At 36.9% G+C, this 72,089-nt stretch overlaps 2 protein-coding genes across 3 annotated transcripts; one reads left to right on the forward strand and one right to left on the reverse strand.

The window, feature by feature from the left end:
* Window positions 1-36,382: 36,382 nt before the first annotated feature.
* Window positions 36,383-39,894, forward strand: LOC131626578 (protein SOSEKI 3-like). 2 transcript variants are annotated; one of them, XM_058897398.1, is made up of 6 exons: window positions 36,383-36,890; window positions 37,105-37,174; window positions 37,564-37,679; window positions 37,776-38,646; window positions 38,755-39,047; window positions 39,131-39,894. In XM_058897398.1, the coding sequence occupies exons 2-6, from the start codon at window positions 37,143-37,145 to the stop codon at window positions 39,154-39,156; spliced, it is 1,338 nt and encodes a 445-aa protein (XP_058753381.1). In that variant the 5' UTR covers window positions 36,383-36,890; window positions 37,105-37,142; the 3' UTR covers window positions 39,157-39,894. The 2 variants fall into 2 exon arrangements, with proteins under 2 accessions (XP_058753381.1, XP_058753380.1); XM_058897397.1 differs by having other exon boundaries at window positions 36,383-36,987; window positions 39,131-39,893.
* Window positions 39,895-45,273: 5,379 nt separating this feature from the next.
* Window positions 45,274-47,733, reverse strand: LOC131626573 (uncharacterized). Its single transcript, XM_058897393.1, has one exon. It carries the CDS (start codon window positions 47,731-47,733, stop codon window positions 45,274-45,276), a length of 2,460 nt encoding a protein of 819 aa, XP_058753376.1.
* Between the last annotated feature and the right edge of the window lie 24,356 nt (window positions 47,734-72,089).

Genomic DNA, 72,089 nt, shown 5'->3' on the forward strand with positions numbered 1-72,089 from the left:
TCAATTAATCTTCTATCCAAAGAAAACCAAACCCTCTTCAATTCTCTTTCTCCTTTTGTGACCAAACGACTTGCAACCCTGCAGCATATAAACTGAACCAAAATCAAGGACCAAGCAAGCTATACAAAGAAACCATACCTAACAATTATCCTACACAAAATCACTAACAGCAATCAAACCACATTCACACCACCATTCTTTTAAAGTTTCATACCATACCAACATGCTGTCACATTCTGCCCATACATTTTTAAACCAAAACCAGCTTGCTGCCAAATTCATACAACCAGTAAAAAAAAACAAAGTACAAAAGGGGATGAACAGAAACAGTCAGACACACAGCTCAGTACTTATATCTATCATCATCAGGTTCAATTCAGTATTTAACCCATCAAAACCAGTCCCACACATTCAGTTATTCAGACCTGTTCTAATTCATAGTAATTCAGATATCTACCAAAGCAAGTTTCCAATTAAATCAGCTATCAAATTACCTTGTAACTAACTTAACAACAAACTTTCACATAACCACCTCTAACCAACTCATAACTACCAAAAACTGAAATAACAGAATCAGTTACTTGTCCCTAACTACCTTCTAACAGAATCAGAAAATCAAGGAGCTTAACTAACCTTCAACCTCTATATAATCTTCATCCCTTCACCATTGCCACTCTCTCCACCATTCTCCACAACTCTTCCTTCACTCCACAACTCTTCCTTCACTCTCCATAATTCTCTTCACTCGATTCATCCCATTCTTCACTTCTCTTCTAACCACTTTTCCCTCTCTTCACTTCCATAACCATCTTTTTCTCCCATCTTCTTCCGTCACCACAATTCATACTCTTCACCGCTTCTGGATTCATCATTCACCAACACCTTCATCTCCTTCACTCCACCATTCCATTTCATTCATCATCCTCACCATCCTGCAAATCCTCACACCATTGCTCCTTCCATGACATTCAAACCTTTAATCTCCCTCTCCCAATCCAACAATCACCACCACTGATCTATCTTTATTCACCTTCAAAATATCTGCAGAATACAACAATACAACAAGATTCATCACATCGACAACTGTTCAATCCGATTGAACTCAAAGAAGAAGAAAATTCTGTAATCGTGCAAAAATCATTACCTGAAGATCTTTGGTTTCTTTTTGTTGGTTTGTCTCGATGGAAGCATCATCGGAGCGTCTTCGGTCGTTTCGCGGAGAGAAGCCAAGAACTCGAGGTTAAAAGGTTAAGAACGGTCGACGATGGTGGTTGGAAGAGGTGCACTCCGTCAAGTCTCGCCGAAGAGCTTGCGGTGCCGTCGTTCCCGAAAAAGAAACAAACGGAGAATCGGAGAGAGATGAGACAAAATCAAATTCGAAGAAGAGAGGAAGACAGAGATGTGATGATCGAAGCAAGGAGGTTCACGGCGGCGCTATATTTTTTGATCGGAGGAGAGAGCGAAGCTCACCGCGCCGTCGAGAGCTCGTAAGAGGGGAGATGGAAGCTGATGCGTCACACAGAGTAACCCTAAAACCCCTTTTCCAATTTCTACTCTCTTTTTTTATTTTTACTTAATTGTTTATTTTTTTTATTATTGATAATTGAATAAATCTGAACAATACTCTTCTGGGCCATAGCTCAAATCGCTATTTCACCCCCTGAGGCCCAATGCTACGCCCTTTTGGCCAAGCAAAATTTGAATGACAAACCCCTCGGGCCAAGTCGCTGATTGCACCTCCCCCTATAGGCCCGTTACACTGCCATTTTTGGCAACAGAAAAGCTAACAAAAAAAACAATTCTGGGTCAGCACCATGGGCTTGCGCCCACTGCTCTTCACACCCCACTGTATTTCATTTTGCACCCCCGGGTTTCCTTTATTTTTATTTAGGTTACTTAGATTTTTCCATATTTCTTTTAGGTGATTAATTGCTAATTTTTCTACTATCATCCTTAGACTTTAATCCAATTTTTTTGACATATAAAACTAATCCATAAAAATACTAGTTTTAGGCTATTTTATTTTAGTCTTTTACTTGATTCAATTCCCTCCATATAAAATCGTTCATAAAAAAGATGTTAGTTTAGGACTAATTTTCTTTTAATTTCTAATCAAATTTTCTTCATAAAACCAACAAAAATAATAGTATTTTTAGTCCACTTTTTGTACTATATTTTTGACTTGCTATTTCATGCTTGTGTGTAATTTTGCACCATTATCACTCTCAATTTTGACTTCTAATCTTGCCTTAATTTTCATGTCCTCTTCTACTCCTAACCATAGGTAGAAACCATGATAACATTAGGTAGAAATCCCTTTCATACTTAGGCTAGTTTCTAGGCTAGTTCTTTTTCTTTTCAACTTTAAAACACTTAACAATTACTTGACTAATTTCCCATAAAAAACACCAAGAACACCTTCTAAAAAATGACTAATCAAATTTTGACCTAATAAAAAGGGAATGGAAACTTGGACCTCCCCTGCTTTGGGGAATCGTTCGAGAGCTGGGATCTCCCTTGCTTTAGGGAACCATTCGAGCGTAAGTTCCCGACTGTTAAAAAACAAAAACCAGAGAGCAACTCGAGTCTCCCTCGCTTTAGGGTTCCACTCGAAACGTTCAAAATCTCTTCTTCATCTCGCCTCCGAGGCATTCTTTAATCGGACACGTTATTTCCGCTCCATTCCCAGCTTAAGACTCCAGAGGTCGAGCAGCGGAGTGCGAATGTAACTTCGTCCACTAAAAAACACAAAAACAAACAAAAACTAAAGAGCCGAACTACGGCGCTCTGATTCCTGAAAAGGATACGTAGGCATTAGGTCGCGGGGCCTAAGCGAGCACAATTATTTATAAACCTTATTTTCCCCGTGTTTCTTTTTCATTCATTCGCATGCATTCCCTTAGTAATTAAGCTTAGATTTATACACCCTTTAGATAACAACAAACATAGGTGGATACCATCGAGTACGATGGGCGTGAGGGGTGCTAGTACCTTCCCCTCGCGTAACCGACTTCCGTACCCTATCTCTGGTCGAAAGACCTCGTTCTTATTCATTTTAGGTTTGCTGACGTTCCTTTCCTTTTAGGATAGATATGTTAGTGGCGACTCTGTTGTTTCATTTTCGCGAGCGTGCGACAGCTGGCGACTCTGCTGGGGATTACCTAAGCAAGTCGATCCTAGCCTTTGTTTGTTGTTTGTTTATTTGGGTGTTCATTTATTGATTTATTGCTTTATGGCTTTATTGCTTTTATTTTATGCTTGCATATCATGACTATTTACTGCTTGCATAGCATGTTTATTTTCTCGCATCCTGGACTATATTATGGGTCCCCGTGGGGGCCACATATTTTTCTGCTTTGTTTTGCAGGTGGGGGGTTTTGTGAGGTAAAAGGCCCACTACCCAGGCCAGTGACACATAGGATTAGCGTGGATGCTCATGTCGACTCCCGTAGCCCTTGCTACGATCGAGCTTGACATGGGGTACCACAACTGGGCGAGGTTCTTTCATGGAACACTGTGTCTGGCACGCTTGTTGCCTCAAACACTTTGTACCCCATGGGAACTGTAGACCCTGGTGACCATTAGGGACCACTTGTCCGTGTCTAGACTACATACCCGTGAGATTGGGGTGGGACAGGAAACTTGACCTCCATCATACCCGGATTTCTGCTATTCAATAAAAGGCGTCGAACCTTTGATCTTGGGACATTTGACTTATACAGAAGTTCTACATCAGTTATCTATCAACGTCGAACCTCTGAACCTGGAGGTTTGACCTTATTTGACTTATGCAAGGGTTATCTATCAGAATCAACATCGAACCTCTGAATCTGGAGGGTTCGACCACCTTTGACTTATGCACAAGCTGTTTATCCAGAAAGCAACGTCGAACCTCTGAATCTGGAGGGTTCGACCATATCTTATTGACCATGAGAAGCTGTTATCCAAGAGGCCTTGATCCTTGATCCTGATTTATGATACATTTGCATCCTCATTAATATTTTTGCATTCATGCATATGCATCCATGGTTACCAAGACTCTTACCTCCTACCTCTCCATCAAATCAGAAAAGACGATTCCTTAACGCCAATATCTGACAAGAGCTCACAAACAAAGAATCATGGGGGATTATAAACAAGATCAAGCTACTATCAAAGAATCTCATGCCTCCTCATGGGGCACCTTCCACCAATGGAGCCTAAAGACTTTGTGTTTGTCAGAGAATATTTCATTTACATCATAATAAGGCCAATCTTGCCATTGTTTAGATTTCTCAAGCATTTTCAACTGTATTACTTTTGTTGTTATCAAGTACTTCTCATTGTAAGAAACTCATTCTGTTTGAATAAATAAAAATAATGCAATATACATGTTTTTCTCAAATCATTTCATCTTTGTCATTATGTTCATTGATACTTCACCCATTTGTCTTAAGCAACTAAAAAAGAGAATGATGAAAAATCAAAAACACATGAATCACTAATTGTATGCTTTTGGAACAAGATCCTGCTGATGATGTACAGGCATTGTTTCTATCCTCAAAAACCGGAGTTATAAGGGAGTGAATCCTTCGTTAACCCCTTTTGAGCCAAAGGAGTAGTAGTTTCTTTTCAAAAGATACAAAACCCTCAATCTTAACCAAGGGGCAGGGTAGTCTTCAGTTAGTGCGACTGAGCGCTCGACTTTCAAGTATTCCATCAGAGGATCAATCATATCTCATATCCCACAACAAAAGAGCACAATCCACAATGGATGTCTCCCATTCACTAAGAAGAGGGCAGTCACAACCTTTTCATCAAGTCAATCACAAAAGTCATGCAACTTGTTCCCGAACGAGGCAAAAAGAGAATGAAAGAAAATATCAAATCATGATCAAAAAGAAAGAAGCAATAGCCCGCTAAGTCAAAAAGAAAAGCTTTGAAGCAAATGACTTAGGCAAAATTAGGGCATATCCCGCTGGACAACAAAAATCAAAGTCAAAAGAAACTTTCTGTCCAGGCAAAAGTTAGGGAAAGCAAAAGTCAAAAGCAAAAGAACAAAAATCCTCCAAGGAACAAGTTGTTGTGATCATCAACGAAAGCATCAAAGGGTGACTGCCACTTCAATCAAAGCTACAAAGGATCCTCATCCATCGCAATCCTTCCTGAAAGGCGAACACTCGTGTCAAACTATCTGAACGTAGGACTGGAGAACATCACGAAGAAGGGTGGGTTAAGTAGAACTTGAGCCTTTATCCTTTGTTTCTCAAACCGTGAACCCGGCCACGTTACAACCCTCAAAAGTCCTAATTGAGGCATGGTTCGTTCTGAAAGCATACAAACTGTAAAATCATGTCAAAACTGACTCCTAATGTTGCTGTGTCACTTGTGTTAGTATCAATACAACATTTTGACAAATAAAACTTTTCTTTGAGATTAACATGTGCATTGCATTTCTCATTATCTCTTGCAAATCAGATTTGTCTCTAATCGGAAGGTAAGTACTTGATACCAAGGAAAGTCAACATTGAAGCTCCGTCAAGTAATCTTACAAAGGCAAAGGTTGGTCATCCGAGCAAATATCTCAAGCATCCATTTGGTGGAAGAGTTCCTTTCAATCTGGGGCATTCATTTCAAGATCAACACTGGGGCAGACCATTGCAATCTCCATTATTCAAGCACTATCAAAAATTCTATCTCAAAAGGTCATACAAGCTGGGGCAAGCTAGTGACAATTCTTTCTTCCATCCCCAAGCAAGTGTCAGATATCAAGACAAGTGTCGAGGAGTCAAACTAAACACCTCACCTTCACAAGTATTGTCCTTCAAGCAAAAACCTTCCACAAGGGCATACTCCATCCACTCCTGGTACCTTAGAAACAATCATTCCATTCATGATCATGCATACATCATACATATCATTGCATTCTCATCCAATCACCAATAAAGCAGGGGCATCTACCCTACCTTGATTCTCAAGCAGAGTTTCAAAGCTCCACCTAGTCTATCCCACGCAAAGCATAAACCCTGAACGATCAATCAGTACATTGCATATAGAAATCATTGCATTGCATCTCCAGGAGTGCATAAAATAAATCAAACATTTGCATATGAAGCATAAGCCAAGTTACTCATCAAATGAGGTCCTTACAAGCGTTCAATTAATAATCCACCTGGATCACTCAGAGTTACTATTGTGGTGTCATCTCCTAAAGTCAATCATGTTCATCTTTCTTCAACCCATAGTTGATGTTTTTGTGTTCAACCCAGAGTTGATTTTACTTCCATCTTTTAACCCCGAGTTAATTATCTTTTCCCTCTCACCCAGAGTTGACGGATACTTCTTATTGACTCAACCCAGAGTTGACGATTATCTTTTCTCCTTCTTCCCCACTCAATCCAGAGTTGACGGTTATCTTTTATTCAACCCAGAGTTGATCCTTGTCTTTCTTTCCCACTCAACCCAGAGTTGATGGTTGTCCTTTATCCTTTTTCCCACTCAATCCAGAGTTGACGGTTATCTCTTGTTTTTCCCACTCAACCCAGAGTTGACGGTTGTCTCTTTTCTTTCCCACTCAACCCAGAGTTGATGGTTGTCCTTTATCCTTTTTCCCACTCAATCCAGAGTTGACGGTTATCTCTTGTTTTTCCCGCTCAACCCAGAGTTGACGCTTATCTTTTATTCAACCCAGAGTTGATTCCTTGTCTTTTCCCACTCAACCCAGAGTTGATGGTTATCTTTTATCTTTTTCCCACTCAGCCCAGAGTTGACGGTTACCTTCTTTCTTTCTTTCTCATTCAACCCAGAGTTGATGGTTATTCCTAATTGATCATCTTTCCTCTTTCAACCCAGAGTTGAATTACCTTCTCTCAACCCAGAGTTGATGTCTACCTATTGTCCTCAACCCAGAGTTGATTTCCCTTCATCCTTCAACCCAGAGTTGACCCACGTTTCTTTTTCAACCCAGAGTTGACGTTTATTTCATTTCTAACCCAGAGTTGAATTACTTTCTCTCAACCCAGAGTTGATGTCTATCTCTTGTTTTCGACCCAGAGTTGATTTTCTTTCCTTCTTTCTCAACCCAGAGTTGATGCCTATATCTTGTCCCATTAATACTGATTTCCCTTTCTATTCTCAACCCAGAGTTGATGTTTACATCTTGTCCAACCCAGAGTTGACTTCCCTTTATTCTTCAACCCAGAGTTGACCCACTTTTCTTTTTTCAACCCAGAGTTGATGTTCATTTCATTTCTAACTCAGAGTTAAGTGGTTCGATCCAGAGTTGATACAATCTTCCTCAGTGGATTTGACACCATTTCTTCCCCAGTGGATCTCATCTTTCTCCAAGCAAATTTTTAGGTTCACTTGGTATTTAATCTTCTTCTACCTTGAATGATCGAAAGGCTAGCGCCAATCTCACCTTCAGGTTTAAGATGATTAAATAGGGGCAGCTGTTGCACCCCAAAATTTGCCCACCCAATCTTACATCTAATTGGTTCATCCAGCTCATAATCTCATCTATTAGGTCATTAACACATCATGCATTCATTAAAAATAATATTGGTTCATTAAATCAGCGGTGATGGATTAAAGGCGTCAATTGGACCAGAGTTCATTTCCATTTTTATTTAGTAAACAAGAGGACCTTTTTCTATGGAGTTTGGGTATAAATATTCGGTGCACTGCTTGAATTATATGTTATGGTGCTCATCTATGTTGGCAAAGGAGGAGAAGATTTGAATTTTAAAATATTACTAAATGGAGGGAAAGGAGATTATTCAATTTATTTGAGAATATGGAAAATATATATATATATATCATTTCGATACAAAAACCATTCATACTTCATTACAAAAATTCTCACATCACCTTTATTACAAGTCTATCATTACATTTCACAATTTTAAAACTCATTACAAAAGCCATTATATCATTCTAAGATCCATCCATTTACAAATTATCCTAAACACCATTTACATCACTACTATATACATTACACATTCTCTTTGCACTCTAATCTATCATGAAGAATTCAGTTGAATAAGTCTTCAATTAATCTTCTATCCAAAGAAAACCAAACCCTCTTCAATTCTCTTTCTCCTTTTGTGACCAAACGACTTGCAACCCTGCAGCATATAAACTGAACCAAAATCAAGGACCAAGCAAGCTATACAAAGAAACCATACCTAACAATTATCCTACACAAAATCACTAACAGCAATCAAACCACATTCACACCACCATTCTTTTAAAGTTTCATACCATACCAACATGCTGTCACATTCTGCCCATACATTTTTAAACCAAAACCAGCTTGCTGCCAAATTCATACAACCAGTAAAAAAAAACAAAGTACAAAAGGGGATGAACAGAAACAGTCAGACACACAGCTCAGTACTTATATCTATCATCATCAGGTTCAATTCAGTATTTAACCCATCAAAACCAGTCCCACACATTCAGTTATTCAGACCTGTTCTAATTCATAGTAATTCAGATATCTACCAAAGCAAGTTTCCAATTAAATCAGCTATCAAATTACCTTGTAACTAACTTAACAACAAACTTTCACATAACCACCTCTAACCAACTCATAACTACCAAAAACTGAAATAACAGAATCAGTTACTTGTCCCTAACTACCTTCTAACAGAATCAGAAAATCAAGGAGCTTAACTAACCTTCAACCTCTATATAATCTTCATCCCTTCACCATTGCCACTCTCTCCACCATTCTCCACAACTCTTCCTTCACTCCACAGCTCTTCCTTCACTCTCCATAATTCTCTTCACTCGATTCATCCCATTCTTCACTTCTCTTCTAACCACTTTTCCCTCTCTTCACTTCCATAACCATCTTTTTCTCCCATCTTCTTCCGTCACCACAATTCATACTCTTCACCGCTTCTGGATTCATCATTCACCAACACCTTCATCTCCTTCACTCCACCATTCCATTTCATTCATCATCCTCACCATCCTGCAAATCCTCACACCATTGCTCCTTCCATGACATTCAAACCTTTAATCTCCCTCTCCCAATCCAACAATCACCACCACTGATCTATCTTTATTCACCTTCAAAATATCTGCAGAATACAACAATACAACAAGATTCATCACATCGACAACTGTTCAATCCGATTGAACTCAAAGAAGAAGAAAATTCTGTAATCGTGCAAAAATCATTACCTGAAGATCTTTGGTTTCTTTTTGTTGGTTTGTCTCGATGGAAGCATCATCGGAGCGTCTTCGGTCGTTTCGCGGAGAGAAGCCAAGAACTCGAGGTTAAAAGGTTAAGAACGGTCGACGATGGTGGTTGGAAGAGGTGCACTCCGTCAAGTCTCGCCGAAGAGCTTGCGGTGCCGTCGTTCCCGAAAAAGAAACAAACGGAGAATCGGAGAGAGATGAGACAAAATCAAATTCGAAGAAGAGAGGAAGACAGAGAGGTGATGATCGAAGCAAGGAGGTTCACGGCGGCGCTATATTTTTTGATCGGAGGAGAGAGCGAAGCTCACCGCGCCGTCGAGAGCTCGTAAGAGGGGAGATGGAAGCTGATGCGTCACACAGAGTAACCCTAAAACCCCTTTTCCAATTTCTACTCTCTTTTTTTATTTTTACTTAATTGTTTATTTTTTTTATTATTGATAATTGAATAAATCTGAACAATACTCTTCTGGGCCATAGCTCAAATCGCTATTTCACCCCCTGAGGCCCAATGCTACGCCTTTTTGGCCAAACAAAATTTGAATGACAAACCCCTCGGGCCAAGTCGCTGATTGCACCTCCCCCTATAGGCCCGTTACACTGCCATTTTTGGCAACAGAAAAGCTAACAAAAAAAACAATTCTGGGTCAGCACCATGGGCTTGCGCCCACTGCTCTTCACACCCCACTGTATTTCATTTTGCACCCCCGGGTTTCCTTTATTTTTATTTAGGTTACTTAGATTTTTCCATATTTCTTTTAGGTGATTAATTGCTAATTTTTCTACTATCATCCTTAGACTTTAATCCAATTTTTTTGACATATAAAACTAATCCATAAAAATACTAGTTTTAGGCTATTTTATTTTAGTCTTTTACTTGATTCAATTCCCTCCATATAAAATCGTTCATAAAAAAGATGTTAGTTTAGGACTAATTTTCTTTTAATTTCTAATCAAATTTTCTTCATAAAACCAACAAAAATAATAGTATTTTTAGTCCACTTTTTGTACTATATTTTTGACTTGCTATTTCATGCTTGTGTGTAATTTTGCACCATTATCACTCTCAATTTTGACTTCTAATCTTGCCTTAATTTTCATGTCCTCTTCTACTCCTAACCATAGGTAGAAACCATGATAACATTAGGTAGAAATCCCTTTCATACTTAGGCTAGTTTCTAGGCTAGTTCTTTTTCTTTTCAACTTTAAAACACTTAACAATTACTTGACTAATTTCCCATAAAAAACACCAAGAACACCTTCTAAAAAATGACTAATCAACTTTTCACCTAATAAAAAGGGAATGGAAACTTGGACCTCCCCTGCTTTGGGGAATCGTTCGAGAGCTGGGATCTCCCTTGCTTTAGGGAACCATTCGAGCGTAAGTTCCCGACTGTTAAAAAACACAAACCAAAGAGCAACTCGAGTCTCCCTCGCTTTAGGGTTCCACTCGAAACATTCAAAATCTCTTCTTCATCTCGCCTCCGAGGCATTCTTTAATCGGACACGTTATTTCCGCTCCATTCCCAGCTTAAGACTCCAGAGGTCGAGCAGCGGAGTGCGAATGTAACTTCGTCCACTAAAAAACACAAAAACAAACAAAAACTAAAGAGCCGAACTACGGCGCTCTGATTCCTGAAAAGGATACGTAGGCATTAGGTCGCGGGGCCTAAGCGAGCACAATTATTTATAAACCTTATTTTCCCCGTGTTTCTTTTTCATTCATTCGCATGCATTCCCTTAGTAATTAAGCTTAGATTTATACACCCTTTAGATAACAACAAACATAGGTGGATACCATCGAGTACGATGGGCGTGAGGGGTGCTAGTACCTTCCCCTCGCGTAACCGACTTCCGTACCCTATCTCTGGTCGAAAGACCTCGTTCTTATTCATTTTAGGTTTGCTGACGTTCCTTTCCTTTTAGGATAGATATGTTAGTGGCGACTCTGTTGTTTCATTTTCGCGAGCGTGCGACAGTATGACAGCTGCCCCTGTTCAATCTTCTTAAACCTGAAGATGTAGATTGGCGTATCCGCCACTCGGGATCTGAAGGTGGAAGAGGATTGAACACTAAAATACCCAAAAATTTGCACTTAGTGGTGCAGGGAATAATGCTATTGATGGTTTGAATGGGCTTAAAGATGCCATTAGTTGGATTGACAGGATGCTGTCGGAGGTCAGATTAGATCCAATTTGCATCCGTAGATGTCTGGAAAACCGTGCGTTAGGTCGAAGGATAAGTCGTGCGTTAGACTAATCCCTTTTGCATCCGTAGATGTCTGGAAGGCCGTGCGTTAGGCTGAATTTTTTTGTATTGAGGAATATTTGTTGGAGATGGGCTTAAGGATGCCATCCAGATGTCGAGACTGAAGTGTTTGAGAAGTAGTTGTTTGAATGTTGATTGTATAGTAGATGAATTAGATTTTTGGAGAGTTGGTTGTGTCAGCACCGTTCGTAGTAACTGAATTAGACTTTGGAGGATGATCATGTCTACACCGTTTGTGATGATAGAATTAGATATTTGAAGGTTGATCGTGTCAGCACCGTTCGTAGTAACTGAATTAGATCTTTTTGTCGTGTCAGTATCGTTCGTAATAACTGAATTAGACTTAGGAAATAGTTGATCGTGTCCACATCGTTCGTGATGATGGAATTAGATCTCTTGTCGTGTCAGCACCGTTCGTAGTAACTGAATTAGACTGGGAAGGTCAGTGATCGTGTCTACACCGTTCGTGATGATAGAATTAGATCTCTGAGAGTTGACCGTGTCAGTACCGTTCGTAGTAACCGAATTAGATCTTTTATCGCGTCAGTACCGTTCGTAGTAGCTGAATTAGACTTAGTTGGTCATTGATCGTGTCTACACCGTTCGTGATGATAGAATTAGATCTCTGAGCGTTGACCGTGTCAGTACCGTTCGTAGTAACCGAATTAGATCTTTTGTCGTGTCAGTACCGTTCGTAGTAGCTGAATTAGATCTTTGAAAGTGATCGTGTCATTACCGTTCGTGGTAAATGAATTAGATCTTCGAGCGTTGACCGTGTCAGTACCATTCGTAGTAGCTGAATTAAATCTTAGAAAGTTGGAGATTTCGTTCATTTGTCGGTACCTGTATCATGCAATAGGTATAGTTTAGTCTTTATGCAATGTCATGATGCATGTATTATGTAATGAGCCCCTCAAAATAAATGAGAAACTTTGTATGTCATGGATGAGTTCATTATGAGGTAATGTATGCAATGTATGAATATGTTTATGACATATGATATGTGAATATGATTTATGTTGTCTTGATTGAGAAAATAAATTTATTTGTCTTTGATGTCTGATCTTATTTGAAGATGTTCAGCTGGGAATTTATGATTCTTGCTTGGGGATGATCACTAACTTGATGGACCCTGCTTGGGGACAAAAGTATTAGTAAAACATGTTGGAGAAGAGCAACGTGTTGAAGAACCGGTAGTGTTGAAGATGTAAACTCTATTGGGGAGCCATGTCTTTGTCGGGACGAGAGTATTTGAAGGTATCTTCTTAGTGATTACTCTGTGGGGATATGATCTTGTGAAGTTAGGAAGGCGTGGATGCCCTGAACATTGCCCCCAGTATTACAGTATCTGTCATTCCTGGATTTATATTGATTAGGACACACCACTGAGTATTGATCAAGGTGTCAAACTAGACTTGCATAGATTTGCCCTCGCTAGTAGGGACTTCAGAAAGATTCGCCTCGCGAGGACTTTATGAGATGTGCACTATGGGCGTCATGCCCCTCGTAATCATTGGCCCAGGACAATGCCCCATGTTGATTGGAAATAGACTAAGATTTACTTGGATACATGCCCCTGATTATTTTTTGCATCTTTGAGAGATTCTCGGAATCTTGACTTGATTGCCTCTGATGAATGAGATATGTCATGCCCCTTGTATATACAAGCTTTTGACTGACTGAGTCGGGCGTACGAGACGTCTCTGCAGCTTTATCTATCGGGGGACTTTCTGATATTCGTGCTATCATAAGCAACATGCCCCTGTATCATGAACTTAGGAATCATGCCCCTGGTTGATCAGGGTTGGAGGTAATTCTAGTTGTGCTTGGGTGAAGGCTCCTGGTAATTTCAGCAGTTTTGAGAGATCTTTTGAATCTTGGCTTGATTGCCCCGAATATCTGAACGCTTAGTCCATGGGGTATTTCAACCGTTTTTGTGCCCCTGAGGGTGATTATAATTTGAGATGTTCATGCTCGAACTCAACGGAGTTCTGAAGACAACTTCTCCCTTGAGAGGATTAAACTTTTCATCTGCAGCTCATGATGGAAGCTTTCCTGGTGTCAAGTACTTGTTCATATGCAAAGATTGTTTAGTATGAGAAATATAATTCTAATGCAAAGTTCATGTTTGTAAAGAAGAATTTTTTTGAAAGGATGTCAAAACATCGATTTTTTTTTGTGAAAGGTGGTGTGATACCAACTCAAGCGTTTTAGCAGAACTCCTAGGAGTCAGTTAACCGTATTCTCGTTTACAGTATGCTTTCGAATTAACCCTGCTTCAATTAGGACTTTTGAGGGTTGTAACGTGGTCAGGTTCATGGTTTTAGAAAAAAGATTTTTAGGCTCAAAATTTTATTGGTGCCCACCCCCTTCGTGACGTTCTCCAACCTAAGTTCAGTTAACTTGACGCGAGCATTCATCCTTCAAGAGGAGTTTGAGACGATGGAGGAGTCAATGAGGTTCTTGGACATGGCAGTCACTTTACCTTTCATATTTAGTGTCTGATCACACGATCTTGTTCTTTGAATTTATAGTCACATAACTTTGCCCTTTTGTTGAGGACCGTTTTTTTTTTTTTCCCTGACTTTTTGTCTGGACAAATTCTTTTGAATTCTGAGTTTGAAGTCCAGCAGGATGCCCTAACTTATGCATAAGTCACAAGTTGTTGACTTAGCGGGCCCTTTTTTTCTTCTTTTTTTTTTTGATTCATTCTCTCTCTTTTTTTTTTTTTTTGTTTTTTGTTTAACAAGTCGTATGATCTTGAGACGCCTTCGATTTGTTGGAAAGATTGTGACTGCCTCATTTCTTGGTCGACGAGGGATAACCGTTGTGGTATTTGACTTTCCTCATCCTTTTGAAAGATAACCATTGTTGTATCCTTAGATGCTTGCTCCTACTGAATTTTAAACACTCAATCAGGTTAACCGAACACTACCCTGCCCCTAGGTTAAATGTGAGGGTTTTTTCGTATAGAAAAGAAACTCCTACTTCAAGGCTCAAAAGGGGTTGGCAAGGGATTAACTTCCTTATATCTCCAGTGTTTGGGAATTTGAAACAATGCCTGTACATCATCAACAGGGTTTTACTCGAAAGCACACCATTTGAGATTATTGGTATTATGTGTTCGTCATTCTCCCTTTAGAGTCATCATGCTTTATCATTGAGAGTTTGGTATCACAAGCAAATAAGAACATATTAGAGCGAGAGAGAATGAATTTTTTCAAGACAAACACATCCAATGCATCGTTATTATAGTTCAAAAACAAACAAGTATTGCATATAGACAGTATTGAACAAGAACAAGAAAGATTACGCATGAAAATGCATGAGAAATTATGAATTGCCAATATTGAGGAGATTTTCTCCGTATGGACTTATTGCTTCAGAAGGTCCATTGAGTCAAAGGAGAACTTCAAATCTGGCCTGCAGGTGTGAATATGATAGTCTTTGCATCAATCAGGTCTTGTACCTTATCTCGGACTGGTTGGCAATTATCGATCGACTGACCAAGTGCCCCATAGAGGAAACCAAACCAAGCGTTCGTATCTGAACTACAGATTACTTCTAAGAAGAAGATTCTGACGAAGCTACAAAGGAGTTGTAACTATCAAACTTTAGGGATCTGAGGTAGAAAATGAGAAGCTCGTTGTCTAGAAACCTGTTATGCAATGATATGTATGCAAATGCATATGCAATGCTTTCAAGGATCTTTTTGGAACCCAATTTGCAACATTGACATGTAGTTGCAGCTTTGTTGAAGAACTTCGACTTCCGTCTTTGAACGTCCTTCTTTAAGAATCAGGCTCACCATATCCAGTGGGTCATAGCCTCTAATTCGGGGTATGGTACTTTTGAGCTTAAAAGCATGTGGCTAAAGGAAAATAAATCCTCTTGCCCCTTGATAGGAACTGTACCCTTGAGTTTGAAGGCATCTGGCTAGAGGAAAATAAATCCTCTTGCCCATTGACAGAAGTTTATTCTACTTTCGAGTTTGAAAAGCATCTGGCTGGAGGAAAATAAATCCTCTTGCCCCTTGATAGGAACTGTACCCTTGAGTTTGAAGGCATCTAGCTAGAGGAAAATAAATCCTCTTGCCCATTGACATAAGTTTATTCTACTTTCGAGTTTGAAAAGCATATGGCTGGAGGAAAATAAATCCTCTTGCCCCTCGATAGAAGTTTAGGCTCCTGATAGTCCTTCCGTCCTAAATCCCTAAGATCCTTGAAAAGAGTTAGTCAACAGGTAATGTAAAAGCATAAGGTAGTATGAACAAGTAAGTCCCACAAACAAAACCTACAAGGAGATTAAGTGGTTAGATAACAAACAAGTCACACAAGAGTCCTTAGGTTTAAAGGCTTGCATGAAGTATGACCAGGTGACTACCCTTCCCCAATAGGTACTTCTAAAGATAAGGATGATATCGGCAACGGGTTCTACCGAGTTATTCAGAATTGTCAGCCCTTCTAAAGCACCCTTGGACATGATGCATTTGCACCATGCAATGATACTTTGAGAGAGGACCTATCTGAATTGTAGCATCGGGTAGCGACTAGTTCTCAACATTTGTCAAGAGTAGTCCCCCCACTACGTTCCTAAAGGCCAAGATGGGTTAAAGGGTAACTAAAGGTCCTTGAGCTCCGGCGCACCCAAAGTTACATACATAGACCTCCCTCATTTGAGAAAGGTGTGCATATATCTATGGAGTCCTAACTCAAGCGTGAACTTCATATTGACTCATCTCCCACATATGTGAAAGAGGTCGCCATGACTATGCCACTCCTATCTTAAGTGTACTTGAATCCGGGTATAGGACTCATCCTTCATTTATTTCCCAAGCAACCATGAAAAGTAAAACAAACAAACAAACATTAGTGATCTAAGCCCTAAGGTAAACCCCTCTTTTTAAATATCCCCAGCAGAGTCGCCAGTTCTGTAACTCGGTGAACTGACTTTTATTTTTATAAGCAACAATGTTGCGGTGAGCATGAGTCGCCACCGACTTTTATTTTGTCCAATTTTAGGAAAGGCAAAAAGTACAGAAAAAGACCTTTTGAAAAAGAAAACGGGCTCGGGGGGTAAGTTATGAAAAGGGAAGGTGTAAGCACCCTTTTCATCCGTAGTTATCTACGGGCTCTTAACTTGCTTAGCTCATGTTTGTTTGTTTGTTTTGAATTGAAAAGGGACATAAGGACTTTAGCGTAAATGCGTAGCCTTAGTATTTCGAAAGAGTTTTGAAAAGATGTTTTTTATTGAGCTAGGCATATTAAGAGCACTACCCTAAATAGTTGGTCTTTTTCTATACCTTTTAAAATTCCTAGGATTTTCCATACTATATAGAAGTAGGAAATCCTTGTTTATATTGGACGTGTGGGTCATCGAAGGGTCATCGTATGGTCGTTGAAGGCAACAAGTAGAGGAACCTTAGCATTTTAGCGGGACTATCATCATTTTCCGAAGGGACTCCGAGGGACAAGATTGAAGGATAGAAAAACACTTAGAAAGGGGGGGATTGAATAAGTGTGACTTTAAATCTTGGACGATAAAAATAAATGCACAAATATTTTTATCCTGGTTCGCTGTTAACGAAGCTACTCCAGTCCACCCCCGCAGAGATGATTTACCTCAACTGAGGATTTAATCCACTAATCGCACGGATTACAATGGTTTTCCACTTAGCCGCAACTAAGTCTTCCAGAGTCTTCTGATCACAACCTGATCACTCCAGGAACAACTGCTTAGTTCACTCCTAAGACTTTTTCTAGAGTCTACTGATCAACACGATCACTCTAGGCTTAGTTCACTCCTAAGACTTTCTGCTCAGCCAACTGCCAAGACTTCCTCTAGAGTATTCTGATCAACCTGATCACTCTAGTTACAAACTGCTCAGCCAACTGCCAAGACTTCCTAGAGTATACTGATCAACCGATCACTCTAGTTCCTTACAACTTAATGTAATCAATTCAAGAGTTTACAAATGCTTCTTAAAAGCGATAATCACAACTGTGATATTTCTCTTACAGTTTAAGCTTAATCTCACTAAGATATTACAACAGCAATGTAGTGAGCTTTGATGAAGATGAAGATTCTGAGTTTAGATTTGAACAGCGTTTCAGCAAGTTTGATATAAGTTGATTTTGTGCAGAATCGTTAACCTTGCTTCTCATCAGAACTTCATATTTATAGGCGTTGAGAAGATGACCGTTGAATGCATTTAATGCTTTGCGTGTTCCGTACAGCTTTGCATTTAATGTTATACGCTTTTGTCAACTACCTCGAGCCTTGTTCACGCTGTGTCTACTGACGTAGCCTTTAGTAGCTTTAACGTTCCTTTTGTCAGTCAGCGTAGTCTGCCACGTGTACTTCCTTCTGATCTGATGTTTGTGAATACGACGTTTGAATATCATCAGAGTCAAACAGCTTGGTGCACAGCATCTTCTGATCTTCTGACCTTGAAGTGCTTCTGAGCGTGATACCATCTTCTGATTTTCAGTGCTTCTGATCTCATGTTCTTCTGATGCTTCCATAGACCCATGTTCTGATTCTGCTTCGACCATCTTCTGATGTCTTGCCAGACCATGTTCTGATGTTGCATGCTGAACCATTTGAGACACATCTTCTGAGCGCTGAATTATGCGTACTCTTTATATATTTCCTGAAAGGGAAATTGCATTGGATTAGAGTACCATATTATCTTAAGCAAAATTCATATTATTGTTATCATCAAAACTAAGATAATTGATAAGAACAAATCTTGTTCTAACAATCTCCCCCTTTTTGATGATGACAAAAACATATATAAATGATATGAATTTGCGATCAGAAAGAGTAGACGGCAAAAGACAAATTACACAGCTATAGCGTAAGCATATGAATATGTCTCCCCCTGAGATTAACAATCTCCCCCTGAGATAAATAATCTCCCCCTGAAATAAATACTCGAAGAACTTTGATAAAAGACTTCCCTGATTATTTCGGTAGAGACGATCATATAAGCTTCTGCCTTCAGAGAATTCATAGCTTCTGACTTCTGCTTCCATTGGACAGCTTCAGAACTTGAATTTCTTTGATCTTCAGAACATTCACAGCTTCTGACTTCTGCTTCCATTCAGGACAGCTTCAGAACTTGAATTTCTTTGATCTTCAGAACATTCACAGCTTCTGACTTCTGCTTCCATTCAGGACAGCTTCAGAACTTGAATTACTGAATCTTTTAGAACATTCACATCTTCTGATTTCTGCTTCCCTCGGATAGCTTCAGAACTTTGAATGTCTACCAACATCACTTCATGCTAGATTTGTATCAGAACATTGTTGAATGTACCAGAGCATCATCTGAGCATCTCTACATCCTGAAATGTTACAGAACAAAAACTAAACGACAAAAGTCAGCATGAACGAGTTAGAACATAAAATGTATATTCAAATACATGATATGTATCAAAGCCAAATGTATCAGAGCACTTAGGCTAAAAACATGTATCAGAGCAAATAATGTATCAGAGCCATAACATTATATGTATCAGGGCAAATAGAATTTTGTCATAACAGGATAGACAATGATATTCAAATTCTATTATCAGTGCTTCTGATTCATTCTTCTTTCTTGCTTCTGATCTCTGAAGCTTGACAGCACTCAGCTTGCTTCAGTTTCCATGGTTTTGCTTTGAAGATTCACTTCACTTCTCTGTACCTGCAAAACACTTAAATCATATAGAACTTGCAGTTCTTGTTAGTGAATGTGTGGGAGCCTTTACCCAGCAACTGATAGATTTAATCAAATCATTTATCATTTATCTTTCTCCCCCTTTTTGTCATAACATCAAAAAGAATATATAAAAAAAATTCAGATGTATAAACGACAAAAGAAAACATTTACTGGAATGTAAAACACAAAGAAACTTTTTCATTGATTAACAAAAGAGGATTACAAGAAGAATGCAGGAAAACAGATGCAACAAGGAAAGGAAACTACAAAGACCAAAAGACTAAGATCCTAGCCTACGCAAAATCCGCGCCAGAACATCATGAATCCCGTCAGTGCTTGTAGCTTGCCTTGTCATGAAGGAACGAAACTCAGCATTGGCTGCTTCTTGCGCGTTCAAACGAGAAGCCAGCATAGCTTGATTCTGATGAAGAGTTTCCAAGGTCTCCATCAGAGCTGAGGTTTCACCAGAAGAAGAAGCACCAGTATTTCTGCCCAGAGGGACAACAATCTCAGCAGGGTGATCTTCTGGAAGATCTTCAGCTTGTGCATCTCCCATTTCCTCATCTGAGTCTGACTCAGAAGGAGCCTTGGCATATTCTGGTTCAGGCAGCTCAGAAGTACCATCTTCCAATGCTTGAAGAATAGCTGCTAGGTTTGTTGGAGGAGTAGGACCAGCATCATCAGCACGATAAACCACTACTGGAAAGACCATGTGAGGTGCTTTTTCAGAAGGGTTCATTCTGAACCAGTTGAACAGCCACTGAAAATCTCCAGTCAGCACAGGAAACCAGAGCACAGAAGATCGGGGTTTCCATACCACGATATCTCTGCAGAGATTTTCTTCTTCCAACTCATCTGCCGGTATCTTCTCTTCAAGAACACTTCTGTTCCTGATGAGACAGTGGTGGCTGCTCTCACCAACTTCCAACCGGAGACCACGAACACCAGGAGCTTCAGACATAATCCTTCTCTGAGTGTCTGTAGCCTTCTCCAGAAAATCCTGACGAAAGGTATTCCAGAGGTTGTTTGTAGCATACTCATCCAGATGATTAAGGTGAGCAGCACCAAGAATCTCCAACCAGCCATTTACATCAGCATGTAAAAGCTCCAGATATGTTTGAGTGGTAGGGGTTGGAGGGTTGACAGTGAACCTTGAGTCGGGAAGAACAACATTATAGGGATTAGGTGTTCTGGTGGGAAAAGGATATGAGAGGGATGAAGAAATATCTGATGGAAGGGTTAAAGGAGAGGAGATATCAGATGGTGAAGAAGGTGGTTCCGAGAGGATGAATGAGGAGGAAGAGGTGGTGGAGGTCTTTGAAGAGGGAGGAGATTGACGGGAACCGTCAAAGGGTTGATACACTTTGAGAGGGTCATAGGAGATCCTAACTCTTTTAGATTTGGTTTCTGGTTCAGCAGATGCTTTTCTCTTTTGTTTCCTATCATTGTCTTGATTCCCAGAGCTTGACGATGGATTCATGATGAATTTTCAGATATTGGAAACAGCTAGGGTTTATGATATGAAAATAGAGAGATGAAAAAGAAACCAAATGCAGAGAAAGAGAAATATGAGAGGGAAAAGAAACGTTTGAAGAGTATAAAAAAAAAAAAAAACTGAAAGAGAGTAAATGATGAAAAGCATTTAATGTTACGTGACATGAGGAGAGATAATAATGACAAAAGACGTGATTTGCACAGTTACCTAAGTAGACGTCCCCTCAACTGCACGCACGCTTGTCCAGGAATAGTGAACACGTGTTTACCATCTGGATAGCCAGTTACAGCTGTTTTGCTTTAAAGAGAGATTCTGAATCAATTTAGACACTGAAACATTAGTAATAACTGAATCACAATTTCTAATTGATTTCTATCAGAGCTTCTTAACAAAAATTTCATATCAAAGGATACTCATACGTAAGAGTTTCTCATCTTCTCATTCTGAGCTTGTTTCTGAAGACCCAATTTGTACCAATTATATTGAATCCGTCTGGTCTAGGAACAAGATCCCAAACATCATTCCTTGTAAACTGATTTAGTTCTTCTTGCATAGCAATTATCCAGTCTGGATCTTCTAGAGCATGATCAACAGAAGTTGGCTCGATCAAAGATACAAGACCTAATTGACAGTCTGCATTGTTTCTAAGGAATGCTCTTGTTCTGATTGGATCATCCTTCTTTCCAAGAATGACATCTTCTGAATGACCAGAGATGAGTCTGGATGATCTTCTGACAGATGGTTCTTCAGAAATACTTAGATCCTCCAGAGAAGCTGATACTTGATCTTCAGATTCTTCGCTTCTGAGAAGCTCTGCTTCTGATGCGTTGCTTCTTGGCTCAACAACTTCTGATATGTCAATATCACAACCTGCAAAATTATCAACTTGCTTTGGTTTTTCAGAACCAAGCTTATCATCAAACCTGATATTGATTGATTCTTCTACAACCAATGTTTCAGTATTGTATACTCTGTAGCCTTTTGAGCGTTCAGAATATCCAAGAAGGAAACACTTTTGAGCTTTGGAATCAAACTTACCAAGATGATCTTTAGTGTTCAGAATAAAGCACACACATCCAAAAGGATGGAAATATGAAATGTTGGGCTTTTTATTCTTCCACAATTCATAGGGAGTCTTATTAAGAATAGGTCTGATAGAGATTCTATTCTGAATATAACATGCAGTGTTTATTGCTTCTGCCCAGAAATGCTTAGCCATATTGGTTTCATTGATCATGGTTCTGGCCATTTCTTGAAGAGTCCTATTCTTTCGTTCTACAACCCCATTTTGCTGTGGAGTTCTAGGACAAGAGAAATCATGGGCAATACCATTTTCTTTGAAGAATTCTTCAAAGGGTCTGTTCTCAAATTCACAACCATGATCACTTCTGACCTTTATGATTTTACACTCTTTTTCAGATTGAATCTGAATGCAGAAATCAAAGAACACTGAATGAGTCTCATCCTTGTGTTTCAAGAATTTTACCCATGTCCAGCGGCTATAATCATCTACGATGACTAATCCATATTTCTTTCCTCTGACAGATGCTGTTTTGACTGGGCCAAACAGATCAATGTGCAAGAGTTCTAATGGCCTTGAGGTAGAAACAACATTCTTAGACTTGAATGCAGGTTTCGAGAACTTGCCCTTCTGACATGCTTCACAAAGAGCATCTGATTGGAATTTCAAAATAGGGAGTCCTCTGACAAGATTCAGTTTGTTAATCTGAGAGATCTTTCTCAAACTAGCATGACCTAATCTTCTGTGCCAGACCCACTGCTCTTCAGAAACAGACATAAGAAAAGTCACCTTCTGACTCATAAGATCTTGCAGATCCGTCTTATAAATGTTGTTCTTCCTCTTGCCTGTAAATAGGATTGAGCCATCCTTCTGATTTACAGCCTTGCAAGACTTTTGATTGAAGATTATATCATAACCATTGTCACTTAATTGACTGATAGATAAGAGGTTATGAGTTAATCCTTCTACAAGAAGTACATTAGAAATGGAAGGAGAGTTACCAGACTTTATAGTTCCAGAGCCAATTATCTTGCCCTTCTGATCTCCTCCGAACTTGACTTCTCCTCCAGACTTAAGCACCAGGTCTTGGAACATAGACCTTCTTCCTGTCATGTGTCGCGAGCATCCAGAGTCCAGGTACCATGACATGTTGTGCTTTGTCCTTCTTGCAGCCAAGGATATCTGCAATAGGAATAATCTTATCCTTAGGCACCCACATCTTTTTGGGTCCTTTCTTGTTAGATTTTCTCAAGTTCTGATTGAACTTGGGTTTAACATTGTAAGCAATAGGAGGAACAGCATGATAATTCTTAATGTGAGTTTCATGATATTTCCTAGGTTGTGTCACATGCTTCTTAGTGTGTGTTATGTGAAAACTTTGTGCATGTGAGGTGTGCCTAATATCATGAGAGTGGCCATACTTGAACTGATCATACAATGGCTTGTATGTAATTTTCATTTCATCAACAGGTTCAAGTTTGTATGGGGTTTCACCCTCATAACCAATGCCAACTCTTTTGTTTCCAGACACAGCATATATCATAGAAGCTAGCTGACTTCTGCCAATACTTCTAGATAAGAACTTTCTGAAACTTAAATCATATTCTTTCAGAATATGGTTCAGACTAGGAGTGGATTTTTCTGAATCAGAAGGAGATCCAACATTATTGGATAATTTTAAAAGTTTTTCTTTTAATTCAGAATTCTCCAACTCAAGCTTCTTTGTTTCAAATTCAAATTGCTTTTTCAGCTTTTTGTATTTGAGACTAATCTGAGACTTGAGTTCCAGAAGTTCAGTTAGACCGGAAACTAACTCATCTCTAGTAAGTTCAGAAAATACCTCTTCAGAATCTGATTCTGATGTAGATTCTGATCCGTCATCTTCTGTCGCCATCAGCGCACAGTTGGCCTGCTCATCTTCTGAATCATCTTCTGACTCATCCCAGGTTGCCATAAGACCTTTCTTCTTATGAAACTTTTTCTTGGGACTTTCCTTTTGAAGATTTGGACATTCATTCTTGTAGTGTCCAGGCTCATTGCATTCATAGCACATGACCTTCTTCTTGTCAAATCTTCTTTCATCAGAAGATTCTCCACGTTCAAATTTCCTTGAACTTCTGAAGCCTCTGAACTTCCTTTGCTTGGTCTTCCAGAGTTGATTTAGCCTTCTGGAAATCATGGACAGTTCATCTTCTTCTTCAGATTCTGATTCTTCAGGATCTTCTTCTCTGGCCTGAAAAGCGTTAGTGCATTTCTTGATATTTGATTTTAATGCAATAGACTTACCTTTCTTTTGAGGCTCATTTGCGTCCAGCTCTATTTCATGACTTCTCAAGGCGCTGATAAGCTCTTCCAGAGAAACTTCATTCAGATTCTTTGCAATCTTGAATGCAGTCACCATAGGACCCCATCTTCTGGGTAAGCTTCTGATGATCTTCTTCACATGATCAGCCTTGGTGTATCCTTTGTCAAGAACTCTCAATCCAGCAGTAAGAGTTTGAAATCTCGAAAACATCTTTTCAATGTCTTCATCATCCTCCATCTTGAAGGCTTCATACTTCTGGATTAAGGCAAGAGCTTTTGTCTCCTTGACTTGAGCATTTCCTTCATGAGTCATTTTCAAGGACTCATATATGTCATAGGCCGTTTCCCTGTTAGATATCTTCTCATACTCAGCATGAGAGATAGCATTCAGCAAAACAGTTCTACATTTATGATGATTCCTGAAAAGCTTCTTTTGATCATCATTCATTTCTTGCCTTGACAGCTTTACGCCTCTGGCATTTACAGGATGTTTGTAACCATCCATCAGAAGATCCCATAGATCACCATCTAGACCCAGAAAGTAACTTTCCAGTTTATCTTTCCAGTATTCAAAGTTTTCACCATCAAATACCGGCGGTCTAGTATAACCATTGTTACCGTTGTATTGCTCAGCAGAGCCAGATGTAGATGCAGGTGTAGGTATAGTCCTTTCACTTTCATCAACCATCTTTTAAATGAAGCGTTTTTCTCTTCCTGAATCTTTTCTAAACACGGTTAAGTGCTTGCACCTTAGAACCGGCGCTCTGATGCCAATTGAAGGATAGAAAAACACTTAGAAAGGGGGGGATTGAATAAGTGTGACTTTAAATCTTGGACGATAAAAATAAATGCACAAATATTTTTATCCTGGTTCGCTGTTAACGAAGCTACTCCAGTCCACCCCCGCAGAGATGATTTACCTCAACTGAGGATTTAATCCACTAATCGCACGGATTACAATGGTTTTCCACTTAGCCGCAACTAAGTCTTCCAGAGTCTTCTGATCACAACCTGATCACTCCAGGAACAACTGCTTAGTTCACTCCTAAGACTTTTTCTAGAGTCTACTGATCAACACGATCACTCTAGGCTTAGTTCACTCCTAAGACTTTCTGCTCAGCCAACTGCCAAGACTTCCTCTAGAGTATTCTGATCAACCTGATCACTCTAGTTACAAACTGCTCAGCCAACTGCCAAGACTTCCTAGAGTATACTGATCAACCGATCACTCTAGTTCCTTACAACTTAATGTAATCAATTCAAGAGTTTACAAATGCTTCTTAAAAGCGATAATCACAACTGTGATATTTCTCTTACAGTTTAAGCTTAATCTCACTAAGATATTACAACAGCAATGTAGTGAGCTTTGATGAAGATGAAGATTCTGAGTTTAGATTTGAACAGCGTTTCAGCAAGTTTGATATAAGTTGATTTTGTGCAGAATCGTTAACCTTGCTTCTCATCAGAACTTCATATTTATAGGCGTTGAGAAGATGACCGTTGAATGCATTTAATGCTTTGCGTGTTCCGTACAGCTTTGCATTTAATGTTATACGCTTTTGTCAACTACCTCGAGCCTTGTTCACGCTGTGTCTACTGACGTAGCCTTTAGTAGCTTTAACGTTCCTTTTGTCAATCAGCGTAGTCTGCCACGTGTACTTCCTTCTGATCTGATGTTTGTGAATACGACGTTTGAATATCATCAGAGTCAAACAGCTTGGTGCACAGCATCTTCTGATCTTCTGACCTTGAAGTGCTTCTGAGCGTGATACCATCTTCTGATTTTCAGTGCTTCTGATCTCATGTTCTTCTGATGCTTCCATAGACCCATGTTCTGATTCTGCTTCGACCATCTTCTGATGTCTTTCCAGACCATGTTCTGATGTTGCATGCTGAACCATTTGAGACACATCTTCTGAGCGCTGAATTATGCGTACTCTTTATATATTTCCTGAAAGGGAAATTGCATTGGATTAGAGTACCATATTATCTTAAGCAAAATTCATATTATTGTTATCATCAAAACTAAGATAATTGATAAGAACAAAGATCTTTTACCTTTTTATGATTCATTTGATGGAGTCATGATTTTGAAGGAAATTGTTAGCTTTCTTGCAAATGAATACGTGTAAGTGAATGGGCAAGGGATTCTAATAATCTATTTTTTTTAAGAGAAACTTAGACGTACAATTTTGATATAATAATGGAATACAAGATACAAATATAAAGAACACCTAACAAGTACAAAAAAGATGGCAAGCTTGTGAGATTTTAGCGTATATAAGCTTGATTAACAATTTGTTCTTATATCTAACCATGTACAAAAGTATAAATAAGAGTTTTACGTGATTGATTAATGAATGACTAAATCAAACAGTAATAATAATAATTGAGTAAATTCAAAGAAAGGAAATAGGGGGGCCTCATATGTTAATCATCGGCCAAAACAACAAGATCTTAAAAAAAAAAATTTGAAAAGAGATTAAAAAGAGTGTTAGAAAAAGTTTGTGAAAATATTAGATAATTGTTAGTGAGTAAGGAAGAGTGTGGAGTGCTCTATTTATAGATTAAGAATTAGGTTAAAACCACTCCTAAAAAGGAAATGATCCAACCCAAAGGCCCATGATCCTTCTTGATCCACAAGATTAAGAACCTGGACGTACTTGTGTCCAGGTGTATCCAGGTGCAAAAAAGATTAAAAACGTTTAAAAAGATGGAAATGCACCAAGCGGGAATTGAACCCGTGACCTTTTGTATGTAAGTCTTACTTCCTAACCAACTGAGCTATATTATTTATTTGAAATAAAAAGCCAATTGAAAGTGTACGAAGCATCGGCCAGCATTTTCCTTTTATTAAAATATAAGCAATTTTAAGAGTAAACTACTGTATTTTAAAATAGGATTTGAATCGAATATTTATAAAATTCAGGATGTCACTGTAAATGAACCCAAGATTTTATAAAATCCAATTTTGAAAATAAGTTTGAAAATTTTTGTCACTAAAAAGTGTGGGCAAATTTTGGGGTATGACAGTTACCATGAAACACTAATTGATGCAAGTTGATTCTGAAAATATGCTTCAAGTACATCTGATCTGAGCACTTGTATTAAGGCAACCTTGAGTGTTTCTACTGTATGGAATTCATTTCACCCTTGGCAGTTCTACATTTCCTCCTTTCACTATTGATGCCTGCTGTCATACCCCAAAATTTGCCCAACATATTTATTCATATTTCAATCCATCTGACTTTCAAGTGCTCAAAGATATATAAGAAGGAAGCATACAGTCACTCTCCTAAACAACAACCCTCAAACTAGGGTTTTGATCTTATCAAAGAAAAATCAGTTTCTGATACCTCAAGTGGATCCCATGGTCTATCATATGTCTCAAAGTATCCCCATGACAAGTTTCAAGCCTCGATTCAAAAGATTGCTCACTCAATGGCCCAAACGATCAATAATCGACTAGTTGACCTAGAAGTCAAAATATGGTCAAACCACAGTCAAAACTTCTGATTTTTGGTCAACATCCTCATTATGAAGTATCATTCATCATTTGATCAAGTATTGATCATGATTCATCAAGAAAAGTTCAGAAATCAACAAAACCTAAAGTTTCTAAATTAGGGTTTTCTAGAAGAAAGTCAACTGAACTTTGACCAGCCATAACTCCTACATGGAACATCAAATTTTTTCCATCTAAAGCTAAATTTGAAGGAAATTGAATTCTCTACAATTTTGTCTCTCACATGTCAAGGCCAAAAATGCTTCATTTGAGAGATATGAGCCAAAACATTACGGGTCCTTCTAAAGGATCGCAAAAAAGTCATTTTTTCTCAAAGCTCATAACTTGAACATGGTAGACCCAATTGAGATGAAACCAAAAGGAGCTTTGAGAGGACTCTTTAAGCTTTATAAAAAGTCCTAGATCATCTCCATATGATAAAAATTGAATGAGTTATGACTTGCACAAGTTGGTCGATTTTGGAACACCGCACTTAATACAAAATAGAGAATTTTGATAGTTTGAGTTCTTGGGCCTAAGTTATGGATTTAAAACATACCCATGGACCATACCAAGACTTATAAACCTATTTATTTTATTTTTATGGTATTTATTTCATTTATTTGAATTTTATTCATTTAAATGTTAAATAAATTAAGTAAAACATGAAATAATTAGATTTTTATCAAAAGGATTATTTCACAATTAAATCCCATCATCCAAACATGATCAATTTGAATCAAATTTCGTACAAAGGGAATTAGAAAAGATTGAAAACAATAAAGTCCAAAAATAGCAAGTTTTCACATTATTTTTCAATCAAATTTTTTTTCTTTAAACATGAAGTCCAAGCCCATAATTAAAACCTAATTCTCTCCTTATATATATACAAGTAAGCTATAGCATAGAAGGAGACGAAAATTAGGAGAGAAGGCTAGGGTTCTAAGAGAGAAAATTCTTCAAGAAACTAGGGCATTCAAGATCACGAATTGCAGACACTCTCCATCCAAACCACTCGTTCCAGTCTTTTCCTGGGAACAAAAAGAGTAAGTAGCAATCATTCGACATGTCCTAAAACATCCAGAACGAGCATACCATGTTTCTTCATATGCATCCATGTTCAAATTTTGTTTTGTTAGCATTACTACGTTTTGATGTAAACTAACGCTTCTAACATGCTCTTGGTGTTGATTAGAACTGGATAGGGTCGTTAAAACGAAGCTTTAGCGTCCATAGCTTAAAATACCATGGTTAGGGCATAGGATTTACATGCTTTTGTTTTCTCACATGCACTAGGTTTAAAGCCAAATAAACTACCCTATCGTGTTCGCCAGGGCCTGAATAAGGGATTTGGGCTCTCACTTGATTTGATTAACGTGAATTTTTGAGGTTTTGAAGCATGCAGAAACAGCTATGGTATTACCGTAGCAAAATGGAAGCGACTGTTCGTAGCTATTTTCAATGCAGGATTAAATGAAGAAGACGAAGTTGCGTGTCTGCGTTCGATTGGCCGGTCCACATTCCTAGTCTCTCTGCGCACGCGTGTCTTTTATTTACTCGTTGGTCAAAGATTCAATCTTTTCTCTCTCTGCGTGATTGGCTAATGCAGAACGCAGTGGGGCCCGTCTGATCTTTCTCTTTGACTGTACCATTATTTTGTTATTTGTTTTATATTTATTGTTCTTAAAGTAATAATTATCAAGTAAGCATTGCAGGGCAAGTGGCAGAGAGAGTATTATATTACTCAAATGGGGAGGGATCGATCCCTAGCTCCCCCATCCCATACACTTCTTTTTTCAGAGATGTTTACCTGCGGATCCGGTGTGGTGCTCCTACGCAAGTCCATAGTACACCATTGCGCACTGACCATTGGATGCACACTACAGTAAAATCTGAAGGATCAGACAATCCAACCTCACCATGCACTATCAGAAAGCTGCCACGGCGAATCAAAGCTAAGTTATTTATAATTTTTATTTTTATTATTTATTTTTAAACCTCCTTTTATCTATTTTCTTTTTCTCCATTCTATTTATTTATTTATTATTGTTATTTTAAAAATTTATTTTTAAACATGTTACTTATTAATTAAATAAATATTTCCATGACTCTCTAATTTATTTAATCAAATACTCGATTTTCCTCATAACATTAAAAATAATTGTTTCTAACAATAAAATTATAATTTTTTATATACTTTTAATTAATAATTATTTTTTGGGTTTGTTAACCTTGATTCATTTATAGACCCTAGAATCCTCAGGTAGGTATTATCCACTAACACATTTTAAGCCTTACAAACCTCTGTTGGGTCACAATAAGGTTTCTTAAAAAACCTTTAGGGTTTGTAAACCTTTAGGGTTTGTGATCAACTAGGGTTTAGATCAGTCAATGCACTAACCTTTTTCTGTTTTTGTTCAAATTTTCAGGATTAATCAGGATTCTCCGACTACGCGCCATCAATCAAGAAGCTAAGTTTTCTAATTTCTCTTGTTTAAATATCATTTTATTTATTTATTATTTTATTTTATTTTATTTTATTATTCTGCCTTTTAATAGGATTTACCTCAAATAGCCATTGAATCTGTAATACACTCACCCCTATTATTTTCATTTTCAGGGTCAATCGGAGGTTCGAGGAAGATCAAGACATTCAATGTTTAAAAACTAATTATTGTTCCCTCTTATTTTCTGCTTTTATTTCCCCTTCCCCGCAGGTGTTTATTCTAATAGCGTAGGACTTTATGTTTTCCTGCCTTTAATTTCTGCAATTTTAAACTGCATGGTTAGTAATCTTAGGGAGTGCAAGCCTTGAATTAACATAGATCACTAAGTATAAGATAAAATACCTGAATTAACCACCTGGTTGTGCCACACACACACCTTTAGGGTAATCCCTCTGGTTGCCTTGTTGCCTTATTACTGTTGCCTTATTGATGCCTTAAAATAGTCAAGTCCCTCGATTCCGAGGATACCTAAAGCAAATGTTGACTTCAAAGTTATTGAAACTCCCTCGAAGCTGCCTCGGAAAAATAAGATGATTGTCCTATTGCTAAGGTATCCTCGCATGATGCCTAAAAATTTTTAATGACTATTCTATCCTTCCCTTAGACTATCTGCCCTCTTTATGGCAAGGGACAGTCTTATGGCGAACGATATCTCGATGACCCTTAAACATCCAATTGAAAGACTTCCTGCCCTCTTATGGTATGGATAGACCCTTTCGCCCTGAAAAGCTAAAAGAACAAATTTCAAAACTTAGGGTGGTTGCTACTAATTGCTTGCTCTTTTTTTTCAAACTCAAATTTAAATTCAAATCTATCTTTCCCACTCTTTTCAAATACTTTCAAAACAAGGCTACGCTTATTTACAAGCTAAAGTCCTTAACGAATCTTTTTCTATTCACATCCTACTTTTCAAACAATTCAAACATTTTGAAAACAAAGTGAGCTAAGCAATTAAGAGCTCATGGATAACCATGGATGCAAAGGGTGCCTTACACCTTTCCTTTGTATAAATTACCCCCGAACTCAAAATCTTTTTAAAAGGTATTTTCCTATTCTTTTAGCCTTTCCTAAAATTGGATAAAATAAAAGTCGGTAGTGACTCTTGCTATCCGCATATTTCGATAAAGTCAGTTCACCGTATTACACCTGGTGATTTGATAATTGTCTCATTAAGAATTTTCTGCCCTTTTGTACTTGGTCTTGGCAAGTTGGATGCAAGATTAAAGTGGTAGCACTATGGTGTAGGCAGCAGCAGGATTGACACATAAAGTTTCTGACTTGAAGTGAAGAGTTGCAAGACGGTATCAAGGGCGGTCAGAGTACGGCATGACCGATAGTTTAGAGGAAACTGTTAAATGTTAGCTTATTTTTTGTAGTTCTGAAACTGAGTTCTAATCGAACCATTCGAAGCTTGAACTTTCTGCTAAGCATATGTTGGCTTTTTTTTGCAGGGCACTATGTAGGTGTATTTTGTGATGATGGTGAATGATGGTTGTCTTGTGGTATTATGAGTGTTTCAAATGGATTCCAATGTATATTTTTTTAGTAATATGAAAAATGACAACAAGTAAGGGCGAGTCTCATCACAATTAACCAATATTATTGCATCATAAACAACAATATATCATAGTTATATCATTCACCCAATCGTTTCATATTCAGACATCCCGCCATACACATCTTCATCAATTATCAAGTCATAACACAAAATACATCATTCATGTTATAAAAGTTATGCATATGTATGAAACGGACACTATACATGTGGTACGAAACATCATCAATGGGAATCACCCATCGACAGATCTAACATCATCCAGATACGGCCCTGCCAACACAGATTCCACACAGTGGGAATCTTGCCCTTCATTGAATCCTCTCATCATTAGGATTCAACCCTCATCAAATGATTATGAATGCATGCAAACATATATACAACATACTGTTATCATCGTCATTTTATGAGTAGCATCATCTTTACTCATTTCATCACATCATTCAATAAAATCATATATTAATTAATCATACAGATTATCTCATTCTGCTCATCATAATCCGAACATCATTCCAAACAAATCATCAATTTTCAAAACAACAAAAATCTTCATTTCACGCTGGCCATACGCGTACCATACGCGTACCAACAGGGCAAAAAATCCATAGACACATACCATACGCGTATCATAGGCGTATGAATAGAACCATGTTCCCACACAAAACACACCCATACGCGTATCCCAAGTTCATACGCGTACCAACACCTTGTCATATGCGTACCAGCAGAAGGACGCATTCTGGTGCACAATGGGGAGCGTACCATACGCGTACCACCCCCCATACGCGTATCATACGTCAATGGACAATAATTCCAAAACCTGCAACTTACCCATTCGTCTTCTTTGTAAATCCATTCGTTACAGCCTGCGATTTGGGTCTAAAACCAGAAATTCCACATTCTAAACAACATAGGATTCATCCAACATCAATAGTATATGACCCTATATTCGATTTTACTCATCACAACCTAATTCTACTCAGTTATTAGGGATTAACAGTCATAGATTTCAACCCAATTGATGAACACAAATAGTAAAATCAGAACATAGAACCTATTGATCTAAACAATACTCCTAATCAACATCATCATCCATAACACTAAGGGATAGAAAAAACACTTCGAAAGGGGGGGGGGGTTTGAATAAGTGTAGATAAAAACTTGTAAGATAAAAAACAACTTGCACAATTATTTTTATCCTGGTTCGTTGTTAACAAAACTACTCCAGTCCACCCCTGACAAGGTGATTTACCTCAACTGAGGATTTAATCCACTAATCACACAAGATTACAATGGTTTTCCACTTAGCCCACGACTAAGTCTTCTAGAGTCTTCTGATCACAACCTGGTCACTCTAGGAACAATTTGCTTAGACACCAGCTAAGACTTTCTAGAGTATCCTGATCACAACTTGATCACTCTAGTTACAAACTGCTTAGACACCTGCTAAGACTTCCTAGAGTTTACTGATCACAACTTGATCACTCTAGTTCTTACAACTTAATGTAATCAATTTCTAAGAGTATTACAATGCTTCTGAAAAGCTATAATCACAACAGTGATATTTATCTTAAAGTATAAGCTTAATTAATATATTACAACAGCAATGTAGTGAGCTTGATGATGATGAAGTTTGAGAGCTTTTGTATTTGACAGCGTTTCAGTATAATGCGCAAGAGTTATATCAGAATTCGTATGAAGATCAGTAACCTTGCTTCTCATCCAAAACTTCATATATATATATATATATATATATAGGCACTTGAGAAGATGACCGTTGGGAGCATTTAATGCTTTGCGTAATCCGTACAGCGTTGCATTTAATGTTTCACTCTTTTGTCAACTACCTCGAGCCTTGTTTACGCTGTGTCTACTAATGTTGCCTTTAATAGCTTCTAACGTTCCTTTTGTCAGTCAGCGTAACCTGCCATCTAGTACTTGCTTCTGATCTGATGTTTGTGTAAACAATGTTTGAATATCATCTGAGTCAAACAGCTTGGTGCAGAGCATCTTCTTGTCTTCTGACCTTGAAGTGTTTTTGAGCGTGATACCATGAGAACTTCAGTGCTTCTGCTTCTGATCTCAAGTTCTTCTGATGCTTCTATAGACCCGTGTTCTGATTCTGCTTGACTATCTTCTGATGTCTTGCCAGACCATGTTCTGATGTTGCATGCTGAACCTTCTGAGTCAAAGCTTCTGAGCGCTGATATGTGCATACTCTTTATATATTCCCTGAAAGGGAAATTGCATAATATTAGAGTACCACATTATCTCATACAAAATTCATATCCTTGTTATCATCAAAACTAAGAATATTGATCAGAACAAATCTTGTTCTAACAAACACGATAATAGAGATTAAATCGAGAGTCCCCCCTTACCTTAGCCAAAAGTTCTTGATTGGTCTCTCCCTCTTTAGTTCTCCTTCAAGTTCTTCGTGTTCCAAAAACCTTCAGCCTCACTTTTCAGTTCTCTCCTTTCTTTTCCCAATTCCAATTATTTTATGAAAAATAATAATAAAATTAGTAAAGACCTTACTACACCACACCCCCTCTTTACTAATCTCACACATGACCCAAATGCCATAAACCATCTTTTTCCATTATTTTCACAAAATCCTTAATAATTCTAATTATTAATTCAATATTCAAATTAAATTAAAATTTTAAATTATACGGGTGTTACAGTTGGCTTCTGCAGGGTTAGTCCAAGCAGTTGGCTTATGCAGAAGTTACTAGGTTGATGAACGTTATATCTTGCTGAGATCACTGAACGATTCATCATCTAGGGGTTAGTCACTCGTGGATAGCTTGTGCAGGGTTAGTCACAACAGTTGGTTGTGCAGGAAGTTAGTCACGACGGTTGATCGTGCAATTGTAATCCGTTTGATTATAGTGGATTAAGTCCTCTGATGAGAGAGGAAAAATCACCTAAGGAGGGTGAACTTGAGGTAGCCTTGTTGAGAAGGCGAATCAGGATAAAAATGAATGTGTTTTTTATCTTCTGTATTTCTCATTTAACTTAGAACATTCACTGGTTATCTTCAGAACTGTACTTGATTAAATCAGAAGTTCTGATGCAGTTAAAAAGATAAATTGAATGTGTATCTCACTAGCTATGTCTTGTTAACTCAAACATGCTTACACAACAATGACTTAAACATAGTCAAAAGATGAGATACAAGAAGAAAGAAAAAGATTTTTAGAAAGGGAAATAAAATTGAAAGAACACAATTCAAACCCCCCTTTCTTGTGTTTTTCTCCGCCTTCAAATTAAAATAGTAAAATAATAACAGTATCAACATAAGTTGTTAACAGTAAAGCATATGTAGCAGTAAGTCTGTAGCAGAGAACTACTTAGCATAAGAGTATTCCAATAGTAGAAGAATAGTGAAATTATCAGTAGCAGGTTAGAAGATTAATATTTAATAACAGTATAATTAGTAGATTAATTAATTAAACAGAAACTTAATAAGACACATTAGTACTAAGTAGAAATGATAGAATTCGTAACTGATAATTAATTTGCCAGTATAGTTGAATTGTTCGGGTAGTTACGGAATGTTTGTCGTATATTTTGGTTGATTCAGTGTGTGGTATACTTGCTGAAAAATGTGAAATTTCAGGTGACGTTGAATTTTGTTGAATTTCCTTTTGATTATTGGTAAATATTAAGTTGTAGGCTTATGGCTAATGTTGATGTTGTTGCTATGTTGTTGTTGTGTTGTTGTCGCATACATAACATATCAAGTTCGGAGCTGATGCTCGGTAAGTTGGCCTGAAATGGCAAATATTAAGTTGAAAGCTTATGCTTTGTGGATGTCTCTATTAATTGGCGGATTTTAAGTTTGGAGTGTTGATCCGTTGGTACCACATGCATGTGCATTGTACAAGTCGCATTTCGTGTTGAATATTTAAATTGTTGTTAATAGAATTTTATTATGTTTGTGTTGTTGAATTGTGATGACAGATGTTGTTTGAAAGTTGTTGAAGTGGTGATTTTATATAATTTGATCTAATATATTGGTTATCATACGCTCAATTATATGGTTCGATATCTCACCATTCAGTTTGAATGTTACCCCTATGTTGGTAACATGCAGGTAATCCAGAATGAAGGCTATCTACCTTCATTAGGTCGAGTCAGTGTCGTCGCTATGATATGTAACACTCGGAGGGATGAACACATGCATGCTTTCTTTATTGTTGGTTTTATTATGTTACTGAATTTTTAAGTTGTTTTCATTAAGGACTTGATGTCTTAAACTTGTTTTGAGTTGGACAAGACGTTTTGATATTTTCAGTTGAATTTATGAATCCGCTGCGTAGTAATGAAAATTGTTTTATTTTTAAAGACTAAACAGGCTGTTATCGGTTCATCCGAAATTATGTGTTATGTATCTGAATTACAGGTGATTGAATGTCGCTATTTTTAATGGTTGAAGAATGGTTGAAGAATGATGGTGTTACTTATAAAAAATGAACTTACACTTTTGCACCATATGAGATGCGCCTCCTCACAAACCTTGCATGCATAAGTTATGTCATATAACGTCTTATTATGCATGTGTCATCTCATATGACACCTTAGTTACTTTTTGAGTGCATGTGTTATGTGAGATGTCACCTCCTCTTAAATCATAAATAAAATTGGGTTATTTGAATAAATTATAAAAAAAAACATGGTTATTTAGAGAATTTAATTGAAAAGCTTGATTATTGTTGAAATTTTTTTAAAAAATGTATTTAATTCTATTACAAAAATCACCATCTTCGTTTTTATTTTTATAAACTCCTCCAACATCTTTTACGTACATTAAAAAACATTATAAAACAGTCCAAAAAGACATCAAAATCAAAAAGACAACACAAGAAAACAACAACATATGAACTCTCAAATCCCCAACTCCAATAATCAAATCTTCCTAAAAAACACAGTCTTGTCTCTGTTTCACCTCTTCCACAATCACTTTCACTTTCTCACTTCAATTGCGGCCGTTCATATTCCTCTTTCTCTTCCACAACCAGTTTCTAATTCACCTCTTTCTCTTAAAGCTTTCACCTTTTAGCACCTAGTTAGATCTGATTATGGACCCGTTATAAGCGATGTTGCTGCAAAATCTTCAACTTGACCCAGTAACATTTTTAGACAGAGTCAAGTGAATGAGAATAATGGGGTTATTCTTTGCAATGTTTTAAAGTGTTGAAGTTGAGAAAGTTTCAATTTTGAAGTGGTGGTTGTGCATGTGAGAATGGAGGGTCGTATGAAGAAGCATAGACAAGTGAGTCCAGAGAGGGCTAAAGTTTGGGCCGAGAAATCACCAAAATACCAACAGAATCTTAAGGTACCCGTGGTTTATTATCTATGTCGAAATAGGCAACTAGAACATCCTCATTTCATGGAGGTTTCCCTTTCTTCTTCAGATGGGTTGTATTTGAGAGGTACACAATTGAGAAAAGGAGGGGTTTTTTTTTTTTTTTTTTTAAATTTTTGAAATGTGGTTGTTGATTTATATTCTTTGTGGATTGTGCTTTTTGAGGAATTGTTTTTGTTTGCAGATGTGATTGATAGATTAAATGCTTTGAGAGGTAGAGGCATGGCTTCCTTGTATTCATGGTCTTGTAAGAGGTAAGCAAGTTATTGCTTTCTAATTTTGTACTATTGTTCAATTTCTGTGTTTGAATGTTGAGAAAATGGAGGGTGGTGACCAATGACTGTGTTCATTAGACCTCAAGTCCGCGCTACTGCGGCTAAGAGGTATTGTCCGTTTTAGGTGTTACAGCCCTCACGACTTTGTTCATTATCTTTTGTAATAGACGCCTTGCTCGGTTGAGGTGTATGTGCGTTGTATATAAACTACTCTTAGCCTCCATTCTCAAACAATGTGAGACCATTTTAGCTAGCTTAGAATAGTTGCCCCCAGTTGATGCTAAGGGGCACGGTGCGAACTTCAAGTTCCCACATACGCCGCCAATGTTATCCTCAACATTGATATATTTGTTCTTCCTGTAATTCAGAAGCTACAAGAATGGATTTGTGTGGCATGATCTTTGTGAAGATGACCTAATTCTACCGGCCCATGGAAACGAGTATGTCCTCAAAGGCTCAGAGCTTTTTGAAGAATCCAATTCAGGTAGAGTAGATATCTAGTTTTTTAATCTACAAAAGATGATTATTTGATAGGTCATGACTCATGAATGGTATTGAGTTCCTGCGTTTTTCTATGCAGATCGATTCAGCCCCATTAACGACGTTAAAATACAAAGCGTGAAGCTGTTGCCGGGGCCAGCTTCTTTTCGGAGTCACGATGAAGCTTCCTCCTCTTGTAGCATGAACGGAAAAGATACAAGACACTATCAGGATGACGAACTTTCCCAAGAACAACATATGGGCTCGTCTGATGTTTCTCCGGAGTCGAGAGATGAAAAGGGCGGTCCAGCAAGCTTAGCATTGACGGAGTACAAAATTTTTAAGACGGACGGATTGGCTGATGCTTCAACCCAAACAGAAGAAAACATCAGCAGATCCAGAACTCGGAAAACTTGCACAAGAGGTGTATCGACCGATGACGGGTCGTTAGAATCCGAATGCCATGAAATATGTCAAACTGAAGTTCCACAAGTGAAACATATTTCAGAAATCTGCAAAGATACCATTTCTCCTTCAACCACAAATTCAAGCCCCTTATCTTTTGGGGGGAAGATGGAAACTTTGGAATCTTTGATTAGAGCTGATGCTAGTAAAGTGAGCAGCTTTCGGATTCCGGAAGAGGAAGATATTCCTATGCCGACCAATACAAGAGCCAAGACCTCAAATTTGTTGATGCAATTGATCTCTTGCGGCTCAATTTCAGTGAAAAACCACAGTTTTGGCCTTATTCCTTCCTATAAGCCTAGGTTTTCGCATTCGAAATTCCCTTCTCCGCTTTTTTCAACTTCTTTTGTGTTAGGAGAATTCGATTGCTTAGCAGAGAATCCAAAGCTGATGAATCTTAGATTGGAAGACAAGGAATATTTTAGCGGGAGCTTAATCGAGACTAAACTGAAGGAAGCCGATGCGCCTAATGTTCTCAAACGCTCTTCTTCTTACAACTATGAGAGGTAAGTTTTTCTTTCAAATCTTCTATTGTAATGAACTTCATTGTTGTTTATAAGCCTAAACACCGGAATCATCATTCATCACATCTCGGCAAATTCACAAATATGCAGGACAAGTAAAGAAGAAAAGCCAATAGAAGACAAAGAGGAACCATCCCCAGGACATATAAAATGCATTCCGCGATCACTTAAAGTTTCACTAACCAAGCATCCACGAAGCGAATCCATGAGATCCCCTATTTCTGATAAACCAAGAGCCTCATCCGACAGAATCGACGGCTCCTGCATATCCTCAATATCATCCAACAATAACAGCCAAAGAATCACCGAACCTTGGTCAGCGAAAAAGCAATCAAAGAGGATAGATTCATTTCACGACGACGAGGTGATCAAAATCGAAGAAAGTTAAGTGTTGACTCTCTATCTTGTTTATTATAGCTTTCATCATCATAGCCTAATAAGTTTTGATGTCTGTTACACATAACAGGCTTGCTTCAGGAGCTCGGGTTATAATCCAATCTAAACCTTTTTGCGACACGGCCGCGTCTGGAAGCCGATAAAAGATTAGTTTTCATTGTCTATCAGGTTTAGCTGGAATGCAAAATGATTGTATATAGTTTGGTAGGTTCATATACCTCTATTAAGCCTAATGAGAGAATCAATTCACTTTTAACCAGAATCAGTTCTACAAAATCAATTCACTCAGAATCAATTCCCGTAACCGCAAAACCGAACACACACGCCGATTCATGTGAAAGAGAGGTAGTTGTGTAGGTTAGTTCTAGTGGTCCATTTCTTATTAACTATATTGTGCTGGCTAGAGAGGGACTTGAAATTCAAAGATGGGGAAAAAGTAATGGTAGTTTTCAAACCCATCTCTTGCAATTGTCATACTGATAATGTAAAATGCAATGATTGTGACATAAAGTTGACATTAACATTGGATACATTTTGTCTTGAACTTCAAATTAACATTCTCTTGCATGCTAGATTCAATTCTCAAAAGCTAAAAGCAGGTTTAAAAGCTACTTTTATTTATGACCCTTTTTTAAGCACCAAAAGGGAGTTTTTTCTATATAGTAAAATATTCAAAAGCTTTGATTTTCTTTCTCCAAAACCAAAATGTCTTTTGACAAAAAATGATAATAATTGAAGTTGAAAATTTGAAATAGTCACATGTTCAAATGGATGACACTCAAAAGCCGAGTCTTGTATCTATTGTGTCCCTACTCCAGTCTATATACTGCTGCAAACATGAAAAAATATATCATAAATTAAAGCTTATAATCCAAAAGCATTTTTGTCTTGAAAGGTATATTTGGATGATTGTCCTTTCATGCTTTTGTCTGGTTATTGAGATCTTGTGTGACCCTTAAAATCATCCCTTTACTCAATTAACATAACTTTGACTTCACTCAAAAGCATGTAGGCTACCATGATACTGTTTTGCTAGCAAAAATAATACTGCTTAAAACTCACACCTATAGCTTACTAAACTACATAATTATAATTAAAAGGCTTAAATGCACTTTCGGTCCCAGTAAGTTAGCGAGTTTTTTATTTTCGTTCCTGTAAGTTTTTTTTTTTCTGGGTCTGAGTTTTCAACTTATGGGTCCGTAGAAAAATTCACAGGAAAACCTGCAGATTTTTCTGCGGATTTTTCTTTCGAGTTTATTGTTGACAAAATACCCTTTTTAGTCTTGTATGTTAACCTCGGTGTTCGTTTTGGTCCCTTAACTTTTAAAAGTCTCATATTGGACCCTTAACTCTTCAAAAGGTGTCATTTTAGTCCTTTTTGTCATATTAACGACGGAAAAACTCAAAAATTGATCGTTAATCAGTCGTTAATATGAAGAAAAAAAGACTTAAATGACACCATTTGAAGAGTTAAAGGATTAATATAAAACTTTGGGATCAAATTGAACTTAGGTAAGATACGGAAAAAAAAAACTATTTTGCTTTTATTGTTTTATTTTAGCAAGTACTATTTTTTTTAATAGTTTTTTCCATGTTAGCTCATTTGAAAATAAATAAATATTATTAATTAATATTTTTGTCTTTTTATATTTATAATCTAGTTCAACACTTAATTTTATCGGCGTTACTAATTCAATCAACTAGTTTTTCTATCATTCATATTATTGTGAAATTGAAAGGTTCAATCATCAATAAATTTTATGTGCGAGGACAAAGAACAATGATATAAATTAGCTTTAGCAAAAATAACTCTATGTAATAAGATAACAACTTAAAGAAGAAGATAAAAAAAATTAAAAACAATCTAGTATGGAGGAGATAACAACTATTCAATTCACTATATTTTCAAAAGTTGTTACAAAAGATTATAAATGAGTTACAATAAAATAGTCACCCAAGTTTTCAAAAATAAATTATATTTTTTCCCAATATCTCCATCAAGCTAAATTAACTTGATTTGATCAATGAGCAAAGTGTTGACGACCTTCAAAACATAGTAGGTTACAATCTTCCCACTTCAAGCCTCCATAAGTGTTTCAAAGTCTTTTCTTGTAAATGAATATTTGCAGACCAGGTAATCTATTTTTGACACCAACCTTACCCTTAGAAACTCCATGCAATTCAGCCGTCAAATGCATTTTTATCTCTTGTCTTCTGCAAAACTCATTAAAGTTCTCTAAACACCCTCTAGACATCCACCATACATTGGCCCCTCAAATCCTATATCTTTTTCTTTTCATGAAAGTCTTCACTAGCTGACGATGAATGAATAATAACATTATAACCTTCTAAAATATATAAGCCACATATTTTAGACCCTTAGCTGTTATCGCTTCACCATCTAAAATCTTCAACAATTTATGTTCAACTTTAGTGTGATAGTCTAGATCATCAAACATACTTATGGAAAATATATTTTGTCTGAGATCTGAAATATACCTCACGTTATGAAGAAGACACTCACGATCATCAACCATTTTAAATCTGATTTTGTGTCAATACTATGAACCTTGCAAGCCTCATTGTGACAAAGTAAACTACTTCACCTTTCTCTAACTTCATACTCTCAAAGTATTATTTTCATGACACATTATGGATCTATGTGTTTTCAGGTACAACTATCTGCAACCTTAAGATGACATTGGTGGTTTTGATGATGACAACATTCAATGTCAAATGATGTTCAAGAAGTCTTTGGTCTGTTCCAACAACCTCTGATGATAGTATATATCAAATAAGTTATTTCAAGTCTCATTAGTAAAAGAGTCAAGTTCTAGATGAAATGCCAAATCTATGATAAATCAAACAACATAACTTAAAACTTTAAAATTATAAAAATGAAAAGTGTAAAAGTTCGTCTAGTCTTATATATCAGTAATCTTATTTTCATTGTCTTATCATATTTAGTTTAAATGCAAAAATGATTGTATATAATTTGGTTGGTTCATATTTTGAAAATGATTCATGTGAAGAGAGGTAGTTCTGTAGGTTAGTTCGAGTGGTCCATTTCTTATAACTATATTGTGCTGGCTAGAGAAGGATTTGATATTCAAAGATGGGAAAAAAGTGAATTTTTTTATGCCACTTATTTGAAAATTATATACAAACATGCCAGAAGTTGAATTTTTCTTTCCAAAGCGTCACTTTTTCAATTGGGATTTGGCCAATGCATGGAGGACCCTGTTCTGTTTTTCTTTTTTGTTAGTTGGGGCTCGACCAACCTTTGGCCGACCCTGAACTGAAACTTTTTTTCTTTATTTTTTACTTGAAATAATTAAATAATACTTTTGATTTATTAATTAATTATTTAAACTATTAATTAAATTTAATATAATGTTCCTCAATCAATTCCAATAAATGCTCCTCAAAATTGAATCTGATACGGAATTAATTAAATTAAATTAAATTATGTAAAATAATGAAATAATTTATTTCTTTATATATAATAAACATTAATATTGATTTATTGCTTAAAACATCAATCATTTTAAAATAGCTAACTAATTAAATATTAATGTTTATGTATCAGCTAGAGAACAATACATTTAAATATAGAAATCACATTTATGTTGGGTTGGTACTTTTTTTTTTGTGGAATCAATTTTATTGGCTAAGCTCAATTTTATACGTTTGGTTATGTGGTGATATTAGTTGATTTTAATATAATTAATTTTAATAAAATTGATTTTGGTTAAAATTGTGTGTTTGATTTTTAATAGAATGAATTTTGATAAATTGGTTATGGTTAAAATTATGTTTGAGTTCACTTTTTAGTAGTCACAATTGATTTAGAAATATTTAGTTGATTTAGTTGATTATGTTCTTTATTTAAATAGTTAATTAATAAATAAAAAATGGTCAATTAGTGCAATATCGGATTCATTATTTACATAATTTAATTTAATTTAATTGATTTGTTATCGGTTTCAATTTTCAATTTTGAGGGGTATTTATTGGAATTGATTGGAGAACATTATATTAAATTTAATTAATAATTTAAATAATTAATTAATTAATAAAAAACATTATTTAATTCTTCTAAATAAGAAAAGAAAAAAAGTTTCAGGTCGGTCAAGGGTTGGCCGTAGGGGTGTTCGCGGTGCGGTTTGGTTCGGTTTTGAGTATAAAAGTCATTCTAACCGCGAGATAAAAATACATGTGGTTCGGTTTGGTTCGTTTAATTTTTAAAAAGTCATCCAAACCAAACCAAACCAATGCAGTTAGGATCGATTCGGTGGGTTGCGGTTTACACCATAAAATTAAAATGTACTGAAATAAAAAAAAGGAAAATAACTCATTCTTCCATACATATATTACAGTACCATTAAAAAGAAGTTTTTCATACTAATTACACCAAAATAATTCATTCCTCCATACATGTATTTTACAGCAAAATTACTACCATATAAGTGTATCATGTATTTTACAGTACCATATTATGTATTTTACATATACTACATACTAAATTACTAATATAACTTCAGTTATTCATACTACATACTATATACAGTTTTTCATACTAATAAACTACATATTAACTAATGAACTACATACTACATATACAAGTATCAGATGACTTCAGTTCTAAATATTAATACAACATTACAACTTCAAGACTAAATATTATCAGTACTACATATACACCAAATGTTTCTCTAAAATGAGTGAGAGAGAAATCAGAGAATGAAGTTGAAATGTTGAATAGAAAGGAAGAATGAAGGAATAGTGAGTAACGTGAGTGTACAATACTACAAATGGATTGGAAATATAATAAATTAATTATGAAAATTCAAAAGTTTAGTTAAATATGCTGTTCGGTTTGGTTTGGTTCAGTTTTGTGAAATGAAAACCGCAAATCGAACCGAACCGTGCGGTTCAACGCAAAAATCATCAAAAATCATCCAAACCAAATGCGGTTTTCGCGGTTTTCGGTTTGGATTGGTTCGATTTGCGGTTTTCCTTTTAGATTGGTTCGGATACGGTCACCCCTAGTTGGCCGAATCCCAACTGAAAGAGTGGCACTTTGGAAATTTTTTTCTAATTTAAACATATTGGTATATAATTTTCAAATAAGTGGCTTAGCAGTAAAAAATCGAAAAAAGTAATGGTAGTTTTCAAACCCATCTCTCTTGTAATTGTTGCTGATAATGTAAAATGCTTATGCAATGATTGTGACTTAAAGTTGACTAACATTGGATACATTTTGTATTGAACTTCATATTATTAACATTCTCTTACATTGCTAGATTTAATTCTTAAAAGCCAAAAGCAGGTTTAAAGCTACTTTTAGTTATGATCCTAGTGTAAGCACCAAAAGAGAATTTGCTCTATATAGTCAAAATATTCAAAAGCTCTGGTTTTCTTTCTCGAAAAGCATAATGTCTTTTGACAAAAAAATGACATTTTCATTCTTCTAGCCTAGATGCCCCATTAGGTTGTGTGCAATGATGATTAATGAAGTTGAAAAACTTGAAATAGTCACATATTGAAATGGATGACATCCAAAAGCTGAGTCTTGCATCCTTTGGGTCCCCACTCCCCACCCCATTCTATCTAATGCTGGAGACAGAAAAAAATGTATCATAAATTAAAGCTAACAATCTAAAAGCTTTTTGTCCGATAAGGTATATTTGGATAGCTGTTCTTTCATGTTTTTGTCTGGTTATTGAGGCTCTTGTATGACCCTTAAAATCATTCATGTACTCAATTAACAAATCTTGGATTTTACTCTAAGCAATTAGAGACATGTGGGCTAGCATGATACATTTTGGCAACCAAAATAAAATAGGTTAAAAGTGACAACTTATATCTTACAAAATTTTATAACTAAAAATAAGGTGGTCAGAGAAAAAGGTGTTGTACTTCAATTCGTTTTACTTAAATAAAATAGACACGCATAAATTTAACTTATTATAATATCGTATAAATTTATTTAAAATTAAAATAATATTAAAATTATTATATCTTTGTTGTCCTCTTTGCAGTGGCGGATCTTGCCTAAAATATTAAGGGGGGCGATAAGAATTAACTAAAATATTATAATTGCAATTTACTAAAATTTTATAAAACTCAAATACAATTTTTTCAAATATTCAAAATAACTTCAACACAAAATAAAAATAGAGTATATAATAGGAGATATCCAACCTCAAATTAAAGTACCGCCTTCCGCTCTTTTAAAGACTTGAATTCATCAATAATTGAATCAGTGCTAAAGTGGTCAACTATTTCTTTTTCAATGTAAAGCATCATATTGTCAGCAAGAAATTCATCCTCCATTTTATTGCGCAATCTTGTCTTGATTATCTTCATTGCTGAGAATGATCTTTCTGTAATAGCTGTAGAAACCGGAAGAGTTAAGATAAGACGAATTAGTCGATCAATCAAATAATATGTATCCGCCTTCCCTGTCTTTTTTAGAGCTTCACACAATTCAGACATAGTTGACAAGCGATTTAAATCTGGATGACCAACAACATCAAGATGAAAGTGTTGAAGTTGATATCTCAAACTAATTTTCTCATGCTCACTAAAATCCGTAGGATAGTATTTATTTACAAGAGCACATATATTATTCATATCAAATGCTTTGTAAATATCCTTAGGAACCAAACTGTTGCTTAGACTTAAAAGCTCCATTGTTTGCTCACAAAATCTATGATTCAATTCCTGTAGTTGTTGATCAATTGTAACACAAAAGAGATTCACTCTAAAATGTTGACCCACTGTGATGTAATCCATTTGATGACGTGCACGACCATCACGCTCTATATAAACAGCATTACAATCAGGGGAATCAATATCATGTTCTTCACAAAACAATATCACATCTTTCAATAAATCATCCCACCCATCATCTCTCAACTTTTGAATTAATGTCTTTGTAGTGGAGACTAACTGCATAACATTAAGTATATCTTGAGATTTCTGTTGTAAAGCTTGACACAAACGATCCGTAATTCCCATAAGCTCTCTCATCATGTGCAAAATTAATGTGAACTCAAATGATTTCATAAACTTATAAGCAGCATTAGCATCCCCACGTGTAGCATAACTCCTTCCATTTTTTCTAATATCCTTAAGAACCACACAAGTTGGATTATGCAAATCTATCATACTACGAACAGAAGAGAAATGTGAGCTCCAACGTGTATCTCCGGCTCGTTTCAAAGTGCCAATCTGGTTTTGTCCTTTACCACTATCAAGCTCACCAATCTCTAACAAATTTGAAATCTCCTCTAATATGGCATCTTGCAATTCATCATGGCGCTTGCTAGAGGAACATACACCATTGACAATAAGAGTCAAGTGTGAAAAGAAATCATGAACAGTAAAAACTTCTCTTGAAGCAGCAACCAAAGCAAGTTGTAATCTATGTGCAAAACAATGTATGTAATAGGCATAAGGACAATCCTTGAGAAATAGTGCCTGCAATCCATTCCACTCCCCTCTCATATTACTAGCACCATCATACCCCTGCCCACGAATATCTGAAACATTTAGACCATGTCGAGAAAGAACATCACAAATTGCATTTTTAAGAGTGATCGCCATAGTGTCTTTAACATGCACAAGCTCAAAAAATCGTTCTTGAATACACCCATTTTTATCCACAAACCTCAAGATAATAGCCATTTGCTCCCTCAAAGATTCATCACTCGATTCATCAACAATTATGCAAAATTTAGAATTCCCAATCTCTTCTCGAATATAACTTTTCGCTTTACTAGACATGATATGCAAAATTTCCTTTTGAATTGAATGAGAAGTATACTTTGAATTATATGGAGCATTCTCTAATACAACTTTTGCAAGTTCATCATTGTATGATGCTAAGAGTTTTACCATTTCAAGAAAGTTACCTCTATTTTTCGATCCAAGTGATTCATCATGGCCTCTAAAAGAACAAGCTTGAAATGCGAGCCAACGAATAGAATCAATAGAGCTCTTGAGACGAAGTCTATTTTGGATGACTTGATCGGCACACTGCACATTAAGAACACTTCTGATGTGAATTGATTGATTGAACAAGTCTTGAGAAGATCTCAAAGCATTATTGTGAGGGGAACAAGGACTATCTCCAATATGAATAAGAAAAGCACATTTCTTTCCGGAATTGACCTTTCTCCATGCTTTAAATCCCTTTCTAGTAAAGACGTCAGCTCCGGGATGCCCACTTGGTTTTTTACAAAACAAGTAACAAAGTAAACAATAAGCAGCATCATTAGTTGGAGAATACTCTAGCCATGAAGGGAACATTTTAAACCAAGATGCTTGAAATCGTCTTGGATATTTATCTCCATTAAGGGGATACTTTTCCACTTGGCATTGATAGGGACCCCAATTAAGATAAGCTCTTCGAACTTCATCTCTTTGATTTACTGGATATTCCCAAATTTGGAGACGTTTACCGGGATCACGTTCTAAACAATTGATATCAAATTCTTCCATGGTGACATTTTGAATCTTGTGAGGTTGCTCATTTGGTTGAACTTGAATTGTTTGATCACCGAAAGCTCGCTCCTCGAGTGTCGATGTTGAAGCTATACAATTTTCATTTTCATCGGGAATTTTCCTTTTGAAAAATGCATCGATTTTCTTATGTTTGACCATTATATAGCTCCTAAAAAATACACAAATAATCAATCTCACTTTTCAAATAATCAATCACACATTCACACTTAAATTAAATATAATAAAATCTAAAAATCAAACTAAATTTAACTTGGCTTTTAAAATATCAAACATTAAATTTATAGTTTATAGGTAGAAAACACACCATCACATAAAACCAATTTAGAAATGAAATTATTAAAGTAAATCAGGAAGCAATATTTTGTTTGTTCATGAAAGTAATGTGAAGTCAAGATTAAATAAAGAACTTTGTTTTTTGATGAAGACAAATCTCTAAATAACAAGAAGGCAAAGATGAGTTGTTAAAGTTAAAATATCAATGATCAAGGCTTTGGAATCAAGCTTGCACTTCAAGAAGGTATAATGACTATAATTACATTCTCTAAAGTCTTAGATGCTCAAGAAATCAACCAACCATTGCATAGACCATCCATGATAGTAGCAAACATTTGCAAAATCTTTTATTCAAGTTTTACACTGGGTAAATCGATTTACCATATCATGAAATCGATTTGCCACTGTCTTAAAACATTTCCAGAAGCAAAAATTCACTTTTTGCACTATGGAAATCGATTTACCTAAAGAGGAAATTGATTTCCCACTGTTTGTTTTTGAAATTTTGTTAACGTTACATGCATGAAATCGATTTCATGCTTAGGGAAATCGATTTCCCCTGTACGTTTTTTGAAAAACAGCAGCATTTCATAGCACCTTTCCACACACCTTTTCATGGAAACATTTCCTTTAATCTTGGCAATTGTTCATGATTAATCTACAGAAACTTATGATATTTCAAGGGGTGTTATGAACATCTATATATACTCAAAATTTCAAATTAATTCTTCACCTCTTCCAATCAAAAACTCTTAGAAATTTTCAGAAATTCACATTGTTATTCTTCAATCTTTTTCAAGATATTTTCTACACACTTTCATATCATCCAAATCAGAAAATATTTTGAGCAATCTATTACTTTAAAGAATTGTGAATTGTTATCATTGGAAGGGAAGATCAATCAAGAGATTGATACATTGTTCTACTATTCAAACTCTTATACAAAATCAAATACTTGTTGTATTCTTGTTATCCAGGATTGTTGGAAACAAGTTAGACACTTTGAGAGGATTGTTCTCATAAGTGGTCTTAGTGAAAAATCCAAGAGGATTGTTCTTGGTCCAAGAGGATTGTTCTTGGTGTTTGGTTAGGCTTGTACAAGATACCAATTATATTGAAATCTCTTACTGCGTAAGGGGACTGGAGTACTCTCGGTTTGTGAGGGGAACCAGGATATATCCTTGTGTCATTTATTTTTCTGCACTTTACATTTTTAGTAACATCACCATAAACCAGAAAAATAATCACTTTACATCATAAAACCGAAAAAGTTATAAAGTACCTAATTCACCCCCCTCTTAGGCATATCTGATACTTACATTTGGCATCAGAGCAAGTTATAGGTAACTTGTTCCTAAAGATCCAGAATGGCTTCCGCAAATCAAAGACCGGTTTTCAAAGATGGTGGTTCTAACAACAAGCCTCCATTGTTTTGTGGTGAATATTTTGACTTTTGGAAAATCCAAATGAAGGCTCATCTAGAAGCACAAGGAGAAGAAATTTGGGAGGCTGTCCTACAAGGTCCTCATGTTCCTACAACGGTCGTTAATGGTGTTGGATCGGAGAAACCTAAAGCGTCATGGGATGATAATGATAGAAAAAGGGTTCTTGCTGACAAAAAGGCGATCAGTCTTCTTCATGGTGCTCTTAGTATGGATGAATTCTTCCGAATATCAACATGTACAACATCAAAGGAAATTTGGGATACTCTTGTAGAAACTCATGAAGGTACCGCTGAAGTTAAAAGATCAAGGTTGAATACTTTAAGCCAAGAGTACGAACTGTTTAGAATGAAGCCCGGAGAAACTATTCTCGATTTGCAAAAACGATTCGTACATTTGACAAATCACTTGAAGGCACTTGGTAAGACTCTTACTACCGAAGAACTTAATCTTAAAGTGCTCAGATCTTTGACAAGTGAGTGGCAACCAAAAGTGACGGCGATATCCGAAAAGAAGAATTTATCAAAACTTACTTCCGCAACACTATTTGGAAAACTTCAAGAATATGAGACAGAACTTGGAAGATTGGAAAAGCATGAGAACTTAGAGAAGAAATCCAAAGGCATTGCATTAAAAGTAGATTCAAAGGAAAGCAAAATGAAAGATATATCGGATGAAGATGAAAACTTCATGCTTCTTGTAAAAAGGTTAGGCAAATTTTTTGGTAATAAAAATAATATTGATAATGCTAACTTTGTCAAAAGGAAGAAATTCTCAAAGCATAAGGATAAAGAAGCATCCACCTCATCACAAGAAGTAACATGCTATGAATGTGGGAAACAAGGATACATAATGCCGGAGTGTCCAAAACTTTCTAAGAAGAATGGATTCAAAGGCAAGAAGGAATTCAAAAAGAAAAGGGCCTACATAGCATGGGAAGATAATGAAGTAAGTTCTTCATCGGACTCCGATAGTGACGAAAGTGCAAATCTAGCATTGATGGCATCACACCACTCCGATGATGAAGAAGGCGAGGTTAGTTACGATGATTCTCTTTTTAATAATGGTGCACAAGGTGCAATAAATGAATTGTTAAATGAGTGTAAAATTCTTTATAAAACTATCTCATCTCAAAAGAAGATGATATCATCTTTAGAAGAGAAGGTTAAGATAATTGAAGAAGAACATAAAGATGACAAAGAAAAAATGATTAGTGTTCAAGAAGATAATGTTGCATGCAAGAATTGTGAATCACTTTCGTTCCAAATTGTCCAATTAAAACGTGTTTTAGAAAGATATGAAAAAGGGCAAATTGGATTGGAAAATGTTCTTAGCACACAAAGATACTCCAATGATAAGAGCGGACTTGGTTTCTCTAAATTTGATAAACCAACATCCAACAAGACTATCTTTGTCAAAGCTAGTAACCAACCAATTCAAGAGAAAGTGATCAAGCCTAAAGTAATGCAACATTATCCTAAAAGGAAGAACTTTATTAAGAAGAAATCTTATCCTCCTAGATATAGAAGTAACTTTGAACCTACTTGTTTTTATTGTGGTATTATTGGTCACACACCCAATGCTTGTTATGTAAGGAACTTTAGTGTTCCTAGTGGACATTATGTATGGGTGAAGAAAGGAACTAACTATGATGGACCCAAAGCCACTTGGGTACCTAATAAAACTTAATTTGTTTTGTAGGCATGCTTGAAGACCACTTCAAACCTATGGTATCTAGATAGTGGTTGTTCAAAGCATATGACGGGTGACTTAAACCAATTTTCAGATCTAAAGTTAAAGGCCAAAGGTTTTGTCACTTATGGAGACAACAATAAGGGAAGAATTCTTGGCAAAGGCAAAGTTGGTGCACCACCTTTCACATCCATTGAAGATGTTCTTTATGTTGAAGGACTAAAGCATAATCTTCTAAGCATTAGCCAACTTTGTGACAAAGGCTTCAAGATAAAATTCACTAAGGAAGAATGCTTGATCATCGATGAAGTCACCAATGAGGTAAAACTCAAAGGTACAAGAATTAATAACATTTTTATGATTTCTTTAAATGATTTATCTTTGAAAGTAAAATGTCTTTTGGTAAACAATAATGAATCATGGTTATGGCATAAAAGAGCAGCCCATATTCATATGGATCATTTAAATAAGTTAACCAAACATGATCTTGTTATTGGCTTACCTAAGATAAAGTTTGTCAAAGATAAACTATGTGATGCATGTCAAAAGGGAAAGCAAACCAAATCATCTTTCAAACCAAAGAATGTGGTGACTACAACAAGACCACTTCAATTGTTGCATATGGATCTATTTGGTCCATCAAGGACAAGAAGCTTCGGAGGTAATGTATACGCTTTAGTTATTGTTGATGATTATTCTAGATATTCTTGGACTTTGTTTCTTGTGCAGAAAAGTGATGCTTTTAGAGCCTTTAAGAAGTATGCAAAATAAATCCAAAATGAAAAATCATTAAAGATTGTATCCATAAGAAGTGATCATGGTGGAGAGTTTCAAAATGCATCGTTTGAAGAATTTTGTGAAGAACATGGTATCTCTCATAATTTTTCAGCACCAAGAACTCCACAACAAAATGGAGTAGTTGAAAGGAAAAATAGGTTTCTAGTGGAACTTGCAAGAACAATGCTTAGTGATGCAAATCTTCCTAAATATTTTTGGGCGGATGCGGTTAGTACGGCATGTTATGTTGGAAATCGAGTAATTATTAGACCTATCTTAAAGAAGACTCCATATGAACTCTTCAAAGGAAGAAAGCCAAACATTGCTCACTTTCATATTTTTGGATGTAAGTGCTTTGTTCTCAACAATGACAAAGACAATCTTGGTAAGTTTGATGAGAAATCCGACGAAGGTATATTTCTTGGTTATTCTCTTTCTAGTAAAGCATATAGAATTTATAATAAAAGAACTTTAACTATTGAAGAATCCATGCATGTATCTTTTGATGAGACTAACACTTCCAAAGAGGAAATAGTTGTTTGTGATGATGATGATCCTTTAGATTTACCCCCGGAAGAACCTTCAAATGATACAATTGTGAAGGCACCGGAAGAACTTTCAAATGATACAATTGTGAAGGCACCGGAAGTTCAACAAGAAAGTGTTCAACAAGAAAGTGTACAACAAGAATCAAACACCAATAATCTACCAAAAGAATGGAGAACTCATAGAGATCATCCTATTGATAAAGTTATTGGTGATATTAGTCAAGGAGTTGCAACAAGATTAAATCTCAAAGATGCTTGCTTACACATGGCTTTTGTTTCTCAAATTGAACCTTCCAAAGTTGATGAAGCCTTAGGAGACGATCAATGGATAAATGCAATGCAAGAAGAATTGAATCAATTCGAGAGAAATCAAGTTTGGGAACTTGTGCCTAGACCAAGTAATAAACACATCATAGGTACTCGATGGGTGTTTAAGAACAAACTTGATGAGAATGGTATAATTGTTCGAAACAAAGCAAGATTGGTGGCCCAAGGTTACAATCAAGAAGAAGGAATCGACTTTGAAGAAACATTTGCTCCGGTTGCAAGGTTAGAAGCTATTCGTCTTTTACTTGCTTATGCATGTTCATTAAATTTTCAACTTTATCAAATGGACGTCAAGAGCGCATTCTTGAATGGCTACATCAATGAAGAAGTCTATGTCAAACAACCCCCGGGATTTGAATACTTCAAGAATCCTACACATGTCTTTAAGTTGAAAAAGGCTCTTTATGGCTTAAAGCAAGCACCAAGAGCATGGTATGATAGACTTAGCAATTTTTTGTGTGAAAAGGGTTTCGAAAAGGGTAAGGTTGATAAAACTTTGTTCATTAAGAAAATCAAGAGTAACACTTTATTGGTTCAAGTCTATGCTGATGATATCATTTTTGGATCGACTAACAAAGAAATGTGTGAGGAATTCTCATTGATGATGCAAGGAGAATTCGAGATGTCTATGATGGGAAAGATGAACTACTTTCTTGGACTACAAATTAAGCAGCTCAAAGATGGAATCTTTATCAATCAATCCAAATACTGTAAAGAATTATTGAAGAAGTTTGATATGGATAATTGTAAAGCAATGAATACTCCAATGGGCTCCGGTACATATGTTGATCAAGATGAATCCTGTATTCCAATTGATATTACTAAGTATCGAGGTATGATTGGTTCTTTATTATATTTGACGGCAAGCCGTCCTGACATAATGTTTAGTGTTTGTCTTTGTGCTCGCTTCCAAGCAAATCCAAAGGAATCACATCTTATGGCGGTTAAAAGGATCATGAAGTATCTCAAAGGAACAACCAATGTTGGCTTATGGTATCCAAAAGGTAGTGTCTGTAATTTAATTGGTTATTTTGACGCGGATTATGCAGGATGTAAAACAGATCGTAAAAGCACAAGTGGTACTTGTCATATTCTTGGAAGTGCATTAGTATCATGGGCTTGTAAAAAGCAAGCATGTGTTGCTCTTAGCACGGCCGAAGCAGAATACATAGCAGCAGGTAGTTGTTGTGCACAAATTCTTTGGCTTAAGCAACAACTTCGTGACTACGGACTTGATTTCGGATGCATTCCTCTTCGATGCGACAATACAAGTGCTATCAATATTACAAAGAATCCAGTCATGCATTCAAGAACCAAACACATAGACATTCGACATCATTTTCTTCGCGATCATGTGCTTAAAGGAGATGTTGAAGTCACTTTTGTAGATACTCATAATCAATTTGCAGATATCTTCACCAAGCCTCTTGCAAAAGAACCTTTTTACAAAATTCGAAGAGAACTTGGAATTTTGGATGAAAAAGACACATAGATTTCTCACTTCATGTTTCTCCGTCAAAAATTTCTAAGGTGCACATGGTGTCTTATCTCATCTAATCTTCTTACAAATGATTTCACAATGTCTCTACTTCTACACCATTCCTTTAAGTGTTTTAGATGTTTACAATACATAAAAATATGTGAAAATTATATTTTTTCTATGAGTAAATCGATTTCATTTGATGGTAAATCGATTTACTACTGTAACAGTAGCTTAGTGTTTTGTGTTTTTCATTTTTTGGCTTGGGGAAATCGATTTCACCCCATGGTAAATCGATTTGATGCTGTACGTATGCCTCTGTTTTCATTTTTTTGGCTTGGGGAAATCGATTTCACCCCATGGTAAATCGATTTGATGCTGTAAGTTTGCTTCTGTTTTCACTTTTTGACTTGGGTAAATCGATTTCACCCCATGGTAAATCGATTTCTTACTGTATATTTTCAGATTTTTTTTCTTAAATGTTGGTCCAATAACATTGTCACACCTCCTCTCTCTCCCTCATAAAAGCAACAAATTTTGTCTCTCATCTTCCATAACCCTAGCAGCCGAAAATTGGTGAGTGGGTGCTCTCCAAAAACCCAAAATTTCCTCTTCTCCAAAACACTCTCAAACTCCATTAAACCTTATTCTCATCTTCAACAAACTTTCATCCATGTCTTCAAGAGTAAAGAGGAAAGCTTCAGCCACTGAGAAAGGGAAGAACAAAGCTTCATCTTCTTCCATAGATACTCCAAACATCTTCCATGGCCATCCTTCAAAGGAATTAGAAAGGTACCAAAAGTTTTATCAATCAAAAATTGTCCAAACTCCAAAATATGGTGCACTCTCTACTTTTCCTACTCAATGTTTTAGTTTTCAAGAAACATTAACTTCATTAGGTTTGGGTCCTCTTATTGCATCCTCTGGACCATATTATCCGGATTTAGTTAGAATGTTCTATTGTAATATTCGTTCGGATAATAATAAGTTTGTTACAAATGTAAGAGGGAAAAACATAGTTTTGCATCCTAAGAAACTTGGTAGAATTTTGGATATCCCTTATGTTGGTAGCTCTCTATATGATCCAGATATTGAAGAGTGGCAAGGATATCATAAGAGAGAATTTTATTTTGGCTTAAGTAGGATAACGGAAGAAGAATATAATGCTAAAAGGGTTGAAACTTCAAAAGATTTTTGGAGTGCTGGAAATTTTGCTATTAATGATAGATTGCTTCATTATGCTTTGGTCTATATCTTGCTACCTCGAAATGGAAATCATTGCAACATTACCGATATGGAAATGCAAGTGTTATATGCAATCAAGAATGGTATCTCTCTCAATTGGTCTAGCCTCATTTTACACCATATGTTGTGTCACACTCAAAAGATTAAGTCTCTTCCATATGCTTGGTTCATAACTCGTATTTTGGAACATTTTGGGGTTTCTTTTGATGATGTTGGTTATCATCTTATGGATACTAGAAGTCATAAGTTCTCTATTAAAAGTGTGGATAAGCGGATGGGTGTTCTTTATGATCCAGAAACACAAACGATTTCATATCTTAATAATGAAGGAAATCAAGTTAATGTTCAAGAAGATTTTGGTCATGAAGAAGCCCAAGACAATATTGGTGATGAAGAAGTTCCTCCTCATGCTCAAGATGGTCCAAGTAATCAAGAGGTGATAAATTTTATGACTCAACAATTTGCAACACTCAACACCTCAATCAACAACCAATGGAACTCTATCAATGAATCCACCACAACCCGGATCAATGATTTTCGCTATGATGTGAATCAACAATTCTCTTACCTTTACTCTCATCTCCACATTCCACCATATGATCCAAATAACCCGGCTGTCCCTACTCCATTAGCTCCACCTATTCAAACTCAATTTCCCTACCAAGGACCAAACTACTTCAACAACAACAACACCAACAATTAGATGGACCAATCTTGATATGTTGTTCTTGTTTGTTCTTTTAGTATTGTGTCACTCTATGTTTCTTATATTGTTTATTTATATTTCATGTTAAACTTCTTAAAATTTTATGTGGTTTGTAAGGTACTTGTTACCATAACTTTATTATCTTGTTTGTTCTACTTGTTTGAATGCATGTGTTTGTTATGATGAATGATGTTCTATTTGCCACTATTACTATCTTTCACCCATCTTTCCCTTCTTTTTGATAATGACAAAGGGGGAGAAAGGTGTTATACTTGTTTGTATGTTTATAAATTTCCTAAGGTACAAATGATACAAATTTCTCCAAATTTCTCCAAGTAGCACAAGTACACACTAAGGGGGAGCTATATATCTTAGGGGGAGAAATTATTTCAAGAAATGTCAAAACATCAAGAGGATTATTTGTCATCATCAAAAAGGGGGAGAATGTGAAGTCAAGATTAAATAAAGAACTTTGTTTTTTGATGAAGACAAATCTCTAAATAACAAGAAGGCAAATATGAGTTGTTAAAGTTAAAATATCAATGATCAAGGCTTTGGAATCAAGCTTGCACTTCAAGAAGGTATAATGACTATAATTACATTCTCTAAAGTCTTAGATGCTCAAGAAATCAACCAACCATTGCATAGACCATCCATGATAGTAGCAAACATTTGCAAAATCTTTTATTCAAGTTTTACACTGGGTAAATCGATTTACCATATCATGAAATCGATTTGCCACTGTCTTAAAACATTTCCAGAAGCAAAAATTCACTTTTTGCACTATGGAAATCGATTTACCTAAAGAGGAAATCGATTTCCCACTGTTTGTTTTTGAAATTTTGTTAACGTTACATGCATGAAATCGATTTCATGCTTAGGGAAATCGATTTCCCCTGTACGTTTTTTGAAAAACAGCGGCATTTCATAGCACCTTTCCACACACCTTTTCATGGAAACATTTCCTTTAATCTTGGCAATTGTTCATGATTAATCTACAGAAACTTATGATATTTCAAGGGGTGTTATGAACATCTATATATACTCAAAATTTCAAATTAATTCTTCACCTCTTCCAATCAAAAACTCTTAGAAATTTTCAGAAATTCACATTGTTATTCTTCAATCTTTTTCAAGATATTTTCTACACACTTTCATATCATCCAAATCAGAAAATATTTTGAGCAATCTATTACTTTAAAGAATTGTGAATTGTTATCATTGGAAGGGAAGATCAATCAAGAGATTGATACATTGTTCTACTATTCAAACTCTTATACAAAATCAAATACTTGTTGTATTCTTGTTATCCAGGATTGTTGGAAACAAGTTAGACACTTTGAGAGGATTGTTCTCATAAGTGGTCTTAGTGAAAAATCCAAGAGGATTGTTCTTGGTCCAAGAGGATTGTTCTTGGTGTTTGGTTAGGCTTGTACAAGATACCAATTATATTGAAATCTCTTACTGCGTAAGGGGACTGGAGTACTCTCGGTTTGTGAGGGGAACCAGGATATATCCTTGTGTCATTTATTTTTCTGCACTTTACATTTTTAGTAACATCACCATAAACCAGAAAAATAATCACTTTACATCATAAAACCGAAAAAGTTATAAAGTACCTAATTCACCCCCCCCTCTTAGGCATATCTGATACTTACAAGTAAAAGATAACACAAATTTAAATACAAAAGCTTAAAGCCATGAATAACCATGAAAAAAAATGTCACTGTTTGTTCATGGATGAAGAACACTTTATAATAAGAATAGCAGTGAATAAAGTTGTCGAAATTGTTGTTGAAGTTGAAGGTGTTATCGAAGTCGTAGATGTTGTCGAAGTCGAAGCCGTAAACAAAGACAAAGTCGGAGCTGTTGAAGTGGTTGTCGAAGTCGAAGCTGTTGTTGTCAAACTCGAACCGTTGTCACCGTTAAAGCTATGAACAAACAATTTTGTTATCGTCGTCGCCGTAGAAATAATGGATATCTTTGTTTGGTTTTTTATTTGTGGAAAAGGAAGAAAAGGAAAAGCTTTTCAGTCTTGCAGAAACAATAGCTTTAGAAGTTTCTTTGAAAGATGAAGTGTAACAGTGTCGTGCCGTGTAGAAGTTGTAGCATATGCATATGGAACTGTGCAAAATGAAAAGTAAAAATTTGGAACGTTATACTTGCTGCATGTTAGTGTAATAATGGCTTACTTCAATTTTTTATTTATTTATTTAAACCGACGTCGTTTACGGTATTAAAAAAAAATTAAAAAAAGTGAGGGGTGCTGCTGCACCTACCCGCACCCCTATAGATCCGCCACTGCCTCTTTGAAATCTAGAGATTGACGTCGAAACTGAATACACAGGAGACGCTGAACTCAATTTCTGATTTTGTCCTAGAATTTGAGCCATTTCTTGTACAAACGCTCGAAGTTGTCAATCTTAATTAGAAATCTGTTAACCGGCTTGACTAACAGACTAAACTTATGCTTCGACAATAAGGTTTAATTTCTTAGACCCAAAGTCGAATCTCTGAGTAGGAAGAAAAAGCTAAAGACAAAGATAGGCTGGCAACCCTTTAGGCAAACATGTTAACCCGGACTCCGCGGATGAATTGGTTGTAGATGAAGATTGAAGCAACGGAGAAGGAGAAGGCTGGAATTAATGTTTCTGAATTGGCTTCTGTCAAAGAGGAATTAGTCAAAGAAGCCAATGCTGGAATCGGACACGCGAAGATTGCTCGTGACTAGGAAAAGGAAGTGAACACGCTGAAGGCTAAGGATACCATAAATGATAGGCGGATTCGGCATGTCAGATTACGTTTTGAACAAATGAAAGAAAGAGTTGAACTCTTAAACTTATGTACTCTGATTAATTGTATCAATGATTTTTCTATTTTAACCTTTATATTTAATACCATTTTAGCATTACTTCATTTCGCGCATTATTATTTTGTCATTCGAATTTCTTGTAGCATAGGCTTGTACTTCTTCAAGTATTTTCCATTTACTCTTAGAGTTCAACTATCAGGACTTAATTCCTCAATTTCATAAGCGTTATTTGAAAACACTTGGTTAATTTGAAATAGTCCTTCCTAGTTTAGTTAATAATAATAATAACAATAGAAATTTTATATTTAGAAAATATAAATAAATATTTTCTTTAAATAGCCTAAAATAATTTGGAAAGGTTTTTTAGTTTATTTATTTTTAAAAGAAAAATATTTATAATTATAAGGAGAGATATTTTTACTCAGAATAAATTATTATAACTTATTCCATATTTTCACGATTAATTTTTTTCAATTTAATAGTTGAAAATAATAAATAATAGTTTTCTCTCTACATTTAATTATTTATTATTTGTAACCATTAGATTAAAAATGATAAATGACCAAGATATAGAGTAAGTTATAATAACTTATTATTGGAGTAAGAATATCCCTCGTCTATTATTTATCAAATTTTTAATAATCAGATAATTTGATCCTCAATTTTAAATTTTTTCAAGATTTTAGTCTCATCTTATGTCAGTACTTAGTGATGATATGTCATAACTTAGTGATGATATGTCATATCGACATAATTCAAATTTAGTCATTTATAATTATTTTATACTCTAATAATATTAATTTAATATTTAATAGAAAATAAAATGAAAATTTTAAATGTCGAAAATTAAAACACATTAATATTTAAAGAGAAAAGAGGTGATGCACTGACAGTATAAAATATTTTTACACTATCATACCAATCACCACTATGTATCTAATTAAATTACTTTTTATTTTAAAAAAAGTTTAATGACATCACAAAATGATGACTTTCTATTAGATGACAGTATAAAATTATTTTACACTATCAGTACAATACCTTTTAACTCATAATAAATTAACTATATTTAAACGAATACATTTTTTCGAATATTAAGCAACTTTTTAATAAAATTAATTTATTCAATTTTTTATATAGAAAAATTAAAACTATGATTAAACCTACAGGTAATTGAGAGAATTATTCGGCAAAAAATAAGAGAATTTTTTTTATTGATCCCCCTATGGGATGACCCCTAGCGAAAATTCCAACTTGCCCCTGCTTCAGAGATGCATCTCTGAAGTATTTTTTTTCTAAATTTTCTCAGATTTCGGAAGTGCACTTCCGAAAATACTAAATGGGGGTGTTTTTGGAGATGCACTTCCGAAAACACATTTTTTCACATTTTGGGGGGTTTCGGAAATGCACTTCCGAATTATGCAGAAATTGTGTTTTTTTAATGTTTTTCTTAACTGTCTCGTATTTTTAATTAAACGAAAACGCCAAATAAAATAAACGACATATCAACATAAAATACTAATATAATAAATACAATCCGAATAATATATACAAGCCGAGTAATAGTGTGCGAAATACAAGTCGAATACAAGAAAAATAATCGGGAACCCCCTACTGTGTATGCCTAACCCTCTCTTCCTGAGACCTCTTCTGCCTCCTGTATGCTGCCACACGGCCCGCATCATTGTATATCCTCTCCACCATGGCGACTGCCTCTGGACCTCCCTGATCAATGATACATCGGTCCAACGCGTCCCGCCCAAGCAGCTCTATCCGCTGACATATCGGCAGGAGATCAATGGCATGGTCATCCTCGGCCTGCTGGTTCTCCAGGATCTCCTCGTATGCTGGCCTAGGAGCGTCGGGAGCGTCGACTGTCATCAGAGGATGTGACACCCGATAGAACCATGTGACATACCCCTCTACACAATGTCAGTCCTGGGTGACCTGCATGTGACGATACTCCTCCAGGGCCACATGACGCTCCCAGTCCGCAAATATGGCAGTGAACTCCACTCGGGTAACTGTGTCGGGAGAAGCCTCAAACAGTAGCCTCGGTATCATCTGCACATGTCCAAACTGCCACATGCACCGCTCAGGGAGATACCTCACCATGGTGTTGGTCCCGCATGCCAACCAGCCAGAATATAAGGCGATGCGGGCAAAGGCGAAAACATCAGTGTAGTCACTGAATGGCCTCCAACGAATGTCATCGTGAGCTGTGCGGTCGAGGTACCCACGATATGGTCCCACTCCCACTGCATTGTTCCCTCTTTGGAGAACGTATCGGGCGGTCCTGGGCATGGCGTCCTCGTACGCAGGATTAATGTGGAAGTCGTGGATGCAGGGGAAGTAGGAGATGATCCAGCCCTGAAACACAAACACGATAATGTGTTAAAAATAAATACGAACCATAAATAAATGTGAAACAATTAAAATGAAACGTACCGTCAGGAGTGTGGCGGATCCGGTCAACTGCCTGGTCCTCCAGTTGGAGGCCTCATTCAGCTTCTGGTATAGGTATACCAGAATAGCTGACCCCCAGTACCACTGGTGAACGGTAGTCAAGTCCATGAAGTAGCGGAGGTAGGTCACGTCGACGTATCTTGCACTCTTGTCCACAAAGAGTGCAGTTCCTACCAAAAATATGAACCAACAACGGAGAGCGCAGGCACAGTGATACTCCATAAATAGGTCGTTCTCCACATCCTCGGATTCGGCTGCTGCCACCAAGTGGTGCTCGTAATAATCGCTTAATGTGGAGAACCAGATATGAGGCCCATTTGTCGTCCGACACTCAAAATCAGCGATATCTGGCTCCATACCCAAATAGATCACCATCTAGTCGATCGCATCGACCCTCTGGATCCGAGAATGGTTCAGTAGCATCCCCCTAATCGGCAAGTGGAGAAGACACTGCACATCGTGCAAGGTGGTCGTCATCTCCCCAATTGGTAAGTGGAAAGAAGACGTCTCCCTATGCCACCGCTCCATAAAGGCCCTCTGCATTCCGTGGCTGATGGTGGTATACCCGGCCATGCATAACCCACCTAGCCAGGAAGCAGTCACCGCATCATTAAACCATTACGCCTCTGGTTTAAAGAGACCAAAAATCTTTCGCGTGTGGTTCACCATTTTTAAAGTCGGTCTTTCCTGTTACAACAAAAACATAAACAAAAAACATTGTTAATTAGACAGTTAAGAAAATGTGGAATAAAAAGCTAAATAAATAACAGTTAAATAATAAAGTCGGATAAATTATAAAAAAATACTTCTCCATCCCAGACACGTCGAGCGACGTGCTCGTGGTAGGAAATCAGCACGGACGTGTCACTAGGACCTCCTGGGTAGCCCTCCTCCTCCCCGTGCGGAGGGTAAACATCAGGTATCTCCTCCTCCGCCTCATGGTATCTCACCTCATCCTCCTCCCGTACCTCCTCCTAACGGGAAGAAGATACCCGAGCCAGCCGACTCCTCGATCCAAACGAGGAACTGGGCTCATCAGTATGTACGGGTGCTCGTACTCCACCCCGTCCCCGCGTCGATGCAAGATGCACCGCACGCTCGCGTCTAGCCGATGCTGTCTATGTCTCTCTCCCCTGTCTGATACGTGCTGAGTTTCCTGCCATATTCCTGAAACAATTGAAATCCATAAAAATGCGAAATAATAAAATAAAAAATAAAAAACCACTTCTAGAGACATTTCGGAAGTTCATTTTCGAAACTGGTGAGGGATGTGTTTTTGAAAATGAACTTCCGAAACACCCCTGCGAACACCATTTCTACATCTTTCATGTCAGATCCTAAAACACACTTAAAAATCAAATTTTAGGCTTCTAAACAACCTAAATACTACTAACAACCTACCCCTATATCATTTTTGTGATTTCTAACAATCCTAACATGCATTTCAATCATGGATCTAAAGATTAAGAAACTTACAAATTGAAGGTGATTGAAATGCTTTTGAATGTAGTAGAACAAGTAGATGGAGCCTTTGATGTAGGCTTGGAAGTTGGTTTGCAGAAAATCTCTTTGAAGTTGAGTTTGAAATTGGTTTAGGGTAAATGATTTTGGGGGGAGGGGTTGTTTTGTTTAAACTGCAAAACGCGCAGTATTTTGGAAATGCAGTTCCGAAATGCTGTTTTTGAAAATCCACTTCCGAAATGCTGTTTTTCGGAAATGGAAATAAGAAAAATTTTGAAAAAAAAAGTGTTTTCGAAGATGCATCTCCGAAAACAACATTTTTTTGCACTTCAGAAATGCATTTCTGAAGTATAGGGGCGTTTAAGGATTTTCACCAAGGATCACCAAGAAGATATGAAGGTGGATAAAGAAATTCTCAAAAATAATTGAGAGAATTTCCGTAGATATTGTATATGATTAAGTTGATGTGAAGGCTTCAACTTACAACCATCAACTAGTTTTAGATTACATTTTTATGTTTGGAATTTTTTAATGCACCTTATATAGTTAAAAATATTTTATGAAAATTTATAATTTTTATAAATTTTGGAAATGTATCTTCGGACATAATATTTTTATAATAAAATACGTCTTAAGTGAGACTCACCATAAATTGATTTGTGGATGAGAAAAAACAGTTTGAAAATTTATTTCTAAAATAAATTTAGTCATAAAATTAGAACATTGTTCAAAACGAACTGAGTATTTGAATACGGAAAAAGATCTACTATTGATCTAATTTTCACGGGAAAAGATCTACTATTGATATAATTTTATTAGGAGTATTTTATATTTTCAATAGTAGATCTTTTCCCGTATACTATTTTTTAATAAAAAATATTTGGATCATAAATATCATTTTTCGTAAAAAAAAAAAAAAAAGATTTCATATATGATCGGAAAAATAGCAAGTGTACTATTTTTACCGGTGTAGTTCTAATGGGTTTTACCCCAAGTATCGATCACGAGGATTGCGGAGTAAATATAAATTATTTTAATAGTCAATTAAACAAAAGGTATATGGGTTTAATATTGAAATCTTGAAATAATAAAATTCAAATAAATAAGCTGAAAGTAAAATAGCTTTTGTGTGTAAATTTAGAGTAATGCCAAGGTAGGTGTATGATTAGCCTTCCAATGACTCTGTAAAAAGATCTCTTCAACAAGTTCATATGATGCAACTATCTGTTCTTAAGGGTGTTTTCCTAAGTCCTTAGTGAAAACCTTTTGGTTTGCAACCCTAATGCCTAAGTCCTTAGAAACAAAGGCTTGTGAACCAAAGATGTAAATAATCAAGAATTTTTCAAATAACCTTACGGTATCCCTAGGCCTAGGTGATAACAATAAGATTTAATTGTTTAAAAACCTTAACAACCGTAGTCCTACAGATTGTTAACCGTGGATCAATCTTGTTTTGCCGACAAAGAAAGCAATAAAAAACATTAAACAATTAAATTGCAAAATATGAAAACTTGATTAAAGAACAACGATATTCAGAGTCATTACAATGCAAATCAGGGACACCCCCCTGGCATTGGGGGGTTTAGCCTCTCATAATATTCAAGAACACAGAATAAAAGAGTTTAGACATTACAACAATTAAGAGAACTCGGATCTTCAATGGTGTCCACCGTTGAATCTCTTCGTCTTCCCAATCCTTGATGAAGCTATCTCTCCTTTCTTGTGAATTCTATCGTACAATCAAAAATGCCTTCTTCTTGTCTTTCAGTCTCTTTTAATCTCCCTAGGTTTTCAGATTTCAGCCGCAATACCTAAACTGCCCCTGGACTTTAAAAAGATTGGAAAAACCAAAATTCAGAAAATTGGTCCGCACAGCTGACACGGCCGTGTCACTTGACACGGGCAGACCGTGTCAGCTTCTGGTCTGAGGGTTCATTTTCTTCAGGAGGTCGGACACGGCCGTGTCAGGTGACACGGTCAGACCGTGTCCGCCTCTGCCCATATGTTTCCTCTTGGCTTTTTGCTTCCTTTTTCACACCTCTTGTCCATGCGATCTTCCATCAATCCTAAGCTAAACTGAAACCATTACCAAACGAGATAAAAAACACCTAATTTACAATGAGAATGACACAAAAACAAACTTCACATAAATAAACTTAAAACTAGATAAACTAAAGAAAACATTGGGAAATAAACACAAAGTGTTACCAAACATGATGATCGTGTGTCGAATTTATGATGAGATTGAGTGTAAAATAGTGACCGATCACAACCCCAAACTTATCTCATTGCTTGTCCTCAAGCGATGCAAGCGAACAAACAAAGGACACCTTGAATTTCCTTTGGTACCACAACATAGCCGATGTCATTCGCAACTTGAATCCCTTCCTTGAGTCAGCTTTTGAAACTCATCGCCCCTTTTTATCCGTCACACTTCAATTCAAAATGTGTTTCACCTGCAAACTTGTCACACTTCTCACCATTTCTCTCTTGGTTAAAGTATTTTTCGCTCAGATCAAAATATGCGATATCAACCCTTGACTTTGCGAGTATCCTACTTTCACTACACAATAAAAAGGAATCACACATTTGAGGTCTTTATGGGTTGTAACGGGGCTGAGGTGAAGGGTGGATAAACAGTGAATGGGTACACAACTGGTTTTTTCGCACTTACGTTACTCTTATCATTTTTTTTTTATATATGGGGTGTTCCTCTTATATTCCCCGTTTTTACGGGTTTTTACTTTTCTTTGGGCCCATGTGTGTTCAATCCCCTTTCTCCTTTTTTTTTTCTTTTTTGTTTGTTCTCTTTTTCTCTTTTTTTTTTTCTTCTTTCTTTTTTTTCCTTTTACTTTCATACACATATATTGGCCACCCCAAACTTACAATTTTCACACAGTTGTACTTAAGAGAGAACGATAAGTGCTACCCGGAAGTGATAATAATAAAAGATGGAGAAAAGACCAAACAAAACAAAGAAGAATGGCTCAACGGGTTATACGAGGGATATGACCATACAAGACAAAACAACAATGGTGGACACAATGATAGGATGATGAAACAATTAATAACAAGCAACTGCCTCTTGTGTGATTTCTCAATTGTGTTATGTTGATAGAATAGACGCAAAATTAGGGAGATAAAGACATACCTGATTTCACTCTCATGGTGATCTCTTTAAGTGTTTGGCTTTTTATAGTCCTCACCAGGTAGGTTAAGTTTGCAGCTTCCGCACACCCTCATGTCGTGTGACTTCTCTTTCCGGCTTGATTTCGTCCCTCAACTGCTCAATTCCGTTCGCCATATTGCGTCCGACATCCTCTTTTTGGCTACATCTACTTCCAAGGTGCCTTGAGATATTAGCTTTTGGTCGAGTCGTCCTCCCATTTATCACTCATTACTTCATGCCTTCGACACCAACCTTCATCCTGCTACACTTTTGATTCAACTAAAAAGAAAATTTCAGACAAAACAAATTAACATGAAATACTAAAATACGAAAACAATACTGATAAAAGAAAACAATACTGATAAAATCCCTCCCCCACTTGCACTAAACATTGTCCCCAATGTTTTCGTACTCGCCGGAGAGGACTTACCGAACATCCTACTGGGGAGGAGGGGGGAAATGCAACATCAATTGTTGCATCATGCTGTGCATCTCCGTCATCATCACGCCTTGACGGGTTTGTTCATCTCCTTGACGGTGTAGCTCTAAACTTTGACGCGCTTGCTCACCTCTGAGATCGGCGAATTCGCCGTGAATCCACTTCCATTCTTCGCTTGTGAAAGAAGAGGATTGGTGACCTCCTTGTGAGGATTGACCCGTCTCTCCTTGTAGGTGTTCATTCTCTTCATTCCGCTGAAACTGATAATTGCTCCGAAAAACCTCCCGATACCTCCAGTTTGCTTCGTCAATGGTGGAGGTTCTTTCAGGGTTTGGAAGGTTCATGATCACTGTTTTCCCAACTTTGTACTCGTAATTGGTACCATTCATCTGTATCACAAGTTGGTTAATCAAAGCAAGTATATCTAATTTAGTCATACCTGCCACTGGTGCATGTTGTTGCTCCACCGGGTCATAGCCGAGGAATGTAGCTATTTGAGTGATGATGCCTCCAACACAAATGTCGCCAGAAACTGCTTTTCCCACTTTACTTAAATGGGCAGCTACAAAAGCAGCTACATTGACCGGAGTTTCCGAAATCATTGAGGACATAAAGAACAGTTCAGTTTGCGAAATAACGCCTTGGCTATCACCCCTGCCAAACATAGAATAAGCCAAGCATTTTTGCACATAACGAAAACAAGGATTATGAATCCGGGAGGCTTTCGCGTCCTTCGCGATATACTCAGTTCCTGTGATCTTAGACCAAAACCGACCTGGATTAAAATCACTAGGCAATTTTCCGGGACCATCAACGGGTATACCAAGTATAACACCTAATTCCTCGAGCGTTAACCGGTGCTCCATTTGAAACAACTGAAAAGTGATGGCCCCGGTACACATAGGGAGGTTTCTTTCCCATTCCGTATGCACCTCGTACTCCACTGTACTTAAGAACTCTAGTGTTATCCGTTCATAAGTCGGTGTTGTACGCAACATAAAGTCTAACAGCCCTATTTTATTCAGCAACCTATGAACATCCTCAGACAAACCCAATTCAGCCAAAGTAGAGGGACACAAATACCTGTTTGGAATTAACCGTCTATCCTTAAGTTTTGCATACCGGACTTCATGGGCAGGGATGGAGAAAGTGAATCCATGAGCATTCTCGTTGCTTGGTTCATCTGCCTGTTCCACATTCCTCCGTGGTCGAGTAGAAGGTCTTGAAGGTCCATCCTCGGTTGGCCTTCTTCTAGAAGCATTCTTCGGGGGCATTTTGGGTACCTGAAAAATAAACAAAAACTCAAAAGTGGAATTAGTAAAAACGGCCACCGTAGGTGGATGGAGCACGGTGAATGGAGTACTTTTTGTGAAGTGGGTGTGAGGAAAAATTGAATATTTGGAGAGGTAGATGAAGGTTTTTGATGGAAGAGTAATGGAGGAGGGAAGGTGTTGTTGGGGAAGAAGAAGAAAGAAAGAGAAAGAAAGAGGAAAAGTGGGGAAAAGGGAGGAGAAAGTAGGGTTTTGAAAAGTGGGGCGCGCGGGACCCACAGAAAATCATAAAAAAAAATTCAAATCTGACTCGCTGACACGGCCGTGTCAGGTGACACGGCCAGACCGTGTCCGAGTCTGGAAGTTCCTTATTTCTCTTTAAAAAAAATCCATCCATGTGACACGGGCGTGTCAAGAAACACGGTCAGACCGTGTCCGAGTCTGGAATTCCAACTTTACTTTCCAAAATTCTGGAGTAAGGTGACACGGCCGTGTCTGTCAACACGGTCAGACCGTGTCAGCCACTGCCTTCACAAAATTTTCTCCGTTTTGAATTTTCTGCTCTTTTCACTCCGTGATGGCTGTGTTCCAACAACAACCTACAATTAAAACTGAACAAACAAAGCAAACTGTCAGAAAAAAAACAAAAATAGTGGGTTGCCTCCCACTCAGCGCTTCGTTTAACGTCGCATGGCTCGACGTACGCCTCCCTCATTAAGTGAGACGCACATGTTCAATTAATCTAACTTCCTGCCCAGCATAGTAGGGTTTCAACCTCTGTCCATTTACTTTGAATATATCCCCAGTGACTTGGTTTTTAACTTCAATCGCGCCATGTGGGAAAACTTTGTGTACCACAAAAGGCCCTGACCATCTGGATTTCAATTTTCCAGGAAACAGCTTCAGCCTCGAGTTAAACAATAACACGAGTTGTCCTTCCCAAAAATCCTTCTTGATGATCCTCTGGTCGTGCCACTTCTTTGTTTGTTCTTTGTACATCTTGGCATTTTCATACGCTTGATCTCGAAATTCCTCTAACTCGTGTAGTTGAAGGATACGGGACTCACCGGCTTTTACAATATCGTAATTAAGGAATTTAGATGCCCAAAATGCCTTGTGTTCAAGCTCGAGTGGTAAATGGCAAGCTTTACCATAAACCAACTGGTAGGGTGACATGCCTATGGGTGTTTTGAAAGCCGTCCTATAGGCCCATAATGCATCGTCGAGCTTCACAGCCCAATCTTTTCTTGAGGTACTGACTGTCTTTTCGAGAATCTGTTTAATTTGCCTGTTCGATACCTCTACTTGACCACTAGTCTGAGGGTGGTAAGCTGTTGCAATCTTGTGTTTCACATTATACTTTTTCAGCAGATTCTCCATCAACTTATTCAAGAAATGTGTACCTTCATCGCTTATGAGTGTTCGGGGGACACCGAATATGGAGAATATGTTGTTCTTAAGGAAAGTTACCACCACTTTGGCATCATTTGTAGGCAGAGCAACTGCTTCAACCCATTTAGAGACGTAGTCCACTGCTACCAGGATGTAATTTTTTCCACATGACGGTGGAAAGGGTCCCATGAAATCAATACCCCACACATCAAACAACTCCACTTCAAGAATACCCTTCTGAGGCATCTGATTTCTTTTTGAGATATTCCCTGTTCTCTGACACCTGTCGCATTCTTTCACAATGCTTTGGGCGTCTTTGAATATGGTGGGCCAATATAGACCAGATTGTAGGACTTTTGCAGCTGTTCTATCACCACTGAAATGTCCTCCGTATTCTGAGTCATGGCATGCTTTCAGTACATCTCGTTGTTCCTCTTCAGGTACACATCTTCTAATCAACCCATCGAGACCTTTCTTGTATAAGTAAGGATCATCCCACAAGTAGAACCTGCAATCATGCAAAAACTTTTTTCTACGGTTATAGTCAAAATCATCAGGTATAATACCACCTACCAAATAATTCGCATAATCGGCGAACCAAGGTATCCCAATAACAGCGAGGATATGTTCATCTGCGAACTCATCCTTTATTGGGCGTGTGGTTTCTGTCTCTTCAATTGGTGACATTCGAGACAAATGATCTGCTACAGTGTTCTCAGATCCTTTCTTGTCACGAATTTCTACATCAAACTCTTGAAGTAGTAAGATCCATCTTAGCAGTCTTGGCTTAGAGTCCTGTTTAGCAAAAAGATACTTCAAAGCAGCATGGTCAGTATAAACAATGACTCTAGAACCCAACAGATATTGCCTGAATTTATCAAAGGCATAAACAACTGCTAACAACTCCTTTTCAGTAGTTGCATAGTTCATCTGTGCAGGGTTCAACACATGACTAGCATAGTAAATGACATGTAACAATTTTTCTCTACGTTGTCCCAACACCGCCCCTACTGCAATATCACTTGCATCACACATGATCTCAAAAGGTAGAGACCAATCTGGTGCTACAACAATTGGTGCCGATACTAATTTTTTCTTTAATGTATCAAATGCTGCGGCACATTCTTTGTCAAAATCAAAAGCTTTGTCTTTAACTAAAAGTGTAGTTAAAGGTTTTGCTATTTTTGAGAAATCTCTTATGAACCTATGGTAAAAACCCGCATGCCCTAAGAAACTTCGGATACCTTTTTCATTCAGGGGAGGAGGTAATTTTGCAATGACTTCTATCTTGGCTTGATCAACTTCTATTCCCTTATGAGAAATTTTGTGGCCCAAGACTATACCTTCACGCACCATGAAGTGGCACTTCTCCCAATTTAGGATTAAGTTGGTTTGTTGGCATCTTTCTAAAACAATAGCAAGGTTAGTTAAGCAGTTATCAAAAGACTTACCAAAAACCGAGAAGTCATCCATGAACACTTCCATATGCTTCTCAAGCATATCGGAAAAAATGGATTGCATGCATCGTTGAAATGTGGCCGGTGCATTACATAACCCAAATGGCATTCTTCTGTAGGCAAAAATACCAAAAGGGCACGTAAACGCGGTCTTCTCTTGATCCTCTGGTGCCACAGCTATCTGATTATACCCTGAGTAGCCATCAAGGAAACAATAGTAGTCATGACCCGCCAACCTTTCTAACATCTGGTCGATGAAAGGCAGCGGGAAGTGATCTTTTCTTGTTGCTTGATTTAGTCTTCGGTAGTCAATATAGACTCTCCACCCTGTAACTGTCCTTGTGGGAATCAACTCATTTTTTTCGTTCTTAACAACAGTAGTTCCACCTTTCTTTGGCACCACATGAACTGGACTCACCCATGAACTGTCAGATATTGGGTAGATCATCCCGGCGTCCAAAAGTTTTACCACCTCCTTTCTAACCACCTCCTTCATTGCTGGATTCAGTCGTCGTTGAGGTTGGACAACCGGTTTGTGATTCTCTTCCATTAAAATCTTGTGCATGCAAAGTGTTGGACTTATTCCTTTCAAGTCTTCAATTGACCATCCAAGGGCACTTTTATGCTTTTTCAGAACTTTGACAAGTTTATCTTCTTGAAGGAATTCAAGGTGAGAACTTATTATAGCCGGGCACTTACTTTCAGTGTCTAAAAAGACGTATTTGAGGTTCTCCGGTAATTGTTTGAGTTCAGCCTCCTTCTTTGGTTCATCTTTACTTACTTCCACTGACGGTTGCCTTAGATCCTCCCATCTGTTGTGGCGAGAATCTTTGGCAAATGATATTTCCATCATGGCTAAAACTTCACTATCTTTTTCATCAATTACCTCCTCTTCTTCGAAAATTGATAGACTCAAAACTCTTTCCAAGGGTAATTTATGTTTTGTCAAAGAGTTTTCTTCATCACAAATTTGCTCAATTACCTCAATGTGTTGACTTGTGGCAACATCATCCTTGTACTTCATAGTGTTTCGCACATCAATCTTCAATTCTTCATCATAAACTTTCAAGGTCATTGTACCTTCCTCTATGTCGATCAAACACCTCCCGGTCTCTAGAAATGGTCTCCCTAAAATGATTGGTATCTCTTCATCTTCGGGCATTTCTAAAATAACAAAGTCTACCGGGAATACAAATTTATCGATTTTCACCAACACGTCTTCTACCACTCCGTAAGGTCTTTTAATTGATTGGTCAGCGAACTGGAGTGTCATTCGTGTGTCTTGTACTTTACCTATTCCCAATCTTTTGTAAATGGATAATGGCATAAGACTCACACTAGCTCCTAAGTCTATCAGTGCTTTCTTGAAAGACCTATCACCAATTGTGCATGGTATAGTTACCGAACCTCTGTCTTTCTTTTTAACCGGAATCTTCATTCCCTGCAAAATAGCACTACAAGTCTCGGTTAGAATAATCGGATCATTCTCGATGGTTCGCCTTTTTGAAATGATATCCTTCATAAATTTCGCATAAGT

Source organism: Vicia villosa, unplaced genomic scaffold (assembly GCF_029867415.1).
Source record: "Vicia villosa cultivar HV-30 ecotype Madison, WI unplaced genomic scaffold, Vvil1.0 ctg.000306F_1_1, whole genome shotgun sequence".
NCBI classification, from domain to species: domain Eukaryota; kingdom Viridiplantae; phylum Streptophyta; class Magnoliopsida; order Fabales; family Fabaceae; genus Vicia; species Vicia villosa.

Excerpts from the sequence above, each read along its gene's own strand:
- LOC131626578 (XM_058897397.1), top strand. The coding sequence starts at position 36,798 with ATGGAGGGTCGTATGAAGAAGCATAGACAAGTGAGTCCAGAGAGGGCT. Across the intron at positions 37,175-37,563 it reads TATTCATGGTCTTGTAAGAG|AAGCTACAAGAATGGATTTG; the intron begins GTAAGCAAGTTA and ends CCTGTAATTCAG. Across the intron at positions 38,647-38,754 it reads TCTTCTTACAACTATGAGAG|GACAAGTAAAGAAGAAAAGC; the intron begins GTAAGTTTTTCT and ends ACAAATATGCAG.
- LOC131626573 (XM_058897393.1), bottom strand. The coding sequence starts at position 47,733 with ATGGTCAAACATAAGAAAATCGATGCATTTTTCAAAAGGAAAATTCCC.